Source organism: Chanodichthys erythropterus, chromosome 14 (genome assembly GCF_024489055.1).
Source record: "Chanodichthys erythropterus isolate Z2021 chromosome 14, ASM2448905v1, whole genome shotgun sequence".
Lineage (NCBI taxonomy): Eukaryota > Metazoa > Chordata > Actinopteri > Cypriniformes > Xenocyprididae > Chanodichthys > Chanodichthys erythropterus.
Window position 1 is genome coordinate 4,651,524 of NC_090234.1, and position 72,089 is coordinate 4,723,612.

Here is a 72,089-nt window from a genome sequence, read left to right on the forward strand (position 1 = left end):
CCGATGAGTTATCAAAGCACTATCGTGCTCTGCCACGTCACAGCCTGTGACGTGGACAGGATGAAGATTTTAAACCCGGAAGACGAAAATAGCGTATAAAAACTAAAATTTAACCATTTCCCCCCCACTATTAAATCTAACAGATGCTAACATTGTCTTCAATGGTGTTCAACACACATACCTCTGTTAAAATCTCAGAAATTTTGGTTTAGGGTTTCATGACCCTTTAAAATGTATCCTATCCTTATCCTTATCCCTCTGATTTTTGGGATAACATGGGTAGGGTTAGGTTTAGGGGTAGGAATAGGGTTAAGACTAAATTTTCAGACTAGAATGTTGTTCCAGGATCAACAAAATATGTTGACCCAGGAACGCATTTAACAATATCAGGACGTGCGTTACGAAACAGCAGTGCTCGGCTACATCTTAGACCTCAAGCTTAACCTTCATGTGCCATGAACTATGAGGTACTGGATGCGGCAATTCATCTGGCACAGTGGGATCTGGGTTGTTGATGGCTTTCTTTTTTAATCTTAATCAGACAGTGGTGGGTGGAGTTAGTGTAAATAGCCTCTCAAAAAGGTGGGTTATTTGCATTTAATGTAAATAGACACTCTGAAATAATAATTATGATTATATAACACATTTTTACAGTATTTTTTTGATTGCTTGCACACACAAAGTGGTACTTGAGGTACACATTAAGTGAAACCAGTAACACATGTGTATAATCTTTAGTCTGCAAAACTGCAAGCACATTATCTACTTTAAACTCAAGTTATAACTGTATAACAAACTTTTTGCAAATCACTAAACAGTTCTAGGCCATCTGGACATTTTGAGAAAAGAAACTGTGCTCGGTAAAATTAAAAATGACTTCTACTATTGGACTAAGGCTGCATCTCACTTCTAGCTTTACTTGATTTCATTGCTGTGTTTGACACTTGATAGATAGATATAATCTATATGACCATTACAATTTTGCTTATGTAAATAGGGAATTATCGAAGTGAACTCAAGTAAAGTATGGAGTGCCACAAGAGTCTGTTTTAGGCCATCTGATATTTTCAGTGTACATGCTGCATCTTGGTATTATTATTATTAGTACACATGGGCTAGTGTCCATTGTTATGCTGATGATAGTTATATATTTCATCTAGATCAGATGACAATGTGACTGTGTGTTAAAGATAAACAATGGATGACCAGTAATTTTCTTCTATTAAAGGTGCCCTAGAATCAGAATTTGAATTTACCTTGGCATAGTTAAATAACAAGAGTTCAGTACATGGAAATGACATACAGTGAGTCTGAAACTACATTGTTTCCTCCTTCTTATTTAAATCTAATTTGTTTAAAAGACTTCCGGAAAACACTCGGATCTCAACATAACACCGACTGTTACGTAACAGTCAGGATCATTAATATGTATGACCCCAATATTTGCATAATGCCAGCCCATTTGACGCATTAGACAAGGAAAGGCAGTATTAATCTCTGGATTTGTGCACAGCTGAATCATCAGACTAGGTAAGCAAGCAAGAACAACAGCGAAAAATGGCAGATGGAGCAATAATAACAGACATGATCCATGATATCATGATATTTTTAGTGATATTTGTAAATTGTCTTTCTAAATGTTTCATTAGCATGTTGCTAATGTACTGTTAAATGTGGTTAAAGTTACCATCGTTTCTTACTGTATTCACAGAGACAAGAGTCGTCGCTATTTTCATTTTTAAACGTGCAGTCTGTATAATTCATAAACACAACTTCATTCTTTATAAATCTCTCCAACAGTGTGTAATGTTAGCTTTAGCCACAGAGCATAGCCTCAAACTCACACAAAATCAAACGTAACCATCGAAATAAATACTTTACTCACATAATTCGAAGCATGCATACAGCATGCATGACGAACATCTTGTAAAGATCCATTTACTGTGCATTCAAAACATTTTTGAATGAAAATTGGACATTTTCTATATAATGTTCTATAATAAAATACACATGATCTCACAACAAATGTGGAAGTAAAATGTTTAAGCATAAAATAATAAATTTATACAGCCATACTATCTTTCCAAACACAGACAGTTTTCTTTTAGTTCAGTCAATTTTTTGTTTTTAATTTTTATATTTAACATCAAAGCGAAATGCAACAAGAATATAAATGGGCAGTAAACAAAAGTAAGATGGCACACTTATTTTTTAGGCTTCCCTTGCTAACTTGCCTCTGTCTCATTCACTCAGATGTACATCATTGCTTACTTGCACAAGTGCCCACTACTGCCAGAACCCTTAGAATGGGTTTAAATAAAGCCCTTGATCACTTAAAATCTGCAATGGAGCTGATTTATTATTTAGTTTTTATGAACCTTCTATAGGCCTATATGCTTGGGCTGTTGGAGAATATATATATATATATATATAGGTGGCTACAAGTATTAAATGAGGTTAAATGTCAAAATAACTCCAATATCATTCACTAGATTGTGTGGGGTGGGGGTAAATTAAGCATGATTTGCTGTGACATTACAATTGTTGCATTGTGGTCTATGGATCTGCCTGAAGTGTACATATTGAGTAGACTCAATCAAGGTAAAGGGGTCAAGGGTTTGTCCAGATACACTTTCCTCTGCCATTTGAAGATGTTGACTGTACTTGGAAGGGATTCCCCTGAGGGAAAGTGCTTAAGGAAGTTCAAAAGTGCATGTCTAAAACTGGAGTTAACAGAATGACACTGTGAACACACTCTAGGATCACTGAACTTGCTTTCTGGAGCACAGCCCAGCTTCCTTCAGGTGTGTTTTTAAGAGCACAAGTTAAACAGCATTTCAAAAAGCATGACAAATGAATGTGTTTCCTCACAGTAGCATTGAATTATGAATTCCATTTCTCTTTTCTTGCAAATGGAAACTTTTCTTAGATTTAAAGTTTTGCTATTGCAAAAACTGTGCGAAAGTAAAAGGAGAAGTCCATAGAAACAAAGGCCCTGTTAGAAATGATGACTCAATTAATTTTCTATTGTTCAAAATTACCAAGTGTTAACACAAACACTTTTGTGAATTTTGTCTAATGCCCATGTGACTTAAACTTAAATTATAAATCAGATCCATATCGGATCTGCTCACACTATGTGTTTGAAATATGCACGATAAACCCTCGTGCCGGGATGCGCCGACTGACCATGATATGTTTCCAGAGATATCGTCAAAAGCATCAGCTATGGCCATCGAGATTTAGCATTTACAATTTATATATTAAATAATAATAATTATCAGCAGGTTGAAGTAGGATTTATCTTTCGTCATCTCTGAGAGAATATGAATAATTCTCTACTGTGCTTGATGGACGTGTCACTACACCATATTAATAAACATTTTGTGGACTAAAACCATGTTTTAGTTTCACTGTCTAACCCCTGTAGGTTCTGATCTCCCCAATTGTCTGATGCTTCTTTTGAACCATTTCAACAAAGACAAGGTCAAGATGTTCCTGACAGTTGATGAGACGTTTTGTCATCTGTGTTTTGGCTAGACTATCTCTTTTACTATCCTGTATTTATAACATTTAGAGTGGAAAAAGAAGTAAATTTTTTCTAACTGTGATAACATGCAAGACAAATGGCCACATATTTTTACATTTGTGCCTCATTGTGGTGTTTTGATAGTCATGACTTCTGACTTTTTCTGTTGTTTATCAGTTCTCTACTCCACAGCAACTTTCCAAATGTTAAAATAATACCGCTCAGTATAAAAAAGTAACACTGAAACATTACTGTAGTGAATGAGATAATTAGGTGATTAAGTGATTGTGCATTAGTGATGAACACCTGCTGTTAACAAGCAGAATCAGATACTGTGTTGAGCTACAGCGCGTTGTTGGCCTGTATTGAATGCCAAAGCGGCCAAAATAAGAAATAAATACATAAACATACAAAGAAATGTAAAATAAGCCAAGCTGTTCACGTGTCTTGTGCTTATAGCACAAGATAAAAAAACTATATGTTTGCGGCTGTTGCTTGTCATTGACAAATCCTTTAAGTTTCCATTTTATTCAAAACCATCAATTTTGTTTTTACATTTCCTTGTATATTTATTTGTTTATTATTTTGGTATTCCATACATCTGATGCAAATTGTGTGAAGCACAGGTGTATTTAAATTCTAAGTGTGTCTGCAAGATACGATGTGAATTCATGTGAAAACAAAAGGTACAAAATGTGCAGAGAAAATAAATAAATTATGGATGAATTTTAAATCCTTAGCTAACTTATGCTGGCTGATTTTTTTTCTCCTCAATAGCTACATTATATGGATGAAATATGTATTATGCTATTCGTGAAGATCAGAACAGCATGTGAACAGAGATATTTCACACATGCACTCACTGGCCACCTTATTATATACACTTTGCGAGTACAAGGTTTGACCACCTTTTACCTTCAGAACTGCCTTAATTCTTCATGGCAAAGATTCAGCAAGGTGCTGGAAACATTCCTCAGAGTCTTTTAGGCTTCTCAACATTTCTCTCAGACGGCCAAAATCGTACAGTGTGAACCAGGCTTTAATTTGTACACCAATTAAAACACTAAAACAAACAAATTTGGTCACTAATAGATTTTTGTCAAACATACGTCAACTGTACAAACAGGCCTTAAACTGATGTGTAAAAATGTAAATGCTACAGAAATGCCCTGCAGTGTCAACAGTCCAGTCTGTGTAAATCGAGACTACACACGTCAAACTAAGACAGGGAGATGTCGTTGTCATTGCTGATGGTGTCAGGAAGGCTTGTGTCTGGGAATTTTCCCATGATTATGTGTTTCGTCGTAGGCGTCGGTTTATTGAGTTTCATGGGTATGAAGATGTTTGAAGCACAGTGTTCACTCAGATATTCCCCTCCGTTCTCCTCATAATCCTGACGGCTGATCCAGCCCTGTTCTTCAGCAGGGTTCCTGAGTGCCCATTCACGAGCCCCGAACCACGCGTCCAGAGCCGGCCGACTCGCCAGAGACACCTGCCAGGCAGAAGATACTTTAATCATCCTTTAAGTTTCCAAACATCTGTGGCATAATACACATTTTAGTAGACTGACCACTTTATTATTATTAATAATAATAATAATAAAGGCAAGATGTCCTCTGAAACTTGAAAAAGTTAGGGTTTCTACAGGTTTTATGAATTCAAATTTAAGGACCTTTTTAAGACCACGTAATGAACATTCAAGGAATAAATTTTTCTCTAAACGTAAATGTTTAGGGGGAAACACGAGTTGTATTAGCTACACTTCAGAGTTTCAAAATACAACTTCCAACACATATACATTACTTTTTAATTCATTTTACAAAAATGTTTGTCTTATTTTCCAGTGAAAATGTCAAAAGATTCGTAAATCAAGATGCACTTAATGGAGATACAAAATGAAATAAAATATGAAGTTTTGTTTTCTGTGAAAGTGATCAAAATGAAGTGAGTTTATGATTAAAACAACTACAAAAATCTTCCAATGGGCTCAGAAAATTCAACTTAAAGGGAAGTTTTCATAAGTCATTGAAAGATATTAGTTCTTGTTTTACACAAACGCACTTAATTTTGTTACATTTTTCAAGACTTAATTTTACATTTGCATCTGAAGTAAATGTATGTTGATTTAAAGATGTTTAGATATTTGAATTGGGAAACAGGACAAAATATATAGAGCAAGAACATTTTTCTGCAATGCATACATTTAATGCCATGACTTTATGAATTCTGCTCTGATTTAAGACCCGCAGAGATCCTGTAATCAATGTTTATGCAAAACAACTTTTTTGGATGAAGTCAATTATACATAGAAGATAAAATGTATTTGTCAAGGCAAATTCACTCAGGGTTTAAAATATTTCATAGTTGATCATTTTTTTCCTAATGTATACAGTAGGGGTCGACCGATTATCGGCGCCGATATTAAGCATTTTTATTGTTATCGGTATCGGCCATTTTCAAAACCGATTTGTCGGCTTTAATGGATCATCACATCAGTGCTGAGATAGTGAAACTAAAACCTACTTCTCTCACCATTCGGCCAACTTAACGTTATATTGTGAATAGATTATCAACACGAATGAATTCACTCACGTCTGCTGCGGGGTTTTTTTTGTGTGTTGTTCACATAGCTTCACTGAACAGCGTCCGTTCCGTTAGGGCTCTTAGTCAAAAAATTGCACATATTTGGAGAAATATTGCTTTACATGATTGCAAAATAATTTATCATACAGATTCAGAATTACCATTATGCAATTTTGAAGAGCTGAAAGGGCATCAAGCGCGAGCTCCCTATTCCTGATTTAGTTATCTCCGCGGCCGCGCTCTCTCATTTGACTAATAACCCTATGCTAATAACGTAAATTGTCAATCTCACATTGCACGTTTCTGGATGACGCTGTCCTGTATACTACTAATTGTTACCCATTTTAATTTACTTTATAAAACTTCAGAGAGATTACATTTATTTTCCATTATTTGATCATTTGTTGCTGTTTAAATTTGCTTTAAGTTTGACTTTGTTTATAGAATGCTGCTGATGGATGCTCCCAGCACTTTTTATGTTTGTTGTTATTGTTAATATTAATGTTGTTATTATGAACGGTTCTCAGAATTAAAGATGTGTTAAAATAATTTAAAGAGAGTCTTTGTCAGAGGCCTTTTTATTCTTAATTTTGACATTAATTTTCATTTTTACACTAGACACATATCGGTTCAAAATATCGGTTATCGGTCTCCTTGATCTGTAATAATCGGTATCGGCATCGGCCCTGAAAAATGCATATCGGTCTATCCCTAGTATACAGTACATGTGAGGTTTTTGGCTAAAGATAAGCAATGAACGTAGTAATTCTGGCGGAAAGTGTGCCAGATGCTTTTACATTGGTCACACACACACAAAAAGTTGTATAAGGGTCAATTATTTTTCTATGGAATTTTTGGAAAACTAAAATGTCACCAATTTGTGAGAACATGAAATAAAGATTGTTTCATACTTTTGACCTTATACAGACCTTAAAGTGTGACTGGAAGGGTCTGATGGCGAGCAGGTCTCTCTGCACTCTTTCTTTTAGTCCAGGGTACTGCAGGTTTCCTCCAGTTAAAAACACATTCTTCACCAGCGCCTCCTGCTGTTCTGCAGTGTACCTACACACACACACACACACACACACACACACACACACACACACACACACACACACACACACACACACACACACACAGAAAGACACCAGTAAGTGCTGTAATTCACACACAAATAAACATCTATGAAACTGTACACTAGGATGGGGACAATACCAAATACAGTGTTTCTTGTATGAACAACAACAAACAGTGCAAGACATGATGTCCAATATGCAAACAGTTTGGCTCTCTAATGATTCCCCAAACAACGATGAACTTGCTCATGAGATGAGAGTTATGAATTGAATCAGTGAATTCAGAGCCATTACAGAGATCGAATAAGCACACTGCTGAAAGCGACGTTTAGATGAATATGTACTGCACTTTCTTTTTAACAACAAAACACTCAGCAAAAATAACAGCGGTGAGAAAACAGCAGTTCAGAAAGCATGTGATCATAGCGATGTGGATATGTTTGCACCAGCTCTGCAATTTGTCTGTGTGTTTCTTCATTCGCATCGGACCTTAGCAGACTGAACATAATAAATGAACCGGAGAAGATTTCCCCATCAAAGTGGGCGGAGCCGCAGAGCCACACCCACCATTTACATCATCGCCATGGACCAATGGTTGCTTGAAGGTGTTTTCCAGCCAGAGCCAATTTCTCCATAAACAAACTTACAAAACAAACTCCAAACAAGTTTTGTTTGACAGATTTAGTTTGAAATGACATCAATCAGTTTGTTCTTCAATATTGCTTAAAGTATACCGAGGCCTTGATGCTAAGTGCATATTGCATGTGAAAAATAGATCATATTTTAATCAGTTTTTAGAGACATTATCTGCCCAAGTCGAAATACATTGATATATCATTTTAGGAGTTTATTAATTACACTTTATTTTAAGGTGTCCTTGTTACAGTGTAATTACACTAATTACACATTTACATACTGAGTAATGTTATTAAAAACATGCTTCCTGGTTATAATCAGTTGTAAATATGTGTAATTTACTGTTATTAATACAGTAAGTACATGTAACGTGTAAAATAAATTGTTGCCGGTTTCTTTTATCACTCACTGTTCCAGAACAAACTGCAGTGTCTCCATCAGGCCCATCTGCTCCTCTCCGATCAGTGACGGCTGGAATAAGATCTCCGGCACACGCAAACGCTCCGTTCCCACAAACAGCTGATGATACTCCGCCATGTTAAACATCGGCTATCACAAAGAAAGTAAAGAGTAAAATGAAGACCAGACACATGTGCAATGAACAAATCTTGATGTGTTCATGAATCGTAACAATAGACTCTGAAAGACGTCATTCATTAACTTTACTCCAAGATTACCTGGTTGGCACTGGTAGTTTTGCCGGGATCATCGTTCTCCTCATTTAAATCCGTCTCCATCTCATTCCCATCATCTGCGGGCGGCTCCACCTCTGCAGTCTGATTCAACAACTACCCAGGCACAAAAGATCATTTTAAAAAGTGGTCATGCCTTTTTCATTCTTTAAACATCTTTCTTGTGGCTAATGTATAGCGGTAAATTGCCATAATGACAGTATGCACTCATTGTTATATATATAAAAAATCTCTATCCACTCAGGGGCGTAGTTTGCGGGGGGGATGGGGGGGAGGTAACCCCCCCAATATTCAAATCCATCAGTTACAACCCCCCCCAATATTTCAACATGAAAATCACAGTAGATCTATACTAACATATGTATAATTCATTTAATTTGTTACAATAATTTTGTTTTTAATCGAATATGAGTTTGTCATAATAAATTAGTCAAAAAAGTACCCCCCTTCCATTGAACCGACTGGTAACGCCCAACCAATGCGCGTCGCACTTTCACCAAAACAACGCGAGTGGAGCTCTAATGTTTGAATGGAGAGCACGGGTAGCACCAAAAAATGAAGAGAATTGCCCAGCCGAATATATTAAACTGTTCAAAGAGGGATGTTAAAAAGAATAAAGCATGTACTGAGAAGGAGGTATGAAAACATTGTAATAGCTAAGTACACTCCACATATATTTTAGCTAGCTAATCCATTGCAATTTAGCCATAACTATCAGTGTAACTGTAACCAATTACTAAAACAGCTGTCTGTTTTGTTACTTCATTTTTCAATAGTTATCAATGACAAAAGTATTCACATCTGTGTTTGTTTTCTTCCTTAATTAATCTGACATTTTAACGAATTGGCTTGAATGAACGATTTTAGTAGCTCACTCATTAAAACGTCGAATCGCTGCCACCTACTGGCAGTTTCAATATTTAACATAATTTCTTTCTTTTTAGAATCACTCCGTTATGTTAGAATTTGATGACTGGTTATAGATAAATTCCATAAAGTTATGATAGATAGATAGATAGATAGATGATAGATAGATAGATAGATAGATAGATAGATAGATAGATAGATAGATAGATAGATAGATAGATAGATAGATAAAGAAGAAATAAATGATCCAATAACGCTACACATAAAACAGATTTTTTTTTTTTTATTAAAAAAAAGAATAACAGGCAGCATACCAACGCTCAACCCCCCCAATGTTGAAACCAAATCTACGCCCTTGTATCCACTGAATATTCACATTCGATGTGCACAGGTCTTAAAGCTGAGGACATACAGCAGCATGTTTAACTGTACAAAAGACTTTTTACTGAGACAGATCACTGAAATCAAGTTTTATTAATTCTATTAATAATATAATCTGTGTGCACAAACCTCTGCCTTCATGAGCTTGTGCTGCTCCACACTCATGCTGAGTTTATGGATGTAAGACTGAAGCTCCTCGGCCGAGTCCATGTTGAGCTCCACCAGACTCCTGTGGAACAGCTCCAGAGATCCGTCCTCCAGCAGCTCCTGATGGGAACAGGACAGTCACTGTGTGCAGGCGGGAGCGCAGCGTTTCCCCTCTCTGCATGTGAGCGTGTGTACCTGCACAGACAGCAGCGTTTCCAGTCGTTTCTGGTCTTCCTGCAGTTTCTCTTCTCTGCGGCGGCTGTTGATTTCCTGTAGTCTGCGAAGCTGTTGTGCTTTCCTCTCGTTCCTCTCCTCGGCGCTCATGCAAACGCCCACTGCCCGCCCTGAAAACGGCAGCTGCACGCGGTGGACTTCCTTCTCGTAAAAGACAGGACTGCGCCAGTTCTCCAGCTCTGTTGCAGTTTATGAAAGCAGTTCAGACAAACTTGAGGTTGACTTGAGCCCAAAATAGTGATGCACTAAAAATCTTTTACTTTATTGATAATCAAATTCATTTAACAATCAACGCTCAAATAAAAACTCTGCACACATTTAAGTTGAACAGTTTTTAAATACATTTTTAAAGGGGTGGTTGATTATGATTTCACTTTTTAACTTTAGTTAGTGTGTAATGTTGCTGTTTGATCATAAACAACATCTGCACAGTTACGACGCTCAAAGTTCAATGCAAAGGGAGATATTCTTTTACAGAAATCACTTCTTAAAGACTACAACAAATGGCTGGTAGAGACTACAATGAGCTTCTTTCTGGGACGGTGACATCACAAACCCCAAAATTTACATAAACCCCGCCCCCGAGAACACACAACAAAGGGGGTGGGGCCATGTTGGGCTGCTTTAGAGAAGAGGAAGAGTTTTGTTGTCATGCCGTCATTTTACGCCGGACTGCTTCACAAACGAGGGTCAATTCAACACAAAAGATGAACATGACGGCACATGCTAGTGGATGAGTTGAATCAACTCCACAGCAACTACATCAATTTATCCACTAACCATTCAGAAACGTCTAAAAGTTGTAACTTCTTCCTGAGTCTCTCCATCAGTGTCGACTCCGGTTTGAACAATGTAAGGCTGAACACCGTTACTGACAATCCTCATTTTGTCTGCGTGAGATTCTCCAGCTTTGTTGTTGTTGAGCTGTTAAAGCTCCGCCCTCTTCTGGAAAGGGGGCGGGGAGCAGCAGCTCATTTGCATTTAAAGGGATAGTTCACCCAAAAAAGACAATTTGCTCTGACGCTCTGACAACGACAGTGATGCCTCGCGCTTATACTTCAATGAGAGCAAGACATCACTTCCGCTGTCAGAGCGCGATCAGACCGCACTAACCGAGTGCTGAACGAACGCAGTTGGACAAAGTGGTGTATTAGAGGTAAAAAATGATATAAATACTGTTCGGTTTCTCGCACAAACTGATCGTTTCGTGTCTTAGGACATCAATGTGTCGTCACGAGCCGCAGGGTTTAATTTGGATTTGTCTGTGCATGTTTTTTCAACTCTTATTGATCGAGTTCCCATTCACTTGCATTATATGACTGTCAGACGGCAACGGTTTGGAGTTAAAAATCATAATTTGTGTTCTACTGAAGAAACAAAGTCACCTACATCTTAGATGCGCTGGGGGTAAGCAGATAAACATCAAATTTTCATTTTTTGGGTGAACTATCCCTTTAAAGGGACACACACAAAAACAGCATTTTTTTACCCAAAATGGGAACAAATTTGACAAGCTGTAATAAATTATCTGTGGGGTATTTTGAGCTGAAACATCACAGACACATTCACCAGAGACTTATATTACATCTTGAGAAAGGGGCATTACAGGTCCCCTTAAATGATAAAATTATGCTTCTACTCCCAATTTATTATTGAAATATTAACATTTAAACTGCGTCTGAAACTGTTGAAACAATTCTTCTAATGATCGCCAAAATCCCAAGTGAAATGCTCCTCGGTTCTGTCCTGTAACACAATAAACTGTACGTGATGAAGGTGTGTGTTTTACCCTGCTGGTAGTCCAGAGCGACGTAGCTGTGCTGGTGCAGAAGCTCCTCCATGCGGCTCAGTGTGATGGCCGTCTGGTTTGCGGGGTATTTCAGCTGCAGCAGTCTCTGAAGATACGACGCGGCCTGACCGCCGCCCAAATTCACACGCTTACAATTCACAGCATCCAGCCTGCAATTCAAAACATCCATTGACACCGACGGAAGAATTATTTCTCAGTCGTTAATGCATCTGTTCAGACTTGCTCAAACATTGTAAGCCATCAATGCAAACCAAAACCACATTTACGGTTTGAATTTTGTGACAAATATGACAAAATCTGAAAGCTGAGTCTGCTTCTTATCAAAAGAAAGAAAACATATACTTTCACTTGTAAAGTACTTTTATGTTGTGTCTGATACCTGCCATTGATGACGGGCAGCACGTGTGAGCAGTGATACCCTGATGACACCACCAGACCTGTAGAGGGCAGATCTGCTCCATCACTGACACTGTTATTGTAGAAGCTAAACAGACTGTCCACACCGTACGCCACCCGCGGGACTCCATAACACTCGAAGAGCAGCTCCGACATCATCTGTCTGCAGTGAAGCGGGTTACAGGGCGGCTCGGTGACCACCACAGGGTGATCCACATGACCCTAGAGCATGAAGGTGAAGGGTGCCATTTTTATTCATCCGATCTACAGTACAACGATAACCACTGCACATAAATCCTGCAGTGAACAGACAACGCAATCCCATTCTCTTGGATTTTTCTTGTGTTCCCGATTTCAGCTCAGCTTGGTGTTTGAGTTTGCTCTCCGAACTTCCCAATAGTATTTAAAGGTTCATGAAACGTCTCTTTCACGATTTCTTGTGCTTGCATGACAATTTCACATAAAATTATCTCAAAATGCCCTTGGCGAATATCCATAGTCGGGATATGTCTTAAGTGAACATAAGCAGTCGAGAATGAAAACGCATGTGTAACAGTATCCCAGCATTATGTCTTAAAGTGACAGTAGCCTAATGTTCCTGCTGCTGTCTGTGTTTTTAATGTTATTAAACAACAAAGACTCAATGTAAAAATTAACTAATTTTTTACAAAATAATATATTTATAAATTTTATATTAATATAGATGTAATATAATATTAATTTGCATTGTTCTTGCATTTCATGGAAAAAGTAAATTTTTTTTTTTTAGCTTCAGGGTTGTGACTGAAGATCACTTGGGTAAAGTTGGTTTTATATTCGCACATTCGGACTTCTGATAAATTCAGACTTTCCAATAAATGTGCAATAAATTAATGTTTGTGAATTTTAAGCAGCGACATGATATTGACAACCAACGATTGTCAACTTACAACATTTTTCACAGTCGATCAAAATAGGCAAGTATTGTTTTAATGGCATATTTACTTCTGAATGTCCACTGAATGTCCAATATAGTGTGATTAACAAGGCTATTGAATACGGATGTCCGAATGTGCGAATATAAAACCAACTTTACCGAAGTCTGAAGATCAGAATGCTGAATATTTGATAAATCTCACCTGCTTTTATTGTGCAAATGCATTAGGGCTGTACTAGAATAATCGAATATTCGAATATTCGTTCGGTGGGGTGGCATTCGATTTTCAGTTTTGAGATTCGAATATTCTTTTTTTTTTTCAACACGTGACTTCCGTCGCGGACTCATTCTCACTCATGCTTGAACTGCCCGTTGGCGAACGTAGTGATTTATTTAATCTCATACTGAATAGGTACAAAATGCTCAAGACCTCAGCTGTTTGGGAGCACTTTAAATTAAGTGAGGATGACAAGACAAAGGCAGTGTGTCAAATATGCGATATGAAACTGGCCTACCACAACAGCACCACAAATTTGAAAAATCACCTGAGTTCTGTAAGTAGCACGGATGCGCCACCACCACCCGCCAAAAAAAAAAACAGCAGGAGATTTCAATGCTGATGCAGGCTGATGACGAAGAGGAAGAAGAACGCGGAGACAGCGCAAAGACAGAGATGGAGCAGTATTTGAGAGATGCTACTACAGCCGGGCCCACTGGCATGGTGGAAGCAAAACAGTGACCGCTACCCTAAACTGGCATTTGCAGCCAAACACCTTCTTTGCGTTCCGGCCACTTTAACTCCATCAGAACGCATTTTCTCAAAAGCTGGCTACATCGTCAACAAGACCCGAAGTTCCCTTTTACCAGAAAATGTGGACAAACTCATCTTCCTCGCACACAACATGAAACGAGTATAGGTAGTTTCACAATAGTTTCCAACCACTTGGTTGCGATTTATATAGGCTAAGTGTTAAGAAAGAAAGAGCCTAAATATTTTTGTCATTGAAATGTGAGCTGTCTAGCTAGGCTAACATTACCTTGTTCTATTTAACCTATTACAGTTTATTCTATATAAGGGAGTGAATAAAATTTATTACAATTACTTTAAATTTAAATAGCCAACCCGTTACGGTGTCAGTAATTATTACATTTACGAATAATAAATGAATGTAGTTCAACGAACTGCAGGCTAATAATAATAGGCCTAAATAAAAAATAAAAAAACACCGCAACATGCTTTCAATAAAAGCATCGCGCATTTTAAAGATTTAAATTAACAAAAAGTCAGAATAAGACAAAATAAATCCCTTATATAGAATAAAACTAATTGTAATAGACATTTTGTGTCATTTTAAAAACAATTCATTTATTCTTATTCAACTGTTTATAAGCATGCTACCGTGTTCTTTATTTATTACAGTTCGTTGAAATCACTGTGTGTTACTAATTTCATTTCTGTTTTGGGATTTATTTGTTTTAAAGAAATGTTCGTTATTAATACCTTATTAAAGTTCTTGCTCTCAACAGATTTTGTGTTTTGTATCACTTGTGCACTGTCCGTTTTCGGAGCATAAACCTGCCCGTGTAATGCGTACCGGAAACTGTTCTATTTAAAAGATTATTAAATGTTTATTAATATTTAAAGAATGTGTGCCACCTGATCATATTGCACCAAATGCAACACTGCACTCCACTGGGTCTGCCGCAACACATTTACGATGCCGAAGAGTGAAACGTGAAGTCGTGAAAGATGATACAAATGCAAACCGACACTATTATTATATATTTAGCCCCACCCACCGAAGCTTCGAATATTCGATATTGATTGGCACCTAAGCTTCGAAGCTCAAAAAATGGCATTCGAAACAGCCCTAAAATGCATTTATAACTCAAATCCCACATACAAGAACACAAACTAGATTTACCTGACAAAGTATAAGCCAAGAGATTAAACAACCTCAGTAACTCATTCATTCACCTCAGTATCCATTGCACAAACCTGCATGTGTGAATGCTTTTTTATTGTATTGTTTTGTTTTATCAAAAGCGTCTATGTTTCCAGATAATGTGTGGGAAGAGACTGACACCGATAAACATCATTACCTGTGTGTTTATTCCGAGGTGCATGAAGATGTAATCAAAGATGAGCTCCTGTATGTCAAAGTTCACCACAGAGTTGCGGTCAAACGCGCTCTTGAGGGTCCAGCGCAGCGGCTCCAGGTTAGGAATGTCATTCCCCACGTGCGCGTCACTGCGCGCGGCTCCTCTGCTGCGCGCCGCCGCCGATCTGAACACGAGCCGCGGCTGATCCGACTGTGAACCACCGCACGCCCAACCCGCGCGGCACTGAAACGAGCCGTTATCTACCACTATCGGCGCCGGAGATGGTTCTAGACACTCCCTCTCCACCGTGAATACCGGGTCCGGAGTACATTTATAGTCCTCAAAAGTGTAAACATTGTGTTTATTACTCATACTGCTCAACAACATACATGGGTAGTCGACTCTGAGTCTTCTTCGTCACCATTGATGATGGTTTGTGTTGTGTACTCAACTCACTGCCGCCACCTGTCGTTCGGGGATAGAGAGGCTGCGTTTTCCATATGGCAAGCCGTTTAACATTTAATCCTTAAAATGCATTTTCATTGCTAGTACTTATTTTTTAGATACTAGTATCTATTCTCTTGCCATCAGTGTTGTGCAAGTTACTTCCAAACTGTAATACATTATAGATTACTTGTTACTGTTATTTAAAAGTAATTCTTTACCTTACAATATTACTGTCTCAGAATTGTAATTCGTTGCATTACTCCTGTATTACTTTTGAGTTACTTTCACCAAAATAACTACAGAGGTAGAACTTAACATTCTAAAATGACAAAATGTCCTGCAGAGCATTTTATATCCAGTAGAGGGCGATATGATGTAGCATAATGACTGTGGGCTATCCAGGCTACTGACAATATAGCTTATAATAAGCAAAGTGAAGGCTCAATACAATGCAAGAAAGGATGACAGACAGAATCATAAATGATCCACATCTGTTAAAAGTATGGTAGAGGTATAAAGTGATTATCTGACGAACTCGAAGTAGTGCGCATACATCCATCTTGCGAATGTACAGTCTTCTTCTGCCATCTTCACACATTAGCCGCTTTTCCACTGGCCAGCATGAGTACAGAGGCCGAAATCATGCCGCATTTCCACTGTCAGGCCAGTAGCCTCGTGGCACCCCTGTAAAACCCGTCCTAAACACGCCTTCACTGGACTACGTCACACAATACAAAGTTACACCAGCAAGAGGGAGATGAATGAAATAAATCGCTAAACAAACAAATCAGAAGCTGTCATTTAGTCTTTATTTACAAACTTGGACACCACATGCGGCTATTTACTGACCACGAACAGGAAATAAAACTTACTTGCAGCATTTTTCACTCGTTAAAGCCCACTTTCTAATAAAGATTTCCTGATAATTTACTCACCCCCATGTCATCCAAGATGTCCATGTCCTTATAGTGGACTTCAATGGCCTCCAGATGGTTGAAGGTCAAAATTACAATTTCAGTGCAGCTTCAAAGGGGCTTTATCTAGCGAAACGATCGGTCGTATTCTTCAAAAAGCGTATGCTGAATTTCCTACACCTACAAGACTCTTATTCCTCGTCTGGTATCGTTTTTAAGCCCTTTGAAGCTGCAATGAAACTGTAATTTTGACCTTCAACCATCTGGAGGCCGTTGAAGTCCACTATAAGGAGAAAAATCCAGGAATGTTTTCATCAAAAACCTTAATTTCTTTTTGACTGTAGAAAGAAAGACATGGACATCTTGGATGACATGGAGATGAGTAAATTATCAGGACATTTTTATTAGAGAGTGGACTAATCCTTTAATGCTGGGGTCAGCAATTAAAAAAAAAAAAAAAACATCCCTAGATGGCGGGCCATAACATATCAAAGGAGACTTGAATAAGCCCATTAATAGCATGTTTGAGACATGCTCTTAACAAAATATGTTTTTTTTCCTCTTTCCATAATGTGAATAATAAATGTGTATCATTTTAATTTGCTTGTTACACAATGGAGCCTAACTTATTGTAATAATTATTTGACGTAGCCTACTTTTACACTTCCTTGACATGTTCACGCTACTAAACTACATTTATTTAAACTGTTTACGTGCTGTTGGTACGCTATTACGTTGTGTACAGAGTGATGTTAACATTTAAGCTCTGGTGAGAGAAAATTGTCTCTATCAAAGAGTCAAATAAGGAAAGTTGACAGCAAAAATAGGGCATACAAAGAAGAAAGGAAAGACAACTATGCGTTCATCCTACCTGGTTTTGTGAATGCAAAGCCCGTCTGTCTTATCTGCAACAAAGTTGTCGCTGTTTGCAAAGAATATAATGGCCGTGTCCGAAAACCTAGGTAGCTGTCTTGCTGTGTCCTCAGAAGGCAGCATTTTCCAGTTTTCGGACGCAGCCAATATTAGGGACTGTTCACATGTTGCGTCTAAAAAACACGTGGAAAGCGTGCCTGTGCCTCTTTCTCCTCCTTTATAAAGTGCTTGCGCTCCTGTGGCATCTGTCATTGCTATGCAACCATGAACTGCGCTCTCCAGACAGATCTACTTCAGAACCAGCCGCTATCAAAATAATCCTTACACTACTGCGTTACAGCATAAAGTAATATGTTACTGTAATGCATTACTTTTGTAACGCGTCACTCCCAACACTGTTTGTCATAAAGTGTTCTTTATGCTAAACTGCTTTATTAATGTATTCATTATTCTGCTACATTTTGGGGTTTGCATTGTTCTTGCAGCAGCATGCTCCTATTAAGACCAGAAGTGTCCCTTCCTCCCACTTCTCCTTGGTATACCCCTGAGCTCTGTATTTCTTAAGGCTACTGGTAGACAGCTTGAGCGTCTCTACTGAAAAACCGGTCTTACTGTACATTATTTAGCTTTTCTTGATCAACTCAAAATATACAAACCTGCTTTCATTTCGGCTGGCTCTTGTTTTGTCTCTGCCACAATTAATAAATCAAGTAACAGGCCAAAAGCATTATTCAGTACAATAAATAAGCTTACTAAACCTCCACCCCAGGATGCCCTAGCTTCTAATGAGCTTTGCTGCTTGAAAAGAGCGATGCCGTCCACCAATGCTTCTCTACTGATACAAAGCTTAGCCATCCACCAAATCTATCCAGTCAAACTCTGTCTTGTTTTTCTGTGACGACCCCATCTTCTGTCTCTAAGTTAATATTGAAATCCAACTATTCTTCCTGCCCCTCTCCTGAAACTTTGCCATTCTTCCATCTCTGCACCTATCTCTCACTTCATCAATACATCTCTTACCTCTGCTCCATTTCCTCTGCCACTCAAAACTGCTGCAGTTACGAAGAAACCCAACCTCGACCCCTCTGTTCTATCTAATTACCGTCCTGTTTCAAATTTATCCTTCATAGCCAAATTACTGGAAAGCACTGTTGCCTCCCAACTCCAGTCTTTTCTAGTTGAAAATAATCTCTTCGATCCCTTTCAATCTGGTTTTCGCCCACTCCATAGTACCGAAACAACACTTGTAAAGGTAGTGAATGATCTACTGCTTTCTGGTGACTCTGGTTCTCTGTCTATACATGAACAAAACTGAGATTATTTTCATTCTGTAATTTTCACTCCCTCACTTACCAGCAATATTTGTACAAATTTCACCTGTGAAATTGCTGGTTCTCACATGAAAACTTCCAATACTGTTAAATATTTAGGTGTAAACTTTGAGACCACTCTTTCCTTTCAGTCTCATATTACCTCCATTACCAAATCTGGATTCTTTCATCTACATCGCATTGCCCAACTCCGTCCCTTCATCAGTACCAAAGATGCTGAAACTGTCATCCATGCATTTGTCTCATCACGCCTTGATTACTGTAATGCTCTTCTCATTGGTCTACCTGCCAGCTCCATTTCCAGATTACAATACATTCAAAACTCTGCTGCTAGAATACTCACCCATACCAAGCGTTCTGCTCACATCACCCCAATTTTGTATGATCTCCACTGGCTTCCAGTTGCCTTCCGTATTAAATTCAAAATTCTCCTGCTCACTTTTAAATCTTTGCATGGCTTGGCTCCCCCTTATCCTTGTAATATGCTCGTCCCCTACACCCCGACTCGCTCACTACGTTCCTCCGACTCTGGCCTTCTCGTTGTCCCTCGGCATCACCTCTCTTCAATGGGGGGCAGATCATTCAGTACTATCACACCCAAACTCTGGAATTCTCTCCCCTGCTCACTCTGTTGTGTTAATAATATCTCTGAATTTAAATCATTACTCAAAACTCACTTTTTTTTATGGTATACCTCTGATTTGATGGATTGATTGGTCTGCTTAATTAACTAATAGTTCTCTGAATGTTATGTCTCTTAAGTCCTGTTTTGTATTTTATTGTGCTTGACTCTATTCTTCTGTATGCTTCCCTGTCCATTATTGTTTTTCATCATTGTCTACTCGTATTATCTCTTCCTTGATAATTGTACATTGTAAAGTGTTCTTGAGCCCTGAAAAAGGCACTATATAAATAAAATGTATTATTATTATTATTATTACCAGGTGAACGTGTATTTCTACAAATGTGCGCACTTTGAAAGTAAAAGTTTGTATGCACTGTAATCAAAAATAAATGGGACCAAACGCGATTGAATGTAAAGGTTTGTGTCTTGTTATTCTATTAATAACTACCGATTGATTTTGCATTTCTATCAGAAATTAACAATTATTAGTGTCATTGTAGCCATTATTAGTGTCTCACACACACACACACACACATATATATAATGTTTTATAATATAGCGGCCCCATCATTTTTAGATGGGCCCCCCAAAACTACAATTCTGGCTACGCCACTGCTCTGTAAATGGAGTAATCTGCAGGGTGATGGACACGGAGGTAAGAGGTTGATGGTGTAGTTGCCACCCTTCGCACTGACTGTAGCAGGCAAATCCTGTAGATTGGGCTGTCTAAGAAGCCGAAAAACTCCCATACTGTCGAGCTTATTTACTTTTTTCGGGTGTGTGAACAGAGCCTCTCATTCTCCCGCTCGCTGCACACTGCGTCTTCTTCTTGTTTGACAGGCGTCAGCGTTAAGGTGCAATACTGCCACCTGAGAGCTCAACCAGGTACTGGCGCTGGAGTATTTACATGTCATGATATCATAAGCGTCCTATTCTTTTTAAATATTGTGGTCATCGTCAATACCGGTATATCGTCACACCCTAAATTAACACGATATTGATATTTCATGCTTTGAATATCACGGTTATCGTCAATATCGGTATATTGCGACACCATTAGTGTCTATCATTTTTTTATGGCAATACATTTCCTGTTTGTGTTAATATCTTTAGCAATAGCCTACACACATTTTTTTTATTGTACATTTTATCAGATTTCTACCGTGCTAGACATTTATTTCCTGTCTTCATTTTTGGCAGTTACACACAACAATGCTTCCTTCCCGTAGAACCCCTGTTCACCACACTCATAATGCAACATACAGTACTTCATCTTTACAGGATGTGTATACACTACACTTGAGCGCACAGCATGTGTGTGTGTTTTTATGTCACCTTATGCAAACTTCATGGCCCCAAGAGATTTAGAACAATTTATCTGCTTTTTATTATATCTTTTATTATTTAAATCAGAGGTGTCATGTTTTGCTTATGCTTGTAAAGGCTGCTTCACAGAGCGTGGTCTCATGGTGTTGCCATGTTCACTCATTTCAAGAGTTTTTGAGCTTGTCGTTTAAGCTTAAAGTGAGCAGATGCTAGTCACAATATTTTGTTCTTTGAGCTAGGAGGAATTAAACTGTATTATTAAACTTTAAACTACTAAAAATATATAATTAAATAATTAACATACATGTGCATCACCTATCTTACATATTATCTGTTACAAAATGTTCATTTGCATTATTTGGCTGAGGCTGAGAAGCTCCTCCTATTTGTGTTTTGATCTACAAAAACTCCCCGCACAAACTCAAGAAGGCATTTTCAGAGTGTTACAGTACAGAAGAAACGGAAATCCTGTGTATGTTTTGAAATAGTTTAAGGTATGTTGAAAATGCATCTTAAAACCTTTTCATATGACCTAATAATATAAATGTCACATTTATTTATTTTTTTTTAACTAGCTATTTCATGCAAAATCATTAAATAAAATAATAATAGCTACAAATAATTTACATTCCAATAATATTAAAATGATTGTAAAATTGTAGATTGTAGAGTCTTTTGACTCTAGTTACAATTGTTGTTCATTTGTTTCATGTTGGTTTCATATTCAGTTTCTGTCTTTAAAACCTTTACAGTGTTTTCTCAAGCCTCTCCTGTAACTGAAGACAAACACAAGCACTTTCTGGAACTAAGAAATTAAGGTAATTAGAATTCTTTGTCAGTTCCATTATTAAATTATATGATCAAAATAAGTATTATGTCTCTAATTCTGAGCAGCCGTTAAATTAATGCTTAAGTTTGTTGTTTAGAACATGGAAACTCAAGACCCTGCTGTTGTTGAGGCAGTAAACGCATCAGGCGAGTCCACCCTGGAAAAGGCTGCAGCAAAAGCTAAACAAACACTTGATCAGCTGATAAATGTCTCACTCAACATCGCTGTGACTGGAAATACAGGATCTGGGAAATCTTCCTTTGTAAATGCATTAAGAGGTCTAGGTGTAAATGATGCTGGAGCAGCACCTACTGGAGTCACAGAAACTACAATGGAGGCCACCATGTATGAGCATCCTGGAATGCCAAATGTGAAGATCTGGGACCTGCCTGGAATTGGAAGTCTAAACTTGAAAGCAAAAAAATACCTTAAAGTTGTCAAATTTAACACTTATGATTTCTTCGTTATTCTAAACTCAGCGAGGTTCACAGAGAATGACATCATGCTGGCTAAAGAAATAAAAAAAGAATTTTTACTTTGTTCGTTCCAAGATTGACAATGACATCGAACAAGAGGAAAAGAAAAAGGGATTTGATGAGCAGAAAGTCCTTTCCATTATAAGAGAGGACTGTCAAAAAAACCTGAAAGAAGTGGGAGACCCCAAAGTTTTCTTGATATCATCTTTTGATGTGCAGAAATATGATTTTGAAAACCTTCAAAAGGCACTAGCAGAAGAGCTTCCAGAACATAAAAGATCTGCTCTTCTACAAGCCTGGCCAGTGTGCTCCACTGAATGCCTTGAGAAGAAGATCAAGATGTTTAAAGGCATGATCTGGGCTGTATCTCTTGCCTCTGCTGGTATAGCAGTGGTCCCTCTACCTGGTCTATCAGCAGGATGTGATCTAGGCATGGTGGTACTTTTTCTCTCAAGTTGTTACTATTCATTTGGTTTGGATGAAGGGTCACTGACAAGGCTTTCAGAAAAAGTGAACAAGCCCCACCTGAAAGATTTGGCCAAATCAAAGTTTGTTGTTGCCATCCGAGAAAAAGCTTTGATCAGAATTCAAGTTTCTACTGCACTTGCTACCATTGCTACTGTTGAATATTTTATTAGTCTCGTTCCAGGTGTGGGCAGTGTTGCTGCTGCAGGAATATCCTTCGCTACTACTCAATACCTGTTGAGAGAAGGACTAAATGATCTGGCAGATACTGCTCGGAAAATCAGAAAAGAAGCTGGACTGGATACAATCTTAAACATACAATCTCTCAGAATATAAATAAACCTAAGAATGTATGTATTTGTACATGGATGTATCCTAGTCTGCTTCTCTTCATTGATTTATGTGCTTTAAAGCATGAAGTGTTTTCTGTATGTTTGACTATGTGATGGTTTAATAAAAAGGATACCACTTTTTCTTCATGATATTAAAATAATGTGCATGTAAACTATATGCTGTAATGTATGATAACTGATTCAATCGCTTTTCTTTATCTCATATACAGTCATTTATAATGTCTTATACATATAGAAATAAACAATGTTTTATGTGCTTTTCTGTAATGAATGCAAATAAATATTGGCACTTTAATTTATTGGTAGTTCACTTTAATTTTTCTGTTGTTGATTTCTGATTCTTTTATCAGTGTTTGATTTCATTGATGGAATCTGGATTTTATTCCTCATACAGTCATGTACGTATAATGTCTCATACATAATAAAATACAATGTGTATATAAATTTTTTGGTGATAGCTGTTTCACCTACTCTTAATATTTTTATATTAATAATAATACAAATATTTAATATTTATAAATATTTTATAATATTTGCCTGAACAGGGGCATGTTTAGGTTATTGGGAGCCCTAAGCAAATCTCCAGGAGGGAGCCCCACAATTGTGTTCCCGGGGGTTTATCAGCTGGCAATTTTCAATGCACATTTAAGTGCAACTATTATTAACAAAAATGGAAAGACGAGCCTTATCAGTATGTCACAATATCACCCTATTTGGACTTTGTTTTCTGTTTTGCTCCATTTCCTGCCAGTCTGTACTTAGATTTAATATCAGTTCTTTTGTATATACTGCATATCAGGTACAGTATATGGCAAATTTTCTCAAGAATTTTTTTTTTTTTTTTTATCTCAACTGTATTAACTGCTGTAAAATATACATGGATCAGTTGGTACTAAATTAATATTGAAGCATAAAATTAACTGACTTGTAAACAAACTTAAATTACACTTGAGGAAATTTGTATAATAACAAAGTTATAATAGGCCTACTAACTTTAAAATTATTTCTACTCCATTTCAGTTTTTTAAATATAAAAATTTAAATGGTGGCTGTCATTTTTATGGATTTATTTAAACATGCATTATATAGGCTATTAAAGAACATTAAAATTTATAATTAATATGTAATAAATGCTCCTCTTTCTAGTTAATTTTTCTAGCTAACAAGTTTGTGGTCACTGACTGTTCTGAGGTAAATGTGATGTTACATTTGTTTGTTTACCAGCTTTTTCTATTAACATCTTTCCATGGTTCAAACACTGAGCGCAATTACACAAGACATGATATGGATTTCAGTAAGTAGTAGTACTTTATTTTGTAACATACCTTTGGATGTTTATTCATGTTTATTTTGTGCTGTAACAGGTATTAAAGCAAATCCATATCCTCACTCTTTTTAAGTGGATATACATGTGTATTGCATAGACTACAACACTTTGGGGGGACTACAATCGTGGGGGCCCCAAGCACAAGGGCCCCAAGCAATTGCGCGCTTTGTTTGGTGGGTAAACATGCTTCTGTTCGTAAATACTCTTCTCACTCATGACTGAAGTACATATTTACTTACAATAAAACATTGTTAAACATTAAAAAGTGGAAAAAATAAGCATTTCTTACGGTGGCCGAGAGAGCACAATGCGCTGCAAATGAAGAAACATCTTCATCAGTTTGACAACACGTGCTGCAAACTCCACAACACTTACAAATAGACAAACGCGCTGCAAATAGCACATACCAGGCCCAGCGATCTCAAGTCCTTCTGCAATGATCTGAATGATGATGATGACGGTGACGATAATGATTAGGCTACTTTTAGAATTAAATTAATAATTTAATTTGCCCCATAATAATTTATAGTGCATCATGCATAACCGACGCGATGAGATTAGCTAATCAGCTAAAGTGAAAGTAAAAACTCAGCGATGAGAGATCTACTTCAACATGTTCTGATAACTATTTAACCTTAATTTATTTCTTAATATTTCTCTTGTGGCCCATACATATTGAAAAAAAAAACAAAAAACAAAATGAGAAGAGGTGATACTTTTTTTTTTTTTTAAGTAACACCTATATCTCTTCTAATTTTTTTCAATACGAGCTCTCATCACTGAGTTTTTACTTTCACTTTTTGCAGTGAATAATTGACTGGGATTTGAGACTGGAAATCAAGTAAATTATTAAAAAAATAAATATTATATATATATATATATATATATATATATATATATATATATATATATATATATATATATATATATATGATTATTTATTATTAATCATTTATTAATAATATTTTAATGCAAAATAATATCCCCCAAATCTTTTGTCCTGGCACCGAGACTGGCACAGACCACAACGAAAATGTTATAGGGAACACACTGACGTACCTGTCTGGGACCGCTGGCTGGGATTGTTCATGTTTACTAGGTGGTGTGCACCTGAAAGGTGAGTTTTTTCATTTAGTTTGTTAACATTCTGATCTGCATTATGAGCAGTCCTATTTGCAGCGCGTTTGTCTTTTTGTAAGTGTTGTGGAATTTGCAGCGCATGTGTTGTCAAACTGATGAAGATGTTTTCTTTATTTGCTGGTGTTTTTTCTATTTGCATGTGTTTTCTTCATTTCTCTCGGCCGCCGTAATTTCTGGATGGAAAATAAAAAAAGACAGATAATGTTGCTGATTAGATAATCTTAATTTGTATTCAAACAACAAACCAAAAGTATGAAAAGATGATTCTTCTTCCCCAGACTTTCACTGGGAAAGAATTTAAAACTCTTTTTTCACTCCTCTATTACTTTCTATTAAAATATTTACATTCTAAATCAACAGTCTTTCTCTTAGCTCTGATAGATGTGCGTTCTAGTGGAGAATAGTAGTTACTACATTTTCTATTTTCCTTAAAGGTGCCCTAGATTCAAAAATTGAATTTACCTCGGCATAGTTAAATAACAAGAGTTCAGTACATGGAAATGATATACAGTGAGTCTCAAACTCCATTGTTTCCTCCTTCTTATATAAATCTCATTTGTTTAAAAGATCTCTGAAGAACAGGCGAATCTCAACATAACACCAACTCTTATGTATCAGTCGGGCTCATTAATATGTACGACCCCAATATTTGTATATGCCAGCCCATGTTCAAGGCATTACACAAGGGCAGCCAGTATTAACGTCTGGATCTGTGCACAGCTGAATCATCAGACTAGGTAAGCAAGCAAGAACAATAGTGAAAAATGGCAGATGGAGCAATAATAACTGACATGATCCATGATATCATGATATTTTTAGTGATATTTGTAAATTGTCTTTCTAAATGTTTCGTTAGCATGTTGCTAATGTACTGTTAAATGTGGTTAAAGTTACCATCGTTTCTTACTGTATTCACGGAGACCAGAGCTGTCGCTATTTTCATTTTTAAACACTTGCAGTCTGTATAATGCATAAACACAACTTCATTCTTTATAAATCTCTCCAACAGTGTAGCATTAGCCGTTAGCCACAAAGCACCATCAAACTCATTCAGAATCAATGTAAACATCAAAATAAACACTGTATTTAAGCGATTAGACATGCTGCATGACGAACACTTTGTAAAGATCCATTTTGAGGGTTATATTAGCCATTTGAACTTTTTTTTATGTTGTTTAAGGCAAGCGCGAGCTCTTGGGGCGTGGAGCACCAGATTTAAAGGGCCACACACCCTGAATCGGCTCATTTCTAATTAAACTTCATTCACATTCAGGGGACACCTTAGACTTATATTAGATCTTTAAAAAAAAGTTCTAGGGCACCTTCAATTTAAAGGGGTTACACTTTGATAATTTCATTTTGTGTGAATGAACAAAAGGCCTAACACAAGTCTGATATTTCTTTTTTTTTTCCATAAAATTCATAATAGCAGAATTATAGCTAAAAAAGAGAAAACCTTTATCAGAATAGCACACTACATACCAGGGGTGAAATAACGAATTACAAATATTCATGTAACTGTAACAAAATAGTTGTTCTCAGAAATAGTACTTTTTATTTTTCCCATTTCAAACATTTGAAAGTAAAATCGATCAAATGCAATTAACTAATCTAGTAAGATTTTTTTAAAACATTATTTATTGTTTTTTTTTTTTTCATAGAACAAACAGAACAAAGACAAACATGACAAAAAAAAAAAAAGATAATTATAATAGTACAATAAAAGAACCTATAACAAAACAAATGGAACATTTGAGGGACAAATGCATACAAATACAAATCATCTTAATAGACAGGTGATGCTTAAGCTGGATACTAATTGATAAATATTGTAGTCAGGGTTAGGGTTAGGGTTAGCTGCATTGACGACGTAGTTATGCTCACGCGTTTGTCACACGACACTCACACTTGCAGTGTGAAACAGACGTAAGAGGTTGGACTCTGACCAAAGGTTAAAAGCCAGTGAACAATGCCACTCCCTCTCTTTCCTTGCTTCTTGGACGACTGAAGAGACCCCTTCTTGCTGCAGGCCTTTTTAGGCCTCGGCCTACAACCCAGCCATGTGCTCATCTATAAGTTGTTTCATAGTACTTCATCCAACGCAGAAGATACTGGCAACAAACTTCAGACAGAATCATCAAGATTTCTCCTCAGCCTGTAGATCCGATGCTCCTCAGCCTGAAGGCATCTTTCTGACACTGTTATTGTAGAAGCTGAACAGACTGTCCACACCGTACGCCACCCGCGGGACTCCGTAACACTCGAAGAGCAGCTCCGACATCATCTGTCTGCAGTGAAGCGGGTTACAGGGCGGCTCGGTGACCACCACAGGGTGATCCACATGACCCTAGAGCATGAAGGTGAAGGGTGTCATTTTTATTCATCCAAACTACAGTGCAACAATAACCACTGCACATAAATCCTGCATCGAATAGACAACGCAATCCCATTCTCTTGGATTTTTCTTGTGTTCCCGATTTCGGCTCAGCTTGGTGATTGAGTCCGCTCTCCGAACTTTACAATAGTATTTAAAGGTTCATGAAACGTCTCTTTCATAATTTCTTGTGCTTGAATGACAATTTCACATAAAATTATCTCAAAATGCCCTTGGCGAATATCCATAGTCAGGATATGTCTTAAGTGAATGTAAGCAGTCAAGAATGAAAACGCATGTGTAACAGTATCCCAGCATTATGTCTTAAAGTGACAGTAGCCTAATGTTCCTGCTGCTGTCTGTGTTTTTAATGTTATTAAACAACAAAGACTCAATGTAAAAATTACCTAATTTTTTACAAAATATATTTATGAATTTTATATTAATATAGATGTAATATAATATTAATTTGCATTGTTCTTGCATTTCATGTAAGAAGTCTGGTAAGTAAAATAAAATTTTTGAGCTTCAGGGACTCTTTTCATTCACCTCATAGTCTTCATTGCACAAACCTGCATGTGTGAATGCTTGCCTTTGAGTATGTTTTGTTTTGTCAAAAGCTTCTATGTTTCCAGATAATACAGCATGAGCTGCGCTCGCCACTGGGTTCAGCGCAGCCCTTCAGATACAAAGCGATTTGCGCTGCGCTAGCCAGAGCACAGTAGGCGGAGTTTTCCAAACATGTAGCGGGGGTTTTATACATAGTCATTTGATTGTTGTTCCACCTTTCGGTCTGCAGAAAAGTATATGTCCCGGGCCGTGCTAAGGAGTGAGCAATAGCAATAGCCCTGCTTGTAAGAAGAAGAAAGAGAGCCGCTCTTGACAGTGTCTGTTGTGTCTCCATGACACAGCTTTTCTCCCGATGTCACTATACAATCAGCAAACTTGTATTGTATAGCTCTGGAAATTACAACTCAGTAAACAGCTGTTCATCCATTTTGCTTTCCGATTGTTTAGATGCTCCGTTTCTATTGGCCGCGCGGGTAATCGTCACAGAGCGCAGCGGCAAAAGTTGAACTATTTTGAACTATGACCGCGGCGTGCACGCAAGCTGGCTTGGGCTTGGGCTTGGGCTTGGGCTGTCCTCGCGCAACACAAGCCATTGAAATGAATGGGTTTCATAGCGCAGTGCATGCCACGTCCTGTGTGAAAGGCCCTTTAGGAATGTCATTCCCCACGTGCGCGTCACTGTATGAGTAATAAACACAATGTTTGCACTTTTGAGGATTATAAATGTACGCCTGAACACGATCTGAACATGAGCCGCGGCTGATCCGACTGTGAACCACCGCACGCCCAACCCGCGCGGCACTGAAACGAGCCGTTATCTACCACTATCGGCGCCGGAGATGGTTCTAGACACTCCCTCTCCACCGTGAATACAGGGTCTGGAGTACATTTATAGTCCTCAAAAGTGTAAACATTGTGTTTATTACTCATACTGCTCAACAACATACATGGGTAGTCGACTCTGAGTCTTCTTCGTCACCATTGATGATGTTTTTTTTTTGTTTTTTTAGTACTCTGCTCACTGTTGTTCAGGGATAGAGAAGCCGCGTTCTCCACTATGGCAAGCCGTTTTAACATTTAATTCTCTATTTATTTTCATGCTAGTACAGGGGTAGGCAAGTCCTAGAGAGCAGCTGTCCTGCAGAGTTTAGCTCCAACCCTGAAAAAAACCCTTCAGCTGCCTATAGCCTTAGTAATCCTGAAGAGCTTGATTAGCTTATTCAGGTGTGTTTGATTAAGGTTGGAGCTAAACTCAGCAGGACAGCGGCTCTCTAGGACCGAACTTGCCTACCCCTGTGCTAGTACTTATTTTTTAGATACTAGTATCTATTCTCTTTTGTCATAAAGGGTTCTTTAGGCTATACTGATTTATTAATGTATTCATATTCTGCTACGGTTTACATTGTTCGGTTGCATTGTAAGACTTTTTTCTTTTTTTGCATTGAGTATATTGCATTCAATATTTTTGCATTATTATTATTATTATTATTATTATTAGTATAGGAAATTGTTTGGTACAAATTATAACAAACGTAAGGGCACATTTGAATCCATTTGTAGCTGAATGGGCTTTACAAACAAATATATAGGCTATATTTCTTCTTGTCTTACTTAGCTTAGTTTGCATCTTAGGATAAGCAGTCAAGTAAAAATAGGATAAGCAAGTAAAAATCTTTACTTTGCCAAAATGAGTATTTCAGCGCACCTTTTGAAATTCCAGCTGTCGTGCCAAGGTCGAGTTGAACTGAAGGCTTTACAGAGACATTGCTGTATAAGTCAGAAAAATAAATTAATGTATTAGCTAATTTACATATTACAACCTTGAAATCCATTAGCAATGGAGTCGTCAAGGTTTTTACGTTGGATTTGCGACACAAAGCTGTGCACGACTGGGTGTATCTTATACACAGGTGCATCTCAAATTAGAATGTCATGGAAAAGTTCATTTATTTCAGTAATTCAACTGAAATTGTGGAACTTGTGTATTAAATAAATTCAATGCACACAGACTGAAGTACTTTAAGTCTTTGGTTCTTTTAATTGTGATGATTTTGGCTCACATTTAACAAAAACCCACCAATTCACTATCTCAATAAATTAGAATACTTTCCTAAGATCAATAAAAAAAGGATATTTTAAACAGAAATGTTAAGCTTCTGAAAGGTATGTTCATTTCTATGCACTCAATACTTGGTTGGGCCTCCTTTTGCATGAACTACTGCATTGTTGGGTCTGGTGTCTCTCCAGGGTGTCCGCGGGGTCGTAAAAAGGATTAAAAGTTGATAAATCCATTTTGGGAAAATGACGGCCCTTAAAAGTTTTTTAAAACGATTTTTTGAGGTATTAAATTTTGTTCAAGCTTTGTCAAAAGAGTTTGACTCCAAAAAGTATTCATGAATATATTTATTTTCATCCCCATAATAACTATTAAAAACCAACGGCATGCTCGGTCAGTGAGATCGGCTCAGGGCGTGCGTGCCGTCTACGGGTGAGTCCACGTATTTTGCGAAATGTGCGGTTTGGTGATGTGTCGCCCTCCACACGTCGCGAAACAGACTCCGAAATGGGGAAATGTAAATTTGCGGACTCCTGGTTGGAGAAGGATGAGTTTAAACAATGGCTGAAGCCTGTCGCTGAAAACAACCGTGAGGCTTACTGTACATATTGTAAAAAGAAGATTAGCGTAGCCTCGATGGGCATCAACGCTGTCAAGTCCCACATGTACGGTGCTAGCCACAAGGCCGCCGTTGGCCGCAGAGAGCAGTCGCAGCTGTCCATCGCCAGTTTCTGTGCTCCAACAGCGACACCACTACCTAACATGACAGCTGAACTTGTCAAAACAGCTACGACAGCGACCTCTGCCCCATCATCGGCCGACATCAGGGTGGCTATGGGCGGGACATCAACGATGCGCACGGAGGTTATCTGGTGTCTCAATACTGCGGTGAATCACCACTCACTGAAGTCAAACGAATATATTTCTGATATTTTCAAGTCAATGTTTCCAGATTCGGACATAGCTAAGACATTCACCTGTGGCAAGGACAAAACTGGTTACATTATGAGATTCGGGCTTGCAACCTTCTTTAAGCAGCAGCTCGTTGACACCATCAACAAAGCGGGCCCGTTTGTGTTAATGTTTGACAAGTCTCTCAATCAGTCAACAAAGAAGAAGCAGCTTGACGTACATGTTCGATTTTGGGATGATGACTGTGTCCAGTCCAGGTATCTGGGCTCTCAATTCCTGGGACACGGAACAGCTCAGGACCTGTTGCATCACATTAAAGTAAGTGTAGTCTAATAAATGTCATTATTTCTGTGTTTGTTTGTTCAGTATTCAGCACTTGTTTGTTTCAGGTATAAAAAATACTGTCTGGTATGTTCTTATTGTAGTTATGCTTGTGAAATCTGAACAACAAATAGTTGAATTTCTAATAATTATTTACATAACATAGTACAATATAATAACGTAAAGCACTTTGTGCTGCATTATGTATGAAAAGTGCTCCAATAAATACATTTTGATTTGATTGCCTGTGTATTCCAAGAATAAACATTTATTGTCATTCACAGGAGTGTGTTGCAAAACTGAATATGAGGCAGCTTGTCTCCATCAGTATAGACGGCCCCAATGTCAACTTGAAGTTGGGAGACCTTCTTCAGAAGGAGCATGCAGAGCTGTATGGAGCTCAACTGGTCAAGGTGGGAAGCTGTGGACTTCACACACTCCACAATACAGTGAAGGCAGGCTTTACCATGTGACAGCTGGACAAGCTTCTTCGGGCACTCCATTTCCTTTTCCACAATGTTCCTGCTAGGAGGGAGGACTTCACTGCCTTGACTGGGTCCACCTGCTTTCAGCTGCCATTTTGTGGCCACAGATGGGTGGAAAATCTCCCTGTAGCAGAGAGGGCAGTTCAAGTTTGGCCAGTGATTATGAAGGTATTATGTTTGTTTACTATTTACTTACTAATAAATTTTTGATAGTTTAACATTTCTTATAATGTACTATATTTCTATGCACACGTTTCATAAGCAAATACATTCTTCAGGTGCTTGCATGATTGTCTTACTTTGAGGGTTCAGGGAAGAATTTTTACAGTTCTTAAGTACTAAATTTAATTATTTGGGTTAACTGTTTTTTTTTTTTTACTTCACCCTCGAAAACCCATATAAAGTGCTTTAAGTTGCCAAGTATGTAAATAACATTGTATTTGTTTATGCAGTCGTGGATGCAGTCAAGCAAAAGAAGCTCCCAAACCCGGGCACCATTGAGGCAGCACAAGCTGATCCCCTTATTATTGCCAAACTCCAGTTCCTCCTGGCGATATCCAGAACCTTCAACCCCTCTCCGACCAAATACCAGACAGATGAGCCAGTTTTGCCCTTCTTGGCCAAAGATCTGAGTGAGCTGCTTAAGTTAAACGATAACAGTAAGGACTAATTCAACTGAATATGATAAATCTATATTAAATAGTCCTGCCACTAATTGCTTGCTGTATCCTCATAAGAATGTACTGTGACATTTTTTTAAGAGAGAGCCCCTGCATGACCTCACCCCCCTGCAGATGACCAAAGTCAATGTGGCTGATGAGGTAAACTGGGTCCCAGTTATGAATGCTGATATAGGCCTAGGCGCTGAATAGGTTTCTGGTTTCTGTGCCTCTCCACTCTTCCTCCAGACTCTGGGACCCTGATTTCCAAAGGAAATGCAAAATTTACTTTCATCTGAAAAGAGGACTTTGGACCACTGTGTTTTCTGAAAGGACATTTTAGAGCACTTCATGCTTCCTTCTGCTGACAAGCTTTATGGAGATGCTGATTTCATTTTCCATTTTCATTTTCGTGCCTCCATGCCACACCGCATTGATGCAGTAATTTATACAAAAGGAGGCCCAACCAAGTATTGAGTATATATACAGTAAATGAACATACTTTCCAGAAGGCCAACAATTCACTAAAAAAAGAAATATATATATTGATCTTAGGAAAGTATTCTAATTCATTGAGATAGTGAATTGGTGGGTTTTTGTTAAATGTGAGCCAAAATCATCACAATTAAAAGAACCAAAGACTTAAAGTACTTCAGTCTGTGTGCTTTGAATTTATTTAATAGAGGAGTTCCACAATTTGAGTTGAATTACTGAAATAAATGACATTTTCCATGACATTCTAATTCACTGAGATGCACCTGTAAATGTCAAGTCAATCATATCAATCCAATAATCCAATCCAATGATCTTTAGGAGACAATCAACATGAATGATGTAAAAAGTAGTCAGACCTGCACCCTGCCAATCACCATCTTGAATATTTTAGACTGGCACTATGGAATCGGAATAATGGAGTTGTGACTGTTTCAAACGCATGCGAACTTTCAACAAAGCGAACTGACCTAGAGTGCAATGGGAGATGGGGGACACTTGTGTGTGTAGTCTGAATGGTGAACACAAAATGGGAAATTCAGTCTGCAAAACAATGATTGATGTCACACGAACCAGAAATGGACTGAAAGTTTCAATCAGAGAGATGAATGTCTCTGGGTATTTGGGGGAGTGGTTGCTGCCTTGCAACAGATAAATGGACTGGCTTTGATGTTAGAACAAATGAAGAATGACACTGATTCCATCACTCTGTTAAATGATGAAATGAGAGCGATAAGAAGTGCTGTAATTCAGAACAGAATGACCTTAGACCTTTTAACAGCCAAGGCAGGAGGAGTTTATAAAATGTTCAATCTGTCATGCTGTTTTTCAATTCCAGATTACTACAACAATATATTTGACTTGATAAATCACATGAAAACCATAGTTGTTGATCCACCTGAAGCATATGACTGGGGCAAAGGGATGAGATAATGGTTCTCTAACTGGGCGACTTACCTTAATTTGTTGTTTCCTGTTCTACTGATGTTTTTACTGCTTTTATGTGCTTTGAATGGCACAAGCTGTTCTTAAATACTTTGTTTTAAGGTTGAGAAACTTTTGTACTTAAGACTGATTTTTGATTGTTTATTTGTTTATTTTAGTAGTCCATTAGAGCAAATCAAATGTAGAAATAAAGTACAATTTCAGCATAATATATGCATTAATGGATTATGTGGTAAACGATTTAACAGTTAAGATATTATTTAACAATGGCCACTTTAAATCATAAATGTGCTGCCACACATCACAGTTTCTAAACTGATGACTGAGACTACAAATATTCTACCTATGATTGAGATTTTGATCTAACCAATAATCATAAGATCACTGAACCTTTAAATCTAATTTATAAGAGCTTTACAAAGCATAAACAGTCCTCACTTGAGCTCACAAAAACAGTTAACCGACCACTTCTAAATGCTTGATAACTACCTGAATTAATCATGAATTGCTGTAGGAATATGTGTTACTAATGCATTTATTAACACACTGAGTAACTATTACTATATGTCTAAATAAGATGTATAAATGTACATTTAAATAGTTTATTAATCATTTACTTACACTTCCTAAATGATCTTATGAACCACTGACAACTCTTAAATGACTGGTTTGTAAATAATTGTATACTTAATTTAGAAATTATAAATTAACCATTAAAAAGTATGAAAAACACATTATAGATATGCTTATATATCAAGAGCAAAGCATTTATAGCTGCATTTATAAACTGCTTACTAGTGAATTGTGATAGTAAATGATGAATTGACTATTTACAAAAATGCTTAACTAATGCTTCATAGTGTGCAGTTATTATAAAGTGGTACCAAATAATCTTTTTTGGTTTGAAATAATGTTGTCCCCGTTACATAAGAGTGTACCTGAACCACACACACTCATAATCCATTAATGCATATATTATGCTGAAATTGTACTTTCAGTGTATATATATTTCTACATTTGACTTGCCCTAATGGACTACTAAAATAAACAAAACTCTTCAAAAATAAGTCTAAAGTACAAAATTTTCGCAACCTTCAAACGGTATTTAAGAACAGCTTGTGCCATTCAGAGCTGTATTGTGGAAAACTCACAGGTGTAATTTGACTGTCTGGAAAATAAATGAAAAGTGAGACAATGGCGATACTGCTGCTGGCACTGCTGCTCTGTGCTGGGAGCTCAACTGCACAAGATTTAATGTCACCAACTATGGACATAATGGCTGAGCTTGAGAAGCTAAAAAACATGGGTGAAAGGATGCAAAAATTAGAAGAAACACTGACCAAAGTATTGAGTGAGAATGAAGGTAAGGTGGATTTGTATTGAACATGTCATTGTGGAAAAACTTTGCAATTTATTAACTGTTTTAAAGAAATCACAACTTACACATCTTTTTATATTCATTGTTCAGCCATATTGTAACATTATCATATCAATGTGTATTCGTACAGCTTTGAAAACCTTAGTACAAGATTCAAAAAATGAGCTTGAAACTGTCCGAAAAGAGAATGAAGGCAAGTAAAAGGCATATTTAAATGTTTTAATTACACATTTTATTGATTACACATTTTACATCAGTCTGTTCGCTTATTTACAGCCAAAAAGGTTGCTTTCTCAGCTGGACTTCTGGCATCTGGAACAGGACATACTGGACCTATGGATGATCTAAAAATTCTGGTATACAAGAAAGTCTTTAGTAATATTGGAAATGCCTATGACTCAAACACTGGTAAGTACAGTAAAGAGAATTACAGAAATACTGTAATGACATGCAGTTTATAAACCTGTTCACATATGATGACATTTTCTGTGGCTTCTTTACATTACAACTAAATGTAAAGAACTTAATGTAACTTCTTCCTTACATTTTTGCCTTACAGGTATTTTCACAGCACCAGTAAAAGGAGTCTATTACTTCAGATTTTACGCTCATAGTCATGGTGGAAGAACAATGGCCGTCAGTCTCTTGAAGAATGGTGAAACGCAGTGCTCTGTGCATGCCTGGAAGCCTGTTAGCAATGGTAACGGCAGCAATGGTGTTGTTCTCTCACTGGAGATCGGCGATAAGATTCATACACACCTTTGGAAGAACACCTGGGTTTACGATGATCCAGAAAGTTACACTAGTTTCAGTGGCTTTCTGATTTTCCCCTTGTGAGCAACTGGATTTTTTTAGAACTTGTATCCAGTGAAGGATGTGATGCAAACAACTTAATTGTTCCCGTGTAAATGAACTATATCTGAGTAAATAAGAGCAAATAGGGACAACTAAAGGGAGATCATTGTTTCTTAGTTACGATATGTTTAAGTCTGTTGAACATTTCATTAAATAAACCAAATCTGTCACCGAATTATGATTCACTTGCATTCTTACGTTGCCCCTCCAGTTTGCACCTGCCTGCTCCAAGTGTCGCCATCTCTGTTTGAAACCTGCAGTTGCAGCTATTTGCGGAATTATCATATTTACGTGGGTTGTGCATTGGCACGTCTCCTCAGCGCAGAGATGGGCACTCGAGTCGCATTTTAATAGACTTCAGACTTGACTCAGACTCAACCTAAAATGACTTCAGACTTGACTCGACACAAAAGACTGGTGAATATTTTAAAAATGACTCAAGTCTTTTACCTTTAACTACTGATATAATAAATAAAGATTTTTTGTTGTTTTTGAATGGTTTTATAATATCTGTGTCACATATATTTCCCTATATGTTGTGATAGATCGGACTCTTGTCATAGAATTTGATTACGCGTGTCCGTGTAAACTTCGAAATGTATTAAGAGTCCCATGAAACATGACCGGAGCCAACATGCCATATGTTTTTTCGTTTGTGTTTATCAACATCAGATCGGATAGATGCACGTGGGAAAACAATTAAAGACACCGGAACAACATCAAAACATTTTATCCACAAAGGTTAGTCACATTAACTCGCACAGCTAGTTATTATACTGTGGCGTAGCTGCATGGCTCATTTGGATTGCCAGCCTGTTAAAATATGAACAAAAAAATCTAGCCTTTAAACCTAGCACTACGTTTTATACATTTTTTCGTATTATATGCAGTTTTTCATAATGTGTGTCTATAAGAGAGAGATAGAAAGAGATGTTAATCCATTTATTACTTAAAGCTCATATTTTAACGTATATCAGTTTTCTATTGATTTAAACATTCCAAGGTTTGATATTTTCTGATAATGACTGTCAATAACAACAAAGCTGTATAACAAACCATTACTCACTGGCGCCATCTTGCGTCCACTTAGCGACTGTATTGAAAATGAATACTCGTGTTGCCAGGACGATTGTTTTGTACATTGTACATGGATTATAAAGTAACAAGCTGGATGTACGCACCCTCAACCTGACGAGTCACTTTAAATACGTGTGTATTGCCACAATTGGTCAAATAATTAGCCATTTTCATTCGTCATTACTGCAAATAGGTCATTCTGATATATGCAATGACTATCCATTTTGACATGTAGGCATTTTTATCTTTATGCACACAATAATAATCTTTGACATTGTAATCCTTTTCTTTTTAATATTTGTCATGTTAGTGTGCTGCTGCATGTCCCTGTGTGTGTAATGCACCCTTTAAATAATAATAAAATACTGCGCCATTGACTTCAGGTTTCAGAGGGTCAATTTTTTAATCATTTTCAGTTGCCTCAAAATAGCAACACACCAACAATGTGCCTGAACACACCTCATCTTCAGACCAGCACACCCATGGGTGAACAGATGGCCATGAGTGCATCTGTTATTTAAACAACGTGGTGCTGGATGGGAAAATGATAACTGCGTCGGGCTGAAACTAGAAAAAAACACTTGAAAAAAACAAAGACCCGCCCCCCTTAGTTACTGTTGCTTTGTCCGACAAGCCGTGGCGCTGTCACTCCACACACAGTGATAAATGCATCACGGAGCAAAGAGGACACTGACAACACATCGACAGACAAGACAAAGCAGGCTACTTATGATATTAAACAAAGTCCCAGCTTTCAAACTGTGTAGTTTTTTAAGAAATTTAAACAATAAAACCGTTTTGTTGCTCTTTAATGTGTCGTGACCATGGTCGTGACAGATTGCTGTAGCGCCTCAGCTCAAGAGGCTCGTAAACCGATCATCTCTTCCTACACGAGTCCATTTATAGCATCAAATAAACACGAATGAACATGAGAATCAATGTTGTTTCAAACGCGGAAAGATGTCAATATACACAATTTTTCAAGTTTAACTCCACCGAGGTTAATCTTCTAACTCCTGACTGCTTTGTCAGACAAAATGGCGGATTCGGCGTTCTGATTGGTTAGATCGCTTGTCAATCAAACTCCCGGCGAAGGGTCAATTGCACTGTAGGGGGCGAGAACGAGTCTTCGAACCTGTGTGTATGCCTACTGTGAAATTACCACATCAAATGTGACGTGCTAACATGGATGCAGCTATGAAGCCGCCGGGTTTGCTTCAGGGAAAATTTATTTTTAAAGGTCCCGTTTTTCGTGGTTTTTTTGAAGCTTTGATTGTGTTTATAGTGTGCAATATAACATGTGTTCATGTTTTGCGTGTAAAAAAACACAGTATTTTTTACATAATTTACTTATCTGTATACCGCTGTTTCCACTGTCATAAAAAAGGGCTGATGACTTCCTTGTTCTATGAAGTCCCTCCTTCAGAAATACGTAACGAGTTCTGATTGTGCCAGCGGTTCCTGTGTTGTGATTCGACAGCAGTTTAGCGCTCCTTGCCCGGAAAGGTCACGCCTCTTACCATAACGTGTGCTGCACATAGTTTTACATGTGGATTATTGTGGTGTTGTGCCGAATGAACACAAAAGACAATAATTCCCGAGAGATTGAACTCTTTAATCTCCACAAGCAGCGACAGAAAATGTACAACGTTAGCACTCACTCAGAAGAGTACCTCATACGGAAAACAGCCATATACATAAACATAGTCCCCTCTTGTGGCCATTATGTGCACTGCAGTCCAACATTAACTATTGCAGTAAGGATACCACAATTATAATTTTCGGGAACCGAGTTAAACATAAATTGTAACCATTGATCTCTAAGTACAGCGTCCCTGGGAAGGCCAAACAAAGGTGATTGGACTGCGGGATGAAAATAACAGCATTTCGACGACATGAAGACAAACACACTCTACAAACGCAACTCTTGCTCTTCTCCGTGGGAGCGCAACAAGACCACGCCCCCTTTTTTGTGTATTCCTGTGGGCGGAGGTTAGTCAAAAAACTGTTTTAGTGACGTCATTAAAGAAGGAAGTAGAGGGATGTAGTCCAAACTGGCCGTTCGATGTAGGCGACTTCTGTTAAATAAAATATCTCGCTTGGCATTGAACTTTGAGCTTTAAAATTTTACAGATTTTATTTATACTCTAACAACAACATTACACACTAACTAAAGTTTGAAACATGGGATCACGAAGAATGGGACCTTTAAGAAGCCTCCAAATGGAAACCTCAACAAGACTAAGGTAAAGCTCTTACTCTACTGACTGTAAATAGTTCATCACGACCTCTTACATAGGCCTACAGTTCAAAATTCATGTTTAACCGAATAAACAGTTAGTAAACACAAGTACATCTTATTGAACATAATTTATTTTCATCACCAATTATCATAGTAGAACAGCTTTCTCAAGCAGTTTGTGATGCATTTTGGAAACAGGAGATGAGCCCCTGGTCTAATGCGCCACCTGGCTTGAGAAACCCGTTCTCAAAGACTTACTTTTATAGTCATTATTTGGGTAGCACACATATTCTGAATGCCTTCGGCAGAATTCAAATGAGCCATTTTAATCTAGATTAATCTAGATTAATTCCAAGATTACAGTGAGATTAATCTAGATTTAAAAAAATTAATCTATGCCCACGACTAATTTATACCCAGTTTAGTTTTAGTGTTGCTTATTGAATGGTTGGTGTGTAGTGCTCCTTTTCTGGGAAAGAGATTTTATTATTGTGTTGAGTAAAAGAAGGACTTGCATTTTTATCCAAGAATCATGTTTTTCTTTCTTCTGTCACTGACCCATGATATTTATATATCCAAATAATATTGAAAATATGTCAAGTTAACAGACATGATTAATTATATTGCTGTCAATTTAAAATGAAGACTATTTTATTCGTTATATCCATGGATCCATTCATCTATTCTGTTCAAAAGAGGGTAACACTTTAGAATACTGTATCGTACTTACTGCATAACTAACAAGGAATTACTGCAGAATTAATCGGTAGTTCTTCATTAACACTCAAGTAACTACTATTAACTACTAAGGAATATGTGTTAACTAATCAGTATGTCATAGCGTTTTTTAATTGTGTTAAGTAACTATTAGTTAATCAGTAACTAATCAATTCAGTCATGCCTCCTGAAGAACTACGATTAAGTAACTACTAATTCAGCTTCAGGAGGAATAACTATTAAGTAACTATTAATGAACTGTGAAACTCAGTATTAGGTTATGGCCCTTTCTTCTTTACTACTAATGTTAGTTGATTTACTTAGATTTATGCCTACTGTACTGATATATATATATATATATATACATATATATATATATATATATATATATATATATATATATATGCTCTGCAAATATTATTAACATTCGTTCATTTGCGCCACTGTATGTGGCTAACATAGTAGTAGTACTAACATAAAAAATTTAATTTTACTTTAAAAGATGACACATTTTAAGAACATTTACATTTATTGCAGTGTTAATAACATTTTCAAAAAAAAAAATTCTATTTCCATACAACAAAACAATGAAAAAAGTGAAAACTAAAACAAGAAAACAATACCAAAATTTTACATCAGATTACTAGGAACTTAATCAAAACGCATTCTGATGATGGAAGTGATGTCGCGCGCGTAGACTTCAACGTGTGCTAGAGATCACTTCCGTCATCAGAATGCGTTTTGACCTTATTAACATGGAGGATGAAGGCAGTTGGACATAGTGGTGTATTAGAGTTAAAAAATGTTTTAAATACCGTTCGGTTTCTCACAAAAACCGACCGTTTCATGTCTTAGGACATCAATGTGTCGTACCACAAGTGTGGGGTGGATCGAAAAACAGTTGTGGATACGGCAGCGATAGCAGAGCTGGAGTATTGTGATGCTGAAGCCTACAAGACATTGCGTGAAAAGTTCCACAGAGGCCAGAAACTGTCAGAGTTTGCCAAACAGTGCAAAGAAATGTGCACAAGGGAGCCACTTCGAAGCATCATCGAGGAAAGAAAGAAGAATGGCATGCTTATTGACCTTTGCCAGAAAAAAATAACATGAATTAGATGTATTAGAGAACCATTGGCTGAAAGCTGAAGTTTAGGCATACACATATTTGCTGTCTTCTGTTGTTATATTTGGTAAGTTCCTAGTAATCTGATGTAAAATTTTGGTATTGTTTTCTTGTTTTAGTGTTCACTTTTTTCATTGTTTTGTTGTATGGAAATAGAATTTTTTTTTTTGAAAATGTTATTAACACTGCAATAAATGTAAATGTTCTTAAAATGTGTCATCTTTTAAAGTAAAATTACATTTTTTATGTTAGTACTACTTTAGGCTTTATTACTTATGCACAAGGATATTTTCACTTTAGAATACTGTTCCAGGTTCTTAGTAATTTCTTGAGAATGTTGTGGTAATTCTTCATTAATTATCAATGGGTTCCCATTGTTTTCACTTTAGAATACTGTTCCAGGTTCTTAGTAGTTCCTTGAGAATGATGTGGTAATTCTTCATTAATTATCAATGGGTTCCCATTGTTTTCACTTTAGAATACTGTTCCAGGTTCTTAGTAATTCCTTGAGAATGATGTGGTAATTCTTCATTAATTATCAATGGGTTCCCATTGTTTTCACTTTAGAATACTGTTCCAGGTTCTTAGTAATTCCTTGAGAATGATGTGGTAATTCTTTATTAATTATCAATGGGTTCCCATTGTTTTCACTTTAGAATACTGTTCCAGGTTCTTAGTAATTCCTTGAGAATGATGTGGTAATTCTTCATTAATTATCAGTGGGTTTGAAGTAATTCTTTGAGCATGATGTGGTAATGATCATTGCCTTAAATACAGAACTCATTTGGCATCACTTTATAATAGTAATGTGAAATATCTTGAGTAAAAACAGACGCAAAATATATATAAGGCCATAAACATACCTGAGGTATTGGCAGGTCACGGATCCATCCTGATTTTCTGGTTGCAGACAACACTTGAATAAAAAAATTAACACTCTCAAGCGCCATCCACGGAAATGGTCGAGCACGAGGAAAAACATGAAGAATTCACCATTCGTTTAAAAAACATAAATGAATGTTCTTCTAATTCTACAGTTCATTAATGTGGTATCTACAGTGTTTAGTTTAAGTGTCGCCAGCGCATTGTTATAATGCGAGAGCGATGTACCTCTCCGCTGACAGTTGGAATCCCAGTCCCTTTTCTCTTGCAAAACGGGAGATATTACAAAACTCACAGATATTACATGTGTGCACTCAAACTTTGACCTGCATGTGATGCAAGACGTGCAACATTATAGCACCCACCGACAGAAACATACAGTGGCACAAATGAACGAATGTTTAACAATATTTGCAGAGCATATATATATATATATATCAGTACAGTAGGCATAAATCTAAGTAAATCAACTAACATTAGTAGTAAAGAAGAAAGGGCCATAACCTAATACTGAGTTTCACAGTTCATTAATAGTTACTTAATAGTTATTCCTCCTGAAGCTGAATTAGTAGTTACTTAATCGTAGTTCTTCAGGAGGCATGACTGAATTGATTAGTTACTGATTAACTAATAGTTACTTAACACAATTAAAAAACGCTATGACATACTGATTAGTTAACACATATTCCTTAGTAGTTAATAGTAGTTACTTGAGTGTTAATGAAGAACTACTGATTAATTCTGCAGTAATTCCTTGTTAGTTATGCAGTAAGTACGATACAGTATTCTAAAGTGTTACCCAAAAGATTTATCCTCTGAGTGTCATGGTGTTACTAGAGTCCATCCCAACATCTCGAGCCACAGACAGAAATATATTAAATTATTAAAATAATTTTTGCAGGCTGAAATAAGTGATTTCCTTCTGACACCAGCATGTATTGCTACATTTGCAGCAGCACTTCCAGTTCTACTGGGGAGAAGTATGCAGCAATCTTTTTTTTTTTTTTTTTCGGGTGCTGTTGCCATAGTGAATCATAATTTTGGAGCTCCATTGATCATGGCTTTTCATAGTCATGGCATTTTTATATTCATAGGTTTAGATCAGGGGCCTGTTTTAATAAGGAGGTTTAACCAACTCTGAGTTAAAACTTCTTCGTACGTCGCTAACTTGGTTAGCTGGATTTGATTGATGACAATTTGGCATGATTTTGGATTGTTCGGTTCTTAAATGCTCATCCTGGACTTGCTGCCACAGGTCCGTGAGCTTAAACATGCTCGGGAGCAGACTTATTTCATGTAAACAGGATTAGATTGCATCTTTTTAAGTGGAATTGATACTTAAAATCTGTCCCAGCCACTGCTGATTTATTTCAAGAGTACTCTACTTATCCAGGGACTATCATTTAAAATAATAATTTACAAATTATTTTGAAAATAATATTATAATGTTGTGTAGTCTATAATACTATTGGCACAGCCAGTTTTACTCATTGAAAGATTTATTCATGATGGAATAATTACTTTACAGTTTTATTATGGGTCTTACACACATGCTGTACAGTTATTCTGAGCCGTGCATTAATTTGAATGGTGACGCTATTATGGGAGTGGCTTGATGAAGCGCAGGAGATGCAGATAACTTGATCTTGACTTTAATTAATTTAATTAAAACTTTAATCAATGTTGTCATGTAACAAATCTGCTTCAAATATAAAATTAAATAAATTGTGAATTACAACATTGAAATAAAAATGTACAACTGTACAAATGCTCGTGAATCGAAATAATTGCACATTTCATTTATCTATTATAACATTTATGATGTTCTGCCATTTTGTTCGCTTAGCTGTTTCATTATAAAGGTCTAGAAATTCGTCAAGTTTTTCGTCAGGTGTCTTTTCTAATTATATGATGTCATTATGTTGCTGTCTTGCCGCCAGCCAATCGTTGCATTGCTGATCATGGTTTTGAGTATCGATACATCTGCCCTTTTCAAGGAACACGAGAACGCGCAGTAATCTCAGACAACTTAATCCAGATATTTTAATCCAATTCACAAATTCGTTTGAAGAACTAAATTAGCCAGAGATCAGTTATCATGATTAGAAGATCTAGCATCTCAGATGTATTAAACGAGGTATGAAGAACGGACCCCAGGTTGGATTTGTATGATTCTGTCAACTCTAAACCTACTCAGAAATTCTTTGTTCAACACTGACACTGCCCAAGCAGAACTGAAAGAAATAAGAAAAAAAAGAAAAAAAAAAAAAAAAACGAGGCCAAACTCCCAAAAGTCTCTTCTATTTTTCACACAAAATCCACCGATGGCAACCAACACAGTCAGTGCTGCTCCCACAGCAGCTCCTCTCCACCAGATACAGGAATGAGTTCACTCCCGGCCCCAGAAAATTACAAAGTGCTGGTGAGTGTAGCCCACAAACAGCACACAGGCAGTATTAATGAGTGACGATCCTGCTTTCTGGCAAAAACACCTGTCAGACAAAAGAACGCTGTGAGCTTGCGGTTGCTGTTTGAAAGCCAGTTCAAATAAAAAAAATGTTCCCAGTTAGCAAAGATGGCCGTTGATTCATACACAGCAACTACCTCAAAAAAAAAAAAAAAAAAAAAAACACGGAAAGCTGGCATGGTTTGCCAGAGAGGCTAAAAACCACCACAGCTCTTGATCAGATTAGCAGAAGTTTCTATCTCTGGAAATGAAACATTGGAAAGTCTCGAGATGTTTGATTACAATCGTCAGTCATTTAGCAGAATGCATCTTACTTTCCAGGGCCATTCAAAGAGGTTATTTGAATCTGGAAATGGAGATTTTCTTTGAATTAATGTCTCAGTTTGACCCTGCCATGCAAGAGCACCTGCGGAGAATACAAACCAAAAAGTTATGTGACGCTTATCTCAGTACCAGTTTGGAAAAATGCTGAGAGAGTTAGAAAACCTACTTCTCTGTCATCATGGACTACACAACAGATTTTAGTCATCAGGAGCAACTGTCATTGGTGGAAAGAATTGTAAATTCTTTTTGAGAATTTGAGAAATTGAAAGGTGTTTCCATTCATGAGCATTTTGTCGGTTTTCTCAATGTAATGGATACCACAGTGAAGGGCTTGTGTGAGTCATTACTAGGTCACCTAGGTTTGAATATTGCCAACTGTCGTGGCCAGTCCTATGATAATCAAGTAACAATCAGGGGAAAAACAAGGTGCTCAAAAAAAGAGTGCTTGTAATTAAACAAGGCTTTTTGTGTTTCTTGCAGAAGTCATAACCTCAACCTTGTTGTAGGTGATGCAGCCAATCCACCTACGACACTGATCAGTTTTAGGACTACTGCAGCGACTCTGCAACCTCTTTAGCTCCTCGGTACGTAGCTCGGACATTCTCAGAGAACATAAGAAAGACATCACAGCAAAAGCACTGTCTACAACTAGATGAGAGTGTAAGGCTGACCGTGATAAAGCAGTGTGTTACCAGCTTCCTGAGATAGTGAAAGCTTTGTCTGGGCAAAGGCAAGAGACGTCCTGTCTTGTTTTTAACACCAGCAGCAGACAGGATTGGTAGTGGAGGCTGTGATGTCACTAAGGTTAATAAAGACAGACAGCTTCCCGAACCAATTTCCATCTCGTATAGATGAGCCTAAGAAATTGACAGAAGGGAGAGAGAAAATACAGAGGCACACAACAAGGGCTGTGACGGTATGGGATTTTTTTCTTACCGCGGTGAAGCAGCAACAAATCATACGGTTTGGCAATTAACCGCTCACTCCAGAAATTGTGCATCTCTTTAGTTTCATACAGATTACATTGCAGGAGAATATTTGTTTTAAAGGGGTCATATCATGAAAATCTGACTTGTTTAAGTGTTATAATCAGGTCTCTGGTGCATCTACCAGCACAGAAAATGTGAAAAAGGACAACCCAGTAACTTTGTTTTGGTAAGCCTTACTCTACAAGTATGTGAAAAATCGAGCTGTTCTGATTTCACTCCCTTTGTGACGTAGGAAAGGGGACTTATTATAATATTACCGTCCCCTGAATCTGTATGTTTCCACCCACGGCGGCGCCATTGTTTTCTCAAGCGATGAGTAACACTGGTCCTGGAGTGCAGCTGTCCAGCACAATCTCATTTGCATTTACAGTTTTTTCCAATTGCTAACACACTAAAATGACATGCACAGCACAATTATTTAAACTGACACACAGAGAGCAAAACTTCTTCTCAAGTCTCCAAAAGTCTAAACACCTTTTCTGTTTTACACACATTTTGCATTTCAAAATAGCACTTTTTAAATTCACTAAATACAGTTCTCTGCATAAGACACAACAATCTGACATAAAGTCACATGTTTGCCATTTCAAAACACTGCCATTCAAAATGACACTACATGAGCTAATTGGCCAATTACATGTGCCACCTGGCCAAACACCTCAGTGGTTAATTGTTAACACTTCAATCAGGATGTAAGCACTATGAAAAGACCACAGGTGAGAACCTTTTTTTTTTTACAACAACAATGGAAGACATTGCAGAGAGAGGAAGAGGAAGAGGAAGAGGGAGAGGGAGGTTGAGAATAAAAGGGGGATGGAAGAGTGAGAGGTAGGGGTAGAGCAGGTAGAGGAGTTCATGGCCAAAGAAGACAAACACTTTCAAATGAAATCAGAGCAACCTTAGTAGATCATGTCATCAACCATGGGTTGACAATGCGTGAGGCTGGACAGAGAGTGCAGCCAAACTTGAGCCGTTTTACTGTCGCCTCTGTCATCCGGACCTTTAGACTGGAGAACAGGTATGTAACCAAAATTTCATGTAGTACACATGTAGTATACCCCATGTCATAGTGTATCAGTTGGGTGACACCTGTTTACTTAGTGTATGACATCAGCCATTCATGAACTGTACAAGTTTCCTGTACAATGAACTCTACTGTGGGGGAAAATATTTAGGCTGCATTGTCCAAGCCCTATATATATTTTTATTTTATTTTTTCTAAAGGACTGAGAGACGACACCATGGTGGAGGAAGGGGCCAAATGTTCACCGGGGTACAGGAAGCTGCCATTGTAAACTTGGTTTTGGAAAATAATGAAATCAGATTACGAGAAATTCAAAGCCACATCATTCAAGACAACACCTTATTCAACAACATTCAACGAGTTAGTCTGTCCACATTGGCTCGCATTCTCAAGCAAAACCAAATCAGAATGAAACAACTTTATAAGGTGCCGTTTGAGAGAAACTCTCAAAGAAACAAAGAGTTCAGACGAGCATATGTGGATGTAAGTACTATATTGACTGCAGTACACTACACACAACATTGTTTCCCAGTATACTGGATAACACCATATTGAGTGATTTTTGTTCTTTGTTTTCAGGGAGTACTGGAAATGGATGCTCATGCAATCCCACATGAGTTCATCTTTATAGATGAGGCTGGGTTCAACCTAGCAAAGACCAGAAGAAGAGGGAGAAACCTCATTGGCCACAGAGCCATTATAGATGTTCCTGGCCAACGTGGTGGGAACATCACAATGTGCGCTGCCATCTCCAATATGCATGGTGTCCTCCACCGTCATGCCAAACTTGGACCATACAACACAGCCCATATTCTCACATTTCTGGACAGACTTCACAACATTCTCATACCACCAGAGCGTATGAATGATGCAGACCATCAAAGAAACCGGTACGTTGTAGTATGGGACAACGTGAGCTTTCATCGTGCAGCCCCAGTCCAAAACTGGTTTGCTGACCACCCAACATTTCTCGTGCAATACCTCCCACCATACTCCCCATTTCTGAACCCCATAGAAGAATTCTTTTCGGCATGGCGGTGGAAGGTATACGACCGGCAGCCCTTTGTGCGCATGCCTCTTGTGCAGGCCATGGAAGAGGCATGTGATGAGATTGATGTGGGTGCAATTCAGGGATGGATAAGGCACTCAAGGCGCTTCTTCCCTCGATGTCTGGCAAGGGAAGATATTGCCTGTGATGTTGACGAGGCGTTGTGGCCAGACCCGGCTGTGCGGCAAGATGCTGCCTAATTATTTTTCTTGCCTTTTTTTTTTGTTGTTTTTTTTTACTGTAATATATTTTTTTTCAGAAATTTTCTTTTTCAGATTACTTTTTTTGTAAGAATATTTGTGTTCAGTCCCATGTAAATATATCTGCTGTGCTTATGTTGTACTGACTTGTTTACTGTAGTGAAGGAAAAAAAATAAAAATGTTGCAACAGCATGTGTGTGTATCTGCAAATATTTCTGTGCATGTGAAGAATCTGATACATATTTTAGTATTATGGCAAAGCATACTAAAGATGGGGGTGCTTTTCATTATGCCCAACAGTGTGTAGGTGGTTAGGCAAAAATCTGGTAATATGAATGAAGTGTGTGCCATTTCATGCAAAAGTTTGATTTTGATAATGCTCTGTGTAGTTTCGGTTGCAGTGCTTCATTTTGCAGGATATATGAGGTATTTTGCAGTTTGGGTGTGTGGTTTTGTGAATTGTGTTAAGTGTTTTGATAAAACCAGACTAGTTTGAAAAATTGTGTGTTAGCAATTGGAAAAAACTGTAAAGCAACCCACCCACAAAAACGGCTTGATTTTGCTCACACCCAAATCGGGGCAAATTAGACAAGCTATAATAAATGATCTGTGGGGTATTTTGAGCTGAAACTTCACAGACACATTCTGAGGACACCAGAGACTTATATTATGTTTTGTCAAAAGGTATAAGGCATAATAGGTCATCTTTAAATGTGAATTGTTTTATTTAAAAGTAGACATTTCAAGCTTTCTTTAGACATGTTTCATGTTTGTGTGATAATTATTTTCTGAGTTTGTTCATTTTTGAGACGTTTCAGAAAGATTCTCGCAGAGACGGCTGAAAGCACATTCTATGGAGTTAGTATTGTGCCATAATTAAACAAACAAATCCAGCATTTTGCAAACAAACACGATCTGCTTTGCGAAGGAAAACTCAACTCACAAACAAACAAAGTGATGTGCAAATACAAAAGTCAGTTTGAGCGAAAACGCAGTGGAGTAACAAATATATGAATTGTTATACAAATATAAATAAATGAGCCTACATCATATTTCACAAATAAATACAAACCATCCTACAAATGGCATGTAATCTTTGAACAAACACCAAATCTAGTGCATACAAATGCACACCTGTCTGTTACGATTGTAAAACACTTGCCTTTTTATGAAATCTCTCTGCTTGATTTTCTCACAAATGCTGTTGAGCAAATTCCTTTTCCAAAACCGCAGATGGCGCTTAGCTATGGGTCAATTTACGTTAGTCTCCATAGAGAAGCCCCAAAACACGCATTTATAATAATAATAAACTTTGTTTTATAGCACCTTTTAAAAGTTGCATCTCCAAGTGCTTTACAAGAATATACAAATAAAATATAATAGGGGAAATAAACAACGTGTTTATTTTAACGTAAAGTGTGGTTCTACCACACGTACATTTACTTACGTTTTCACACACACAAAAAACAACATTGACATATTTATAGCACTAAAACGTAAAAATACTTGCATATTAAAGGTCCTGTTTTTCGTGGTTTTTTGAAGCTTTGATTGTGTTTATAGTGTGCAATATAACATGTGTTTATGTTTCGTGTGTAAAAAAAACACAGTATTTTTCACATAATTTACTTATCTGTATACCGCTGTTTCCACTGTCATAAAAACAGGCTGAGGACTTCCTTGTTCTATGAAGTCCCTCCTTCAGAAATACGTAACGAGTTCTGATTGTGCCAGCGGTTCCTGTGTTGTGATTCGACAGCAGCTTAGCGCATCTTGCCCGGAAAGGTCACGCCTCTTACCATAAGGTGGAGATGCACGCGCTCAGTGTTATTGTAAACATGTCTTTAATTTTACCCTATCAATTTGAGCCGGAATCAGACCCGGTGATTGGACTGCGGGATGAAAATAACAGCGTTTCGACGACATGGCTACAAACGCAACTCTTGTGTATTCCTGTGGGCGGAGGTTAGTCAAAAAACTGTTTTAGTGACGTCATTAAAAAAGGAAGTAGAGGGATGTAGTCCAAACTGGCCGTTCGATGTAGGCGACTTCTGTTAAATAAAATATCTCGCTTGACATTGAACTTTGAGCTTTAAAATTTTACAGATTTTATTTATACTCTAACAGCAACATTACACACTAACTAAAGTTTGAAACATGGGATCACGAAGAACGGGACCTTTAACAGCAAAAAAACGAAAAACATGTAACGTTGTCAGGTATTTTGGGTGGTGGAAGGAGCGAGGACTCAATACAGGAAAGGAGGGCTTTATTCAATAATAGAAACAAAACACAAACAAAACTACCCCGAGGGGGAAAACAGACTTGACTCGACTCGACTCGACAAAAGGGAAACAAACGTCGATAATGACAACGAACCAGCACAGGACTGCAAACACAAGGAGAATAAATAGGAGAGCAAACAAGGCAGGTAACGAGGGAGGACAGGTGGGGCAAATAAACCAATAATGAGGTAATGATATGGGCAGGGTCAAGACAAGACATTAGAGCACATGGCACAAAGAAACACATGACAAGCCATGTGCTCACACCAAACATAACAAAAACAATGAAAACAAATCACAAGCCATGTGCTTACACAAAACGAGACATGAACACGCAACTATGAGAGAACCCATAAGCCGCGTGTTCACACAAAACAAGACAACATGAGAGCACGCAGCCCGTGAAACACAAACCGCATGCTACACAAAACATGACAATACAAGAGCGCCTGGACAATAAGAACTGACCAGGCGCTTCACAAAACATGAGACAAAAACGCACGGCAAGTGAAAGAACACTCAACCGTGCGCCCACAATGAAGACAGGACAGGGAGCGCGAGTGTCCGAATCCCGACATGAAACCGAAACCAAACTTGACATGAGTGCCGGAATCCGAACACCACGCTCCCAACATGAAACAAGGCACGCAGGCAAGAGAGCGCACAGCCCCGAGAACACTCGAGACCGTACGCTCACACAAAGACAGGACAAAAACAAGAGTGTCAGAGCTCTGTCACAAAACCAAGAAATAAACTAGACAGAAGTGACAGAACCCTGACAAACGTAAAGTGTGAATGTATATGAATTCCCATGTTTTAATATTAAAATCGTGGCTTTAATTATTTAAATCTGTTGTATTCAATTGTCATATCAATACATTTTTTGTCGAATTTATTGAAAACAGTTAACTCATCTACTTAATATGAAATAACATTTCTGTTCGTGACTTGTGCTGCAAACTTGTTTCGGAGGATTACATAATGTTAAACAAGACTACACTTTGAAACCTTAAAATGAATAAAATTTCTGTAATTGTTTAACCATCTTGTATATTTAGTTTGTTTGCTGTGACACACAGAAGGCGTTTTCTCCTACGCAGCGACTGACAATACAACCATAAGATACACCAAAGCACAACATAAATTCACAAATCACATCCATTTTATTGTTTGCTGTACTCCATATCTTTAGAATCCATATGTTTGTAAGGAACAGATCCAAATTCAGCCCTTTATCCGTCAAACTTCATCTTGAATCTCAGCAGCAGCGACCGTCACAGTTAAAGTCTGCGCTCGTTATGATTCAAATTTGAAAGTAGCGCCCTTGAGAAGCGTTACGACATGGTTTATGGCACTGATATCGAACACTCATTGGTTCTCACCTGCTTCGTCACAGATTGCGACATGCCATGTTTAAGTGGATTGACATTTGAAATGAGTATCGTGCCTTCACGGGGAGAAGCCAGATTCATAATTTCACGGATTAATAAATTACATTCTGCTCTGTACCCTATAAAAAAATATTACCGCCAGAGAGGACTGGAACTCATCATCATTTAAATTACTTTTGGTACCACTTTTGACATTTTCTCAAGAAATAAATTATTGTGATTATACTTGTTTATCTATTATTCTTTTGAAGAGGGAGTTTGTATAAAAGCAGCTGGTCTTGTTCTCTTCACCTTCATAAATGCAGGAGTGAAGTTTTAAGAAATGGTTATGGGTAGGTTTGGGGGTAGGTGTAGGATTAGTGGCTCAAAATATCGTTTTAATGCTATATTTTACTAAAATTGTAATTTTCCTACACATTTCTGTCCATTATGTTTTATTCTTTTAACATTCTGTATAAAATGGGTAGGTTTAGGTTCAGGGTGGGTTTAGTGATCTTACATTTATCTACAAAATGATAAAAAGGGAAAATATACATTTTTATGACATGAAAGATTCGTAAATATTTTAAGTTTTTTCGCTGTAAAAACTTAAGTATTTTTATGTTTTAGTGCCATAATTACATCAATATTGTACATTTTAGCACCTTTCTAAACGTACAAAAAGGTAAATTTTGTGTCTTTGAAAGTAACATATTAATAACTATGTATAAACAATGAGACCAGGCTGAAATAAAAGATAGAAACATACATCAAAACACAGTGTCTTACAATCGTAACAGAGAGGTGTGCGTTTGTATGCACTAGATTTGGTATATGTTCAAAGATTACATGCCAGGATGGTTTGTATTTATTTGTGAAATATGTAGGCTCATTTATTTATATTAATTTTATTTTTGTAAAACACAATACATATTTCTTACTCATCTGCGTTTTCACTCAAACCGACTTGTTTGTTTGTGAGTCGAGTTTTGTCTTTGCAAAGCAGATTGTGTTAGTTTGCAAAATGCTGGATTTGTTTAATTATGGCACAATATTAACTCCATAGTAGCGTGTTCACACTAAACAAGACAGCATGAAAGCACTCGAACTCGAAACCGAATGCTCACGTAATAGGACAAAGCACACGAGAACGAGCGAATGCTCATTCCATGCACACACAAGAGACAAAAACACGGAGCATGAATGTCTGAATCCCGAGACAAAACCAAAATCAATCTAGACCGAAGTGCTGGGATCTGAACACGACGCCCCGCTCACAAGACAACTCACAAGGACAGAAGTACGTGACATGCAAGAAAAAAAAATCGTGTGCACGATTTACTAAATCTTTCCCTCGATATACTAAATCGTGTGCACGTTTTAGTAAATCGAGCACACGATTTAGGCTATAGGCGTAATTTGTGGGTGGGACGGGTCCCCACCACTTTTTGTTCCATCTCGTGGCATGGAACATGAAACATCTCCAGTTGACTAGTAAAGCATTTATTTAATTTGTTTGTTAAATAAGAGGCGATCTGGCACTGGAATGTTGTTTTTGAAATCCTGCTGAGCGTTCATTGACGTTGCCACTATTATCAGTGGCATGCAACTGTGGGTCGGGGCGGACTAGGACAAAAATTCAGCCCTGGAACTGTAGCCACACCAGCCCATATTACCGCACCCACACAGCCCCACCCACGGACACACACATTCCCAGGTGAAAAATGGGTAACACTTTATTTTAAGGGTCCAGAATAATGCATTATTAAACATTAATTAATGATTAACTAATGCTTAATTGTGAACAAGTTAATCATTAATTACTAGTGTGTTAATTCTTAATTGTACATTTTAAGGGTCCTGAATTATGCATTAGTTAAGCATAAATAAACTAGTAATTAATTATTTACTTGTTCATAATTATGCATTAGTCAAGCATGGACACAATAGTAATGATTGACTTAACATATAGTAGGGCATATTAGCCATTATATTACAAACAATTAAACATTTGAAAGATACACATTAAATAAACAAAAGGTTTAACCTAGTAATTAATGATTAACTGAATGTACAGTAAACACCTTTTAGTCATTGTCTACAACTTAATTAGCCATTTATTATTTTTGTGTAGTGATGTAATTTTATTTCTGTGCCATTCTGTTAAGTTAACAGAACAATAAGCTAGTGATTGTTTAATTGCCGATTGTTTTTTAGTTATAATTTGTTAAAATAGTATAGAGGCAATTTGACCCCCAAGGTGAAAGATATATCCACATTAATTATGGCACTTATTGAGTGATATTTAAGTTTATTGACCAGAATAAGACAATAATTATGGCTAAACTGTCATTAATACAGTACTAATAAAGGCAATTTGACCCCCTATTTTAAAATGAAAGTTAAATCCTCATTAATTATGGCACTTATTGAATAATATTCAAGTTTGACCAGAATAAGCCAATAATTAAAGCCAAACTGCCATTAATACAGTACTAATATGTGTTGTTTTTGAAATCATGTTGAGCGCCTGTTGACTTTGCCACTGTTATCAGTGGCATGCAACTGTGCTCTCTTGGCACTTGTGCAAGCACAGCTATAGGGCAGCTATAAAAAAAGCCAGTGTTGAGCAGCAAACAGGTATTTGAAGCTGCTGGTGTCTCTGGAGTCTCAAGAAGCTCTCCATGCAGGCTGGCAGTTGTGCGTAAAGATGCATTTCAGCCACCACTAACCAAAGCTCACAAGTGTGTGGCCAGCCTAATTTGACCCAGTTTCCTAGTGTTTCTGATTGTTGTATTCCTGTCACCTGTTGTTCGATCAATTAACTCTTTAGTCCCTGTGTATTTAAGCCCTGTGTTTAGTTCAGTTCAGTTGTCTGTTATTGTTGCATTTAAAAGATTAATATTTCTCTGATTGTTTTCATCAGAAAGAAGAAAGTCATAAACACCTAGGATGGCTAGAGGGTGAGTAAAGCTGGGGCTAATTTTCATTTGAAATGGAAATAATCCTTTAAGTGGTTGTTCTGTCCCGTGTTCTATGTATCCTGAGTATTTGTTAAAATAAATCCTGAAAACTGCTGCAATTGGGTCCTGTTTCATCTTACCTTGCAACTGTCAGTGTTCTGTGTATGTTTCCCTTGTGTCACATGTTCTTTTGTTCAGTTTCCCCGCCACTAGTTAGTTCCCTTGGTTACCCTGATTTGAGTTTATTAGTCCCAGGTGTCTCTTGTTCATTAGCCTTGTTTGCCCCTTTGTCTGACCTGTATATATTCCCTGTGTTCTCCCTCAGTCTTTGAAGGAATGAGAAGGAATGTTGTTTCAAACGCGGAAAGATGTCAATATACACAATTTTTCAAGTTTACAGTTGTGGCCAGAATTATTAGACCCCTTCATAAATATGATCAAAGATGACTCTAAAAATAAATCTGCATTGTTTATCTTTTTGATCTTTAATTTATAAAATTAGCAAAAATCTAACCTTTCATTGAAGGAAAAGAATTGAAAGTGGGGGGGAAATAACATTATGAAATAAATGTTTTTCTCCAAAACACGTTGCCCACAATTATTAGCACCCTTTTATTCAATTCTTTTTGCAACCTCCTTTTGCCAAGAGAACAGCTCTGAGTCTTCTTCTATAACGCCTGATGAGTTTGGAGAACACCTGACAAGAGATCAGAGACAATTCCTCCATACAGAATCTCTCCAGAACCTTCAGATTCCAGCTCCATGTTGGTGCTTCTTCTCTTCAGTTCACTCCACTCATTTCTTTAGGGTTCAGGTCAGGGAACTGGGAAGACCATGGCAGAAGCTTCATTTTGTGCTCAGTGACCCATTTTTGTGCTGGTTTTGATGTTTGTTTTGGATCATTGTCCCGACGGATGATCCAACCACATCCCATTATAAGATATCTAGCAGAAGTGGTCAGGTTTTGATTTTTTATCTGTTGGTATTTGGTAGACTCCATGATACCATGTATCTGAACAAGATGTCCAGGACCTCCAGCACAAAAACAGGCCCACAACATTAAAGATCCAGCAGTATATTTAACCGTGGGCATGGGGCACTTTTTATCCATGTGTGCACCAAATCCATCTGGTGGGTTTGCTGCCAAGAAGCTCTTTTTTTAGTTTCATCTGACCATAGAAGCTTGTCCCGTTTGAAGTTCCAGTCTTGTCTGACAACTGAATATGCTGGAGATTGTTTCTGGATGAGAGCAGAGGATTTTTCTTGAAACCCTCCCGAACAACTTGTGGGGATGTAGGTGCTTTTGATAAATTTTTTTTAGGCTTTCTGAGATTCAAGACTCAACTAATCTCTGCAATTCTCCAGCTGTGATCCTTGGAGAGTCTTTGTCCACTCAAACATTCCTCCTCACCACGCATTAGGACGATTTAGACACACATCCTCTTCCAGGCAGATTTGTAACATCTTTAGTTGATTGGAACTTCTCAATTATTGCCCTGATAGTGGAAATGGGGATTTTCAATGCTTTAGCCATTTTCTTACAGCCACTTTCTATTTTGTGAAGCTCAACAATCTTTTGCTGCACATCAGAACTATATTCTTTGTTTTTTCTCATTGTGATGAAAGATTAAGGGAATTTGGCCTTTGTGTTTCCTCATGTTTATTCTCCTGTGGAACAGGAAGTCATGGCTGGCCAATTTCATGTTCATGATCACCCCGGTGAGCTAAAAAAATTTAAATATGAATGGGAATATACTTCAGAGATATTTTACTCATAAAAAATTCTAGGGGTGTTAATAATTGTGGGCAACGTGTTTTGGAGAAAAACATTTATTTCTTAATGTTATTTCCCCCCCACTTTCAATTATTTTCCTTCAATGAAAGGTTAGATTTTTGCTAATTTTATGAATTAAAGATCAAAAGGATAAACAATGCAGATTTATTTTTAGAGTCCTCTTTGATCATATTTATGAAGGGGTCTAATAATTCTGGCCACAACTGTAACTCCATCGAGGTTAATCTTCTAACTCCTGACTGCTTTATCGGACAAAATGGCGGATTCGGCATTCTGATTGGTTAGATCGCTTGTCAATCAAACCCCCAGCGAAGGGTCAATGTTCTCCCTCAGTCTTTGTCGGTTGTCGTCAATGTAGTATGTCTCTGTAATACTCTGTGTATTGATCTCCTGTGTGTTGTCATTGAAGACCCTGTTATTGAATCTCCATTGTCTGCGTGTGTTTCCCACAACCATACTGTGTGACAGCAACCGCTTGTGACAATAGGCCTATAACTGCACTTGATTCTGACGTAGAGACTAGAATCTGCTCCAGTCTTTAAATTTTTCAGATGGTTGTTAAGAGTGTCCCCAGCTTTATAGTTGGTTTAATAAATAATAAATGAAAATAGAAAATAAATAAATGGCAAGTTGCAACATTACAATAAATGTGTACATTTAAGTAGAGCCTCTGTTGCACTGTAGCACAGCTGACAAAACCCTCTGAAGGAGCCTATTGCTCTCCATATTTTCATATTTACACCTTTGTTTTGTATAATAAAGGCCTTCTGAAGTGAAAAGTGTATAAAAAGCATTTGTGTAAAAAAAAAAAAAAAAAAAAAAAAAAATCCATATTTAACAAGTCATGAAGTAAAATATTTAGCTTCAGCCAGACCTTCCATATTGAAGTTACGAAGAAATTGTAAACTGGTGTCACGTCAGTTACACTTTTTCTGTAAGTTGAATAGGGAAAGCGTAGGATGTAGCATAAGCTTTGTGAACTGCAAGAGTTTTACATTTTCTGCGTACGTTGATCTGATCGTTGTTCAGGGCGCCCCATCTGCCCAGGCTCCTGCCAAGAAATCTGGTTGCAAGAGCTCCTGAGACGGACGAACCAGGGATGGAGGGAACAGCTCTTCTCCCCCAGAGGAGGACCGAATCTTTTGTTTAGTTTTGTTTCTGTTCTGCCGTCGGCCCCACAGCTGATGGTACCCAAATGATCAGAAAAAGAGCAGCTTCCTCTATCTCTGCATGAAGAGCAGTGTGTGGTGAAGAGCCTCACCACTCTCATCCTCCTCCTCTGTCGTCAGCGGGCAGCATGGGCGGTTCGACAGCATGAACAAGTCTACTCACACATCCTCTGCCCAACCGTGGAACCAGGTATTGATTACGCAGCACGTTTGAGCTTCCAGAGCAGGTTTGTTCTTGTGCGTCATTCAGGTTCGGTTGAGCTTTTGCTTATGTTCCCTGATCAATGTTTATATGTGAGTAAAAGCCTAAATGAAATCTGTTCATCATATAAAGCGATCAAGACTCTATAGAAAATTTGGACTAAACTGCTTGATTCATATGGATTAGTTTTCTGATCTCTTTATGAACTTTTTGAAGAGTCAAAGTGGTAGTTGTGAAGGCACTCAATGGAGGGACAGACATCTCTCAGATTTCATCTAAAAGATCTTCAATTTTTGTTTAGAAGATAAATGAAAGTCTTACGAGCTTGGAATGACATGAGGGTGAATAATTAATGACAGCATTTTCATTTTGGGGTGAACTAACCCTTTAAACCTGTGAGAAAGATGCTGACCTCAGAGTAAATGTTCTTGTGTTATTTTCCTGTCAGTGTTATTCTCATGGGAGATATACTACTATAGGCCTAGGCTAGAAATTGTAAAATTGTAAAATAATAATAAAGGCAATATTCAGACAAATTAGATTTTTTTTTTTTTTTTTTTTTTTGAAAAAATGTATTATACTAATTTTACTAAAACAGAACAAAATTAAAAAAAAAAAATCAGAAGTGCTAGTTTGGACACTATACTGTAAAACTTTAACATATCTACTGTCATAGTATAGCTAATTGAAGATAAAATAAAAATTTAAAAAGATGGCTAAGAGCTAGGAGGAATAAAACTACTTAAAATATGTAATTAAACATTAAATATATCTTTTACAAATATGTTCATTTGCATTATTCGGCTGAGGCTGAGAAGCTCCTCCTATTTGCACTTTTATCTACAAAAACTCCCCGCACAAACTCAAGAAAGCATTTCTACATTTGGAGTGTTACAGTACAGAAGATACGGAAATCCTGTCTATGTTTCGAAATATTTTAAGGTATGTTGAAAATGCATCTTAATAACACCTTTTCATATGACCTGATAATATATGACAAATGACACATTTTGAAAAACAATTTTACACTTTGACTATTTCATGCAAAATCATAAAATAAAATAATAATAGCTATAAATAATTTACATTCCAATAATATTATAAAAACTGTAAAATGAAAAGTACTTTTGCTCTGTATGATGTCTTTTGACTTTTGTTACAATTGTTGTTCATTTGTTTCATATTGATTTCATATTCAGTTTCTGTCTTTAAAACTTTTACAGTGTTTTCTGAAGCCTCTCCTGTAACTGAAGGGAAACACACAAACACTGTCTCACTCTTTCTGGAACTAAGAAATCAAGGTAATTAGAAATCTTTGTCAGTTACATTACTACATTATATGATCAAAATAAGTATTATGTCTCTAATTCTGAGCAGCCGTTAAATTAATGCTTCAGTTTGTTGTTTAGAACATGGAAACTCAAGACCCTGCTGTTGTTGAGGCAGTAAACGCATCAGGCGAGTCCACCCTGGAAAAGGCTGCAGCAAAAGCTAAAGAAACACTTAACCAGCTGTTTAATGTCTCACTCAACATCGCTGTGACTGGAAATACAGGATCTGGGAAATCCTCATTTGTAAATGCATTTAGAGGTCTAGATGTAAATGATGCTGGAGCAGCACCTACTGGAGTCACAGAAACTACAATGGAGGCCACCATGTATGAGCATCCTGGAATGCCAAATGTGAAGATCTGGGACCTGCCTGGAATTGGAAGTCCAAACTTCAAAGCAAAAAAATACCTTAAAGACGTCAAATTTAAAATTTATGATTTCTTCATTAATCTTAGCTCAGAGAGGTTCACAGAGAATGACATCATGCTGGCTAAAGAAATAAAAAAACAAAAGAAAATCTTTTACTTTGTTCGTTCCAAGATTGACAATGACATCGAACAAGAGGAAAAGAAAAAGGGATTTGATGAGCAGAAAGTCCTTTCCATTATAAGAGAGGACTGTCAAAAAAACCTGAAAGAAGTGGGAGACCCCAAAGTTTTCTTGATATCATCTAATGATGTGCAGAAATATGATTTTGAAAACCTTCAAAAGGCACTAGCAGAAGAGCTTCCAGAACATAAAAGATCTGCTCTTCTACAAGCCTGGCCAGTGTGCTCCACTGAATGCCTTGAGAAGAAGATCAAGATGTTTAAAGGCATGATCTGGGCTGTATCTCTTGCCTCTGCTGGTATAGCAGTGGTCCCTTTACCTGGTCTATCAGCAGGATGTGATGCCGTCATGGGGGTACTTTTTCTCTCAAGTTGTTACTATGCATTTGGTTTGGATGAAGGATCACTGACAAGGCTTTCAGAAAAAGTGAACAAGCCCCACATAATAGATTTGGCCAAATCAAAGTTTGTTGTTGCCATCCGAGAAAAAGCTTTGACCAGAGTGCAAGCCTCTGCAGGAATTGCTACTGTCGAATATTTTATTAGTCTCGTTCCAGGTGTGGGCAGTGTTGCAGCGGCAGTAATATCCTTATCTACTACTAAGTACCTGTTGAAAGAAGGATTAAATGATCTGGCAGATACTGCTCGAAAAATCAGAAAAGAAGCTGGGCTGGATACAATCTGAAACCTACAATCTTTCAGAATATAATCAGTCCTAAGAATGTATGTATGTATACATTGATGTATCCTAGTCTGCTTCTCTTCATTGATTTATGTGCTGTAGAGCATGAAGTGTTTTCTGTATGTTCGACTATCTGAGGGTTTTTTGTAAAGAGAATACCACTTTGTCTTCATAACATTAAAATAATGTGTTAATGTGCATGTAAACTATATGCTGTAATATATGATAACTTTCAATGTTTGTTTTTTTTTTTTTTAATTTTCAATTGCTTTATCTCACATACAGTCATTTATAATGTCTCATACATCATAGAAATAAACAATGTTTTATGTACTTTCAGTTGGCTTTTCTGTGATGAATGCAAATAAACATTGGCACTTTAATTAGTTGGCAGTTCAGTTTAAAGGTGCCCTAGAATTAAAAAATTGAATTTACCTTGGCATCAATGTTCCCTCTAATTTTTTTTCTCGCTGAGCAAAACTTTTCTCTGTTGAGCGCACATTTTGGCCACCTGAGCAAAAACATCCTTTATATCAGACCTGTACAATGAACGTAAACACACACACACACAAAAATGTTTTTATCATGCAACTGTAACATAACTTTAATGTGCCATTTCTATTTTATTTGACCCTTGATGTAACTTAGTGATTTATTAAATAATATGTTTGAAATTAAGCAGTTCAGTTACTTGAGATTTTTTCACATTGCTGTATTAACTGTACCAGTCTTTACCAAGAAACTCTATTAAAAAATAATTTCTGTCCTCCTGCAGGACAGTTCAATTCTTTATAATAATATAATATGAGCAGTTACAATGATGGTTTGGAACAACCATAAAGTGTTTTTGTACAGTCAATTATTAGCAACAGACAGTGTTAAACCATCAAAATGACATGTTTATTGCTTATGAATTTCCCAGATTTTATATACCAGGACGTTTCAAGATTTTTCATAGCAAGGAGCCCTAAACAATCCCCTTGTGAGATCAATTTGTTAATTAGGCTTACATTATAATATAATAAAATATAATATAATATAATATTTAAGTATTTAAACTGATATACAGTATTATATCGGTTTAAATGCTTCCATTTGTTTTAATATATTATATAGTGAAAACAAAGTGAAGCATTTAAACTGATAGCTAAATATTTTTAAGAAAAGTGAACGTTAACTCGTTTATAGTTATCTAAACATCCCTGAAACCCACACCACCACCACACACATAAATCTATTTAAACTGCAGTAAATCACTGATGTATTTTGAGTTTGCAAGCTACACCTGTGGTGGGAGTGTAATTGTAAATGTCTCAGAGTTTTGTTAGCATTCTGTGCCCAACATCCGTTATTTCCACCACTTTTCATTAAAACATGGCGTTTTATTTCACATTTCTTTTCGCGTTGCCTCTCGAATTGATGTATTTAGTCTGCAAACATGACAGTATTCTTACAGGGCCAGCCAGCTCACACGCGCTCAATCGTTCTCTTTCTATGAAACCTGTAAACCGCATTCACCGGTTCCAACTCTATAGCGACAATAACTCTATAGCGGTTGTCCAGAGCACGGCAATTATTTCTCATTTAAACTACTACAATCATTTTCATGTCTGTTCTCTGCGTGGCAATTATTTCTTCTGCGCGGCCACGGCTTCAGAAGTGCGCGGCCATGCACGCGCGCAGCTTAGAGGGGACATTGCTTGGCATAGTTAAATAATTGGAGTTCTGTACATGAAAATGACATACAGTGAGTCTCAAACACCATTGTTTCCTCCTTCTTATGTAAATTTGATTTGTGCAAAAGACCTCCGAAAAACAGGCGAATCTCAACATGACACCCACAATAACGAAAAATGGAAGATGGAGCAATAATAACTAACATGATCCATGATATCATGATATTTTTAGTGATATTTGTAAACTGTCTTTCTAAATGTTTCGTTAGCATGTTGCTAATGTACTGTTAAATGTGGTTAAAGTTACCATCGTTTCTTACTGTATTCACGGAGACGAGAGCCGTCGCTATTTTCATTATTAAACACTTACAGTCTGTATAATTCATAAACACAATTATACAGGGGACGGGGGGGGGGAGGGGGTTGGGGGCATTTAAAGGGGACATGCGCTGAATCGGTGCATTTATAATTATGCCCCAAAATAGGCAGTTAAAAAACTGAATAAAAAATAATCTATGGGGTATTTTAAGCTGAAACTTCACAGACACATTCAGGGGACGTATATATTACATCTTGTGGAAAAAGCATTCTATGGCACCTTTAACCTCCTCTCTGAAATGGGCCCCTGGTGAGCAAGATTGTTGGCTTAGCATTCGTCCTGTCATGCTTTTAAACACTGCCGTCAGACAGGATTGGCAGCGAAGGCCGTGACATCCCGTATTGGTGATCCTAAGAAATTGGCAGAAGGAGGGAGAGAGAAAAATACAGAGGCACACAACTACCCTTAACCCATTTAAAGGATTAGTTCACTTTTAAACAAAATTTTCCTGATAATTTACTCACCCCCATGTCATCCAAGATGTCAGTCGAAAAGAAATTAAAGTTTTTGATGAAAACATTCCAGGATTTTTCTCCTTATAGTGGACTTCAATGGGCACCAAACAGTTGAAGGTCAAAATTAGTTTCACTGCAGCTTCAAATTGTTCAACACAATCCCAGATGAGAAATAATGGTCTTATCTAGAGAAACCATCGCTTATTTTCTGAAATTTTTTTTTAATTTTATACATTTTAACCATAAATGCTCATCTTGAACTAGCTCTCTTCTTCTTCTCTATTAGAATTCCAGCAGTGTAGACACTGCTAAGTGTATTACTGCCCTCCACAGGTCAAAGTTTGAACTAATTGTTATAGACTATTGAACTAGCATATTGCATATAAAAATTATTTCAAACTTTGACCTGTGGAGGGCAGTAATATGCTTAGCAGTGTCTACACTGCTGGAATTCTAATAGAGAAGAAGAAGAGAGCTAGTTCAAGATGAGCATTTATGATTAAAATGTATATATATATATATATATATTTTTTTTTTTTTAGAAAATGAGTGATTGTTTCTCTAGATAAGACCATTATTTCTCATCTAGGATCATGTAGAACAATTTGAAGCTGCAGTGAAACTAAGGTCAAAACTAACTTTTGACCTTTAACTGCTTGGTGCCCATTGAAGTCCACTATATGGAAAAAAAATCCTGGAATGTTTTCATCAAAAACTTTAATTTCTTTTCGACTGAAGAAAGAAAGAAATGGACATCTTGGATGACATGGGGGTGAGTAAATTATCAGGAAAAGTTTATTTAAAAGTGAACTAATCCTTTAAGCCCACTGGCAACCACAGTGCACAATTGTCATTTTCCTTTTGTAAGTATTTTTCTAGATGTTATCTCAATGTCTTAATGACATACAAGCAAACAACCAAATAAAGGATTTCAAGAAAAATCATGAAGCTGTCTAGGAAGCATGGTGAAGGCAAACCCTCTCAAAGAAAGGTAATTTTCAAATATTTTTGTTGACATATATATATATAATCATGAAGGTATCTAGAATCATCCAAACAAAATAAACCTTACAAGAGATCTATAGTTGTTTTGTATACTTAGTCAAAAGTCCAAGCGGCAACTATAGTTGCGGGTGGGCAAATGACTTGTAAGTACATATATCATGGGGAAATGGGGTATACTGTGTTAATAGGTTAATTTGATGGGGAATAAATCTGTCAGTAGGAGATGACAGAGCAGTCTTTCCACAGCTCTTCTGCCCTACCCCATGTCTGCTGTAGCCATGGGGGGATGGGCTTTCCAGTTTTCAAGTGACAGCAGCAGTTTCCAAACTTCAGTCAGTCACACAAAAGGAAGAATGGAAAGATAAAGAGTTGAAGCAATTGCTGTAGATTATCTTTTTCCTCCTTTTATGATATTATGTCTTGAAAGTGGCAAAATATTAAGGCCCCTTCATCCAGTTTGGATGCGTTTCATTCTAATCGGTCAAGGACTCTAATTCTTTTTATGACTAGTAGCTTATGATTCCATTATAAAGTTCAGACAAGTAATGAGTTTTCATTTACATTATGATATGAAATCACCCACTACAGTCAGCCATTGAACACTATGGGCCTAACAAATTTTGAAATTTTCTTTCAGGTATACCTTGGCAGAGCTTTTGGATTTTCCTGCAACTATCTCTAATGTTACAGTTGTGCTGGAGTCTGAGAAGAAAGCTCATGACACAGACTGTGACAGTGATGGATCTGATGATGAGGTGGCATGCGATTACAAATGCCTACCATCAAGGTTGCTGAAAGGAGAGGGCTTAATCTCTGATGATGCTTTTCAACTACCCCTCCTTGACATGGCAGAAGGTGCGACTCGTAAAAAATGTGAGAGGAGGCAAAGTAATGTCCTTCTCCGCTCTACAAGAGGGTGCTTATGTGTTGGTACAAGTACCACAATCCAGAAACACAGTGGCAGATAGAAAACGTGTGCCAGAAGGAGACACATGTCAGAGCGTTTGGAAGGGATTTGGCATCCCGGATGAGCCCCCATTAAATGTTACATCTTCCTAATTTTGGTCTAGGGTTAGAAGAGGATTGTGATCATTATATGTGCTGATGACAGACAGCTTCCTGAACCAATAGCCATCCCGTATAGTTGAGCCTACGAAATTGACAGAAAGAGGGAAAGAGAGAAGAGAGAAAAAACAGAGGCACACAACTACCAAGGATGTAACACACAGGCAAACAGGGAAATACAGGGTGACAAGCAGAAGATCAAGACCATGACATAGAAACCAGAAATACTGCACATAAATGCAGTGTAACACCAACAAGACTTTGCAATGAGTGAATGAACACACAGGGTTTAAAAAGGCAAACATAAACAAGAATATTACAAACAGGTGGCAGTAATCATATCTACATATTATCATATCTACAATGAGTTTAATAATTGTATTTTCATACTTTATTAATGATCAATTTATCATTTCTAAATTAATTATTACATTATTCACAAACCAGTTTTTTAGGAGCTGTCAGTGGTTCATAAGATCATTTAGGAAGTGTAAGTAAATGATTAATAAAATATTTAAATGTACATTTATGCATATTATTTAGACATATAGTAATAGTTACTCAGTGTGTTAATAAATGCTTTTGTAACACATATTCCTAGTGTCAAAACTACCTCAGTACTAACTTTAAAACATTAGAGAACAGCAGTGCAGAAGATCATTGAACCTTTAAATGTAATTTATAAAAGCTTTACAAAGCATAAATAGTCCTCACTTTAGATGAGCTCACAAAAGTAGTTAACTGATCGCTTCTAAATGTTTTATAATTACCTGAATTAATCATGAATTGCAGTAGGAATATGTTAATAAAGAGTTTATTAACACACTGAGTAGCTATTACTATATGTCTAAATAAGATGTATAAATGTACATTTAAATAGTTTATGAATCATTTACTTACACTTCCTAAATGAAACGACGGAAGCCATCATGCCATATGTTTTTTCGTTTGGGTTTATCAACATCATATCGGCTAGATGCACAGAATGTGGGAAAACAATTAAAGACACCAGAACAACATCATCAAATTTTATGAGACGTTGTATCCACAAAGGTTAGTCACATTAACTCACACAGCTAGCTATTATACTGTGGTGAAGCTGCATGGCTCATTTGGATTGCCAGCCTGTTAAAATATGAACAAAAAAAAATCTAGCCTTTAAACCTAGCACTACGTTTTAAAACATTTTTCATATTATATGCAGCTTTTCTTTTTTTAATGTGTGTCCATAAGAGAGAGAAAGAGATGTTAATCCATTTATTACTTAAAGCTCATATTTTAACGTATCGCAATCAGCATGCGTACAGTTTTCTATTGATTTAAAGATTCCGAGGTTTGATATTTTCTGATAATGACTGTCAATAACAACAATTGAGGAGTTGTTTCATGGACTTAACTTTCCAGCGCTTCACATCATCTTCACTTGGATTATCACTTCTGTTGACTTTGTATATACACCAGTGGACACTTTCACATTGGGACTTTCAGCACGCTACTAGGACTCTTAAGGACTCTTTTAGGGTATGGTGCAAATGGACTCCACGCTTTTAAACAGCCTAAGTTATTCTAGTTTTATTGTGTTGTTTTATGTTCCATGTGGAAATTGTTAATACACTTTATTTATCTACTTTATTTCTGTCGTCTGTCTCATCTTTTTAAACACTCATAACCTCTCACACAGTTTAATCTGACCCCATTTTAATTCATGTAAAATCGACCAATTGGGCCGATCGTTACATAATAATAAAATACTGTGCCATTGACTTTAGAGCAGGTTTTTGTTGGTCAATGGCGCAGTCATTTTCAGTTGCCTCAAAATAGCAACACGCCAACAATGTGCCTGAACACACTCGTCTTTAGAGCAGCACGCCCATGGGTGAACAGATGGCCATGAGTGCATCTGTTATTTAAACAATGTGGTGCTGGACGTTAAAATGATAACTGCGTCGGGCTGAAACTAGAAAAAAATACACTTGCCTGGTGTCGCATTACGCTGGGTGTATGATAGGGCCTCAAATTTTGTAAGTATCATCTAGAGACACTGATGACAAAAAGTTGTTAAAAGAATTTGGATTCATGAAATGGTTTAGAAGATATAGTTTAATAAGTGTATGGAGCCATGGCTCCAAAATGAATGGGCTTATATCTTCTAAACGGTTTGACTAATTAAAATGATTTCAATAACTTTTTGTCATAAGTGTCTATAGATGATGCATGCAAAATTTGAATCATGTGTGAATCAGTCAGGTGGTTTAGGAGTTAGAAAAAGAAATTTTGCCAACTCAAAATGGTCGACTACAACATTTTGTAATATTGTTGTCCACCAGAGGGAACCACAGGATAAGATAGTTTCTATCAGTTTGTATGTATGAATCCAAATCTCACAGAACTTGGACAACAAGACATTCTGAGGAAACATGCAGAGTTTCATGAACTTCTGATGCTCTGAGCGCTAACAGCAATATTTAAATATTAGCCCTTTATTATATTAATGGGATTCTGAGATGAAGGCCATAATACTAATATTGTCCACCAGAAGGAGCCACAAGGATAACAAATACTTTTAGATCTCATAGTTTAAAGTTTGTGTAAATGGTTCAATAGATTGGCTTGACTATAAATTCATTTTAGATTCATAAAGTTTAATAAAGCCCAAAACTGTGTAATGCTTATCAATCATTTCGTTTTTATGTTGGTTGTCATAGTTTCTGAGAATGTTCTTGTTTTTCGACATGGTTTCTGATTAGTTAATTGATTAGTTTCACCTGTGTCTAGTTTAGTGCCTCATTTTGTATTTATACCCAGTTTAGTTCAGTTCTTTGGTGTTGTTTATTGAATGGTTGGTGTGTAGTGCTCCTTTTCTGGGCAAGAGATTTTTTTATTGTGTTGAGTAAAAGAAGGACTGTTGCATTTTTATCCAAGAATCATGTTTTTCTTTCTTCTTTCACTGACCCATGACATTTATATATCCAAATAATATTGAAAATCCTAATAAAATCTTCAAATGATTTATCCTCTGAGTGTCATGGTGTTGCTGGAGTTCATCCCAACATCTCGGGCCACAGACAGAAATATATTAAATTATTAAAATAATTTTTGCAGGCTGAAATAAGTGATTTCCTTTTGACACCAGCATGTATTGCTAACTTGCTTCATCTTCCACATGGTCCATTTATGCTTGGACCCAGATGATTGCCACTTGCGGCTATATTCCTAAATATATGATCGTAGTCGGTGTACACTTGCAGCTGCAGCACTTCCAGTTCTACTGGGAAGAAGTATGCAGCAATCTTTTTTTTTTTCGGGTGCTGTTGCCATAGTGAATCATAATTTTGGAGCTCCATTGATCATGGCTTTTCATAGTCATGGCATTTTCATATTCATAGGTTTAGTTCAGAAGCCCATTTCAATAAGGAGGTTTAAGCACAGGACAGTCAGCGATCAAATGCCCCTGCTTGTGACAATAAAAACAGTCTTTTTCTCCCTTTGACTGTGAAGATCAAGATTTTATCCATGTACTCTGACTTTGAGATGGACCACAAGTTACGCGGGGTTAGTTGTAACACACGTGGTTTAAATAATTCCACACACGCTAGCATGAAGAAACTTAGCGTATTTACTAGTTGCCATATCGACAATAAATAAAGAAAAAAATGCACCAAAATTCAAATATCTTTGGAAGATATCATGTCCATTTACAACAACATTTATTTAATAGCAAAAGTAATTTTCGTACTTAAGCTAATTTTTCATCTATATTTTTTGTTTTTATTTAAAATTAGACAAATCTGGTATTATTTTAATCTCCAATCTGTTGTTTAGTTTGGATAGTTCTTTAATGCTTCACTAACTATCAGAAGACACTAACCAGGTTTAAAGTCAAGTTGCACAGATAGGGTTCATTGTAACGCTGCCTTACCATGTGACCCGCTATTAGAGCTATTCTATACAGTTACGATACAACTGGCATAATTAACTTTTATGAATTTATGTTGATAAACTATGGAAAAAAGGTGAATAAAGACTGAGAGGAAGAACCTGAACATCCAGAAAATATTATTTCAATAAATGTTTAGCATTTGTACGGGCTCGTCTATTTATCTGGTGTTCTGTGAGAGCTGTGAGTGGAGGGAGAGGAGTGTTGAGTTCAGCTCTGTGTTTTTCTGAATGTCTGAATATGTTTCTTCATGTGTATTGTAAGTGTATTGTTTTGACCAGTGCTGTATAGCTGTGTTTTGCAGAGTGTTCACTGTCAAACTATAAAATGATTTAAATTTGAATTTCTAAAAAAAATGCTATTATTTTATATGAAAAAAATAATTATTGTCTTTTATTGACAAAATATTTTAGTTTGTCATGTATATTTTTTTTTTAATTAAGTCATATAAAATTTTTAGCTATCATATGATCATGTTACGATGTGCCCCATCAAATGTTACAGTGTGTCCCACCTATGGGGCATGTTGTCACATTTCACTTCTCTTCTTTCGGGGTTAATAAAGAAAAAAGTATACACTGTATTAATGAAACAAAGCCAAATATTTGAACCAGATGTTGAAATTAATGTGAAACAAAAGAAATTCTCTGAACCCTAAGTAGATTTACACAAACTGAGAAAGTCAAAAAGCGTTAGGTTGTGCCACGCTCTCCCCTACGCATCACAGGGAATACACCCTTATGAGTGAGAATGAACTCATCTGCCAGGACAGCAGCTTGTGACAAGGAATTAACTTTCTGTTAATTTAGATACACAATGACACACTCAGGAAAACATCCTTTGAATTCCTCGAGCAGAATTCATTCTTTTAAAGAATCAAAATCATCAGCTTTACTTGCATTGCGGCATTTATCAAACAGAATGAACTTCTCTCTTGCAAATTCTACAAATGTCTGGGAAGAATTCTTCCTATGGCCTCTAAAACTTTGCCGATACGCCTCTGGAACGAGTCCAAAAGCCCGTAAGATTGCTGTTTTTACAGACTCATACTTCAAACTGTCTTCTAAAGAAAGAGTCAAAAAAAAAAAAACCTTTCCCAACCAATCGACACTGCAATAAAAGAGCCCAAATCTCTTTCGGCCAACAAAGGGACGTAGCAATGCGTTCGAAGGCACTGAAATAAGAATCCACTTCTGACTCCCTAAATTTTGGAACTAACGTAATATGCTTACTTACATCGAATGACTCGGTTACTGCTGGTGGAGTGGAATAGAATAAACAGAGGGAGCGGAGGAAACAGAGGGAGCGGGGGTGGAGTCACGAGGGAGACCTGGTTGTGCAGCTGAACCCCCCACAATATGCATTGCCTCAAGCTCTAGCTGTCGCATTTTTACCTGTTTTTCCGCCTTGATCTCTAGTGTACGAATTTGTAACCGCAAATCCAACTCACCCTGCCGTCTCTGCGCTTTCTTTTAAATAGACTCGAAAATTATGTTGGCATTAGTGGAATTGCACTGTCATGGTTCAAATCATACTTATCTGACTGTTATCAGTTTGTAGTAGTAAATGAAGAGATGTCATATTGATCACAAGTTCAATATGGAGTACCTCAAGGCTCAGTACTAGGACCGTTGCTTTTCACTCTGTACATGCTACCCTTGGGAGATATCATTAGGAAGCATGGCGTTAGTTTTCACTGTTGCGCTGATGATACTCAGCTCTATATTTCTTCGCGCCCTGACAAAACTTACCAATTCACAAAATTAACGGAATGCATAGCTGATATAAAAAATTGGGGTGACCAGTAATTTCCTACTACTAAATTCAGAAAAAACAGAGATTCTAATTTTTGGACCAAAAACTTCACGTAATAACCTAGAATACTGTCTAAAAACTTAATAAATACTAAATACTGAAAACTTGGCTGTTGACCACCCATTCGATCAGCTATTGAATTTGGATCTGGTTCCCTATTTAGGGGCATGGTTTACAGTTGTTTCACAGATAAAATTGTTGAATTTGAGCGAGTTTCATTGAGAAGAGCATATGCATGATCAGGTAAGACCATTTTCCACTTCCCATTTTTGTAATGTACAGGTCGAGAAAGAATGGGAAGGTCATATGAAATAACAGGTTCAAACACCACAGGGCAATAATCTCAAATGCCAGCATCGAGTATTTCACAGATACAGTGGGTACGGAAAGTATTCAGACCCCCTTAAATTTTTCACTCTTTGTTATATTGCAGCCATTTGCTAAAATCATTTAAGTTCATTTTTTTTCCTCATTAATGTACACACAGCACCCCATATTGACAGAAAAACACAGAATTGTTGACATTTTTGCAGATTTATTAAAAAAGAAAAACTGAAATATCACATGGTCCTAAGTATTCAGACCCTTTGCTGTGACACTCATATATTTAACTCGGGTGCTGTCCATTTCTTCTGATCATCCTTGAGATGGTTCTACACCTTCATTTGAGTCCAGCTGTGTTTGATTATACTGATTGGACTTGATTAGGAAAGCCACACACCTGTCTATATAAGACCTTACAGCTCACAGTGCATGTCAGAGCAAATGAGAATCATGAGGTCAAAGGAACTGCCT

The 72,089-nt window shown here is 37.1% G+C and overlaps 3 protein-coding genes and 1 pseudogene across 4 annotated transcripts; 3 read left to right on the forward strand and 1 right to left on the reverse strand.

Moving 5' to 3' along the window:
* Positions 1-1,640: 1,640 nt before the first annotated feature.
* actr5 (actin related protein 5) lies at positions 1,641-15,800 on the reverse strand. Its single transcript, XM_067410056.1, has 9 exons — positions 15,371-15,800; positions 12,335-12,573; positions 11,935-12,104; positions 10,107-10,324; positions 9,894-10,031; positions 8,502-8,612; positions 8,234-8,373; positions 7,042-7,174; positions 1,641-5,021 (listed from the first exon to the last, which is right to left on the reverse strand). Exons 1-9 carry the CDS (start codon positions 15,755-15,757, stop codon positions 4,749-4,751), a joined length of 1,809 nt encoding a protein of 602 aa, XP_067266157.1. The 5' UTR covers positions 15,758-15,800; the 3' UTR covers positions 1,641-4,748.
* A 5,517-nt stretch (positions 15,801-21,317) lies between these two features.
* On the forward strand, positions 21,318-23,309 carry LOC137036099 (interferon-inducible GTPase 5-like; annotated as a pseudogene).
* A 12,108-nt stretch (positions 23,310-35,417) lies between these two features.
* LOC137035954 (cerebellin-1-like) lies at positions 35,418-36,698 on the forward strand. Its single transcript, XM_067409806.1, has 4 exons — positions 35,418-35,653; positions 35,799-35,861; positions 35,945-36,076; positions 36,228-36,698. Exons 1-4 carry the CDS (start codon positions 35,470-35,472, stop codon positions 36,503-36,505), a joined length of 657 nt encoding a protein of 218 aa, XP_067265907.1. The 5' UTR covers positions 35,418-35,469; the 3' UTR covers positions 36,506-36,698.
* Positions 36,699-59,286: 22,588 nt separating this feature from the next.
* LOC137036205 (interferon-inducible GTPase 5-like) lies at positions 59,287-61,301 on the forward strand. 2 transcript variants are annotated; one of them, XM_067410239.1, is made up of 3 exons: positions 59,287-59,343; positions 59,625-59,702; positions 59,811-61,301. In XM_067410239.1, the coding sequence occupies exon 3, from the start codon at positions 59,814-59,816 to the stop codon at positions 60,963-60,965; it is 1,152 nt and encodes a 383-aa protein (XP_067266340.1). In that variant the 5' UTR covers positions 59,287-59,343; positions 59,625-59,702; positions 59,811-59,813; the 3' UTR covers positions 60,966-61,301. The 2 variants fall into 2 exon arrangements, with proteins under 2 accessions (XP_067266340.1, XP_067266341.1); XM_067410240.1 differs by having other exon boundaries at positions 59,300-59,343; positions 59,799-61,301.
* Positions 61,302-72,089: the final 10,788 nt, after the last annotated feature.

Bases quoted from the DNA above. Each gene is read 5' to 3' on its own strand.
- actr5 (XM_067410056.1), bottom strand. From the start codon at position 15,757: ATGTTGTTGAGCAGTATGAGTAATAAACACAATGTTTACACTTTTGAG. The intron at 12,105-12,334 runs GTATCAGACACA...TTTGAATTGCAG, and splicing joins CTGCCCGTCATCAATGGCAG to GCTGGATGCTGTGAATTGTA. The intron at 10,325-11,934 runs GTAAAACACACA...AAACTGCAACAG, and splicing joins CGCTCTGGACTACCAGCAGG to AGCTGGAGAACTGGCGCAGT.
- LOC137036205 (XM_067410239.1), top strand. From the start codon at position 59,814: ATGGAAACTCAAGACCCTGCTGTTGTTGAGGCAGTAAACGCATCAGGC.
- LOC137035954 (XM_067409806.1), top strand. From the start codon at position 35,470: ATGAAAAGTGAGACAATGGCGATACTGCTGCTGGCACTGCTGCTCTGT. The intron at 35,654-35,798 runs GTAAGGTGGATT...GTATTCGTACAG, and splicing joins AGTATTGAGTGAGAATGAAG to CTTTGAAAACCTTAGTACAA. The intron at 35,862-35,944 runs GCAAGTAAAAGG...GCTTATTTACAG, and splicing joins TGTCCGAAAAGAGAATGAAG to CCAAAAAGGTTGCTTTCTCA.